The 72,089-nt window shown below is 28.4% G+C and overlaps 7 protein-coding genes across 11 annotated transcripts in view; 3 read left to right on the forward strand and 4 right to left on the reverse strand.

Annotated features, from left to right (window-relative positions):
- The first annotated feature begins 20,219 nt into the window (after nucleotides 1–20,219).
- Nucleotides 20,220–25,695, forward strand: LOC132938847 (sodium channel protein Nach-like). The gene is made up of 11 exons (XM_061005850.1): nucleotides 20,220–20,305; nucleotides 22,308–22,502; nucleotides 22,602–22,746; nucleotides 23,517–23,650; nucleotides 24,319–24,403; nucleotides 24,481–24,579; nucleotides 24,666–24,849; nucleotides 24,941–24,994; nucleotides 25,137–25,248; nucleotides 25,318–25,442; nucleotides 25,514–25,695. The coding sequence occupies exons 1-11, from the start codon at nucleotides 20,220–20,222 to the stop codon at nucleotides 25,693–25,695; spliced, it is 1,401 nt and encodes a 466-aa protein (XP_060861833.1).
- A 63-nt stretch (nucleotides 25,696–25,758) lies between these two features.
- Nucleotides 25,759–37,279, reverse strand: LOC132939540 (mucin-3B-like). The gene is made up of 10 exons (XM_061006767.1): nucleotides 37,174–37,279; nucleotides 35,815–35,953; nucleotides 34,501–34,689; nucleotides 29,489–29,656; nucleotides 29,240–29,407; nucleotides 28,944–29,188; nucleotides 28,788–28,878; nucleotides 27,523–27,639; nucleotides 26,147–27,445; nucleotides 25,759–26,041 (listed from the first exon to the last, which is right to left on the reverse strand). The coding sequence occupies exons 2-10, from the start codon at nucleotides 35,867–35,869 to the stop codon at nucleotides 25,830–25,832; spliced, it is 2,544 nt and encodes an 847-aa protein (XP_060862750.1). The 5' UTR covers nucleotides 35,870–35,953; nucleotides 37,174–37,279; the 3' UTR covers nucleotides 25,759–25,829.
- A 1,181-nt stretch (nucleotides 37,280–38,460) lies between these two features.
- LOC132939542 (uncharacterized) lies at nucleotides 38,461–48,164 on the reverse strand. Its single transcript, XM_061006768.1, has 7 exons — nucleotides 47,840–48,164; nucleotides 40,969–41,136; nucleotides 39,854–40,098; nucleotides 39,696–39,786; nucleotides 39,461–39,580; nucleotides 38,911–39,378; nucleotides 38,461–38,828 (listed from the first exon to the last, which is right to left on the reverse strand). Exons 1-7 carry the CDS (start codon nucleotides 48,162–48,164, stop codon nucleotides 38,626–38,628), a joined length of 1,620 nt encoding a protein of 539 aa, XP_060862751.1. The 3' UTR covers nucleotides 38,461–38,625.
- Nucleotides 48,165–49,464: 1,300 nt separating this feature from the next.
- Nucleotides 49,465–54,742, reverse strand: LOC132938848 (uncharacterized). Its single transcript, XM_061005851.1, has 4 exons — nucleotides 54,622–54,742; nucleotides 52,381–52,616; nucleotides 49,738–49,783; nucleotides 49,465–49,508 (listed from the first exon to the last, which is right to left on the reverse strand). Exons 1-4 carry the CDS (start codon nucleotides 54,740–54,742, stop codon nucleotides 49,465–49,467), a joined length of 447 nt encoding a protein of 148 aa, XP_060861834.1.
- A 3,682-nt stretch (nucleotides 54,743–58,424) lies between these two features.
- LOC132939184 (uncharacterized) lies at nucleotides 58,425–64,167 on the reverse strand. 4 transcript variants are annotated; one of them, XM_061006235.1, is made up of 9 exons: nucleotides 64,059–64,145; nucleotides 63,677–63,998; nucleotides 63,407–63,601; nucleotides 63,207–63,302; nucleotides 62,908–63,024; nucleotides 62,593–62,839; nucleotides 60,728–60,826; nucleotides 60,466–60,642; nucleotides 58,425–60,371 (listed from the first exon to the last, which is right to left on the reverse strand). In XM_061006235.1, exons 4-9 carry the CDS (start codon nucleotides 63,225–63,227, stop codon nucleotides 60,229–60,231), a joined length of 804 nt encoding a protein of 267 aa, XP_060862218.1. In that variant the 5' UTR covers nucleotides 63,228–63,302; nucleotides 63,407–63,601; nucleotides 63,677–63,998; nucleotides 64,059–64,145; the 3' UTR covers nucleotides 58,425–60,228. The 4 variants fall into 4 exon arrangements, with proteins under 4 accessions (XP_060862218.1, XP_060862219.1, XP_060862220.1 ...); XM_061006236.1 differs by lacking the exon at nucleotides 63,677–63,998 and having other exon boundaries at nucleotides 64,059–64,167; XM_061006237.1 differs by lacking the exon at nucleotides 64,059–64,145 and having other exon boundaries at nucleotides 62,914–63,024; nucleotides 63,677–64,052.
- A 127-nt stretch (nucleotides 64,168–64,294) lies between these two features.
- Nucleotides 64,295–68,148, forward strand: LOC132939183 (tRNA-dihydrouridine(20a/20b) synthase [NAD(P)+]-like). 2 transcript variants are annotated; one of them, XM_061006233.1, is made up of 6 exons: nucleotides 64,310–64,710; nucleotides 64,842–64,963; nucleotides 65,036–65,111; nucleotides 65,170–65,353; nucleotides 66,946–67,150; nucleotides 67,229–68,144. In XM_061006233.1, the coding sequence occupies exons 1-6, from the start codon at nucleotides 64,625–64,627 to the stop codon at nucleotides 67,606–67,608; spliced, it is 1,053 nt and encodes a 350-aa protein (XP_060862216.1). In that variant the 5' UTR covers nucleotides 64,310–64,624; the 3' UTR covers nucleotides 67,609–68,144. The 2 variants fall into 2 exon arrangements, with proteins under 2 accessions (XP_060862215.1, XP_060862216.1); XM_061006232.1 differs by having other exon boundaries at nucleotides 64,295–64,710; nucleotides 64,842–65,111; nucleotides 67,229–68,148.
- A 2,933-nt stretch (nucleotides 68,149–71,081) lies between these two features.
- The window catches only part of LOC132939182 (heat shock protein 68-like), a 2,402-nt gene continuing 1,394 nt past the window's right edge, over nucleotides 71,082–72,089 (forward strand). The window contains exon 1 of the mRNA XM_061006231.1: nucleotides 71,082–72,089. This exon is cut by the window's right edge and continues 1,394 nt beyond it. Within this exon, the coding sequence (XP_060862214.1) occupies nucleotides 71,369–72,089 (721 nt within the window). The 5' untranslated portion in view covers nucleotides 71,082–71,368.

The following is a 72,089-nucleotide window of genomic DNA, read 5'->3' on the forward strand; positions in this document are numbered from 1 at the left end:
GATAACTAAATGGAAAATATTATCCGAAATCGCAACAATATTTGATCCGTTAGGATTACTCGGACCTGTTATTATAATCGCCAAAATTATTATGCAAAGTTTATGGCAATTAAAGATTAATTGGGATGACGTATTACCCGATAATATTTGTGCAGAATGGCAAGGATACCGAGGCGGATTACCATCGTTAAATCATTTAAGAATACCACGAAAAAATAATAATTTCAACCGAAATAGTAGTTAGTGCGGAAATACACGGTTTCGCGGATGCGTCCGAGAAGGCTTATGGCGCATGTTTATACTTAAGAACCACGGGTGGACACGGAGAAACGGACGTAAACTTAATATGCGCCAAGTCGAAGGTTGCTCCGCTAAAAATAGTTTCTTTGCCGCGGTTAGAACTGTGCGCCGCCTTGCTGTTAGCCCGATTGAGTAATAAACTAATACCAAAATTAAATTTAAAAATTGATCGACGTCGATTTTGGACCGATTCTAAAGTGGTCTTGGCTTGGATAACGTCACCATCAGGTCGATGGAAGACATTTGTCACACACCGCGTTGGTGAAATACAAGAGTGAACCACGTGCAGCGAATGGTCACACGTCCCCACTCACGACAACCCGGCGGACGTAATTTCGCGCAGATGCAATGCCGAGGACATCGACAAAAAATCAATTTGGTGGTGCGGCCCGGAATGGTTAATTAAAGACGCCAGTATGTGGCCGAAACCGACAAATGTTGATAAATCCGAAGTAGAAAAAATGCCCGAAGAAAGGAGTCACACAAAGTCAAATACGCATAATTTCATATGTACGTTATCATTGGATTTTCCATTGTTGACTACTCGTTCGACATTAAAACAGATTATCCTAATAACGGCGTATTGTTTACGTTGGCGAAATAACGGGCTAAAGAGTCGTACAAGACGTGTCGTCGGGCAGTTAGACGTAAATGAATTAGAATACGCAAATTTGGCGTTAATTAAAATTATACAAAAAAAACATTTCCAAAAAGAAATAAATGAACTTAAATCACATAAGGCGCAAGTAGCTGGCAACAGTTGATACAGCTGATACGATTACGACCCTTTTGTGACGGGAAAGGTCTATTACGCGTAGGAGGACGTTTGGCAAATGCGATTGAGTTAAGCGACACCCAATTGTGCTTCCTCGTGAAAGTACATATACGCGATTATTATTTCAAAGTGAGCACGTAAATTTATTACATAGTGGTCCACAGGCCCTCGTGGCAGACATTCAGCAACGATATTGGCCCTTAGGAGCACGCAGCATAGCACGGAAGATTGTGCATAGTTGCATTACGTGTTTTAAACAAAAACCTATAATAGTACAGCCAATAATGGGTAACTTACCATGCGATCGAATTATGTGCGATGTGGAGTCGATTTTGCCGGTCCCATACTGATAAAGTCAAGTTTACGGCGAAACGCGCCGTGCGATAAAGGCTATATATCTATATTTGTGTGTTTTGCTACTAAAGCGATACATATAGAGTTAGTCAGTGATCTAACGACAAAGACGTTTTTGCAAACGTTAAACCGGTTTTTCGACCGTCGCGGAAGGTGTGCGGTCATATACTCAGATAACGCGACAAACTTCGTGGGCGCCCGCAGACAGCTTCGAGATGTATATAATTTATTTCAATCCGATCAACATCAAAACACAGTTTGTGCAACACTCGCGGACCACCACGATCTCCACATTTCGGTGTCCTGTGGGAGGCGGCGGTTAAGTCGATGAAAAATTTGTTATCTAAGGTGTTAGGTGAATCTCGCCTAACTTACGAAGAGATGAGTACTGTACTGACTCGGGTTGAAGCATACTTAAACTCTCGTCCCATTACCTCCCTGTCTTCCGACCCATCCGATCTTTCCTATTTAACGCCTGGTAATTTTCTAATCGGTGATGCTATTACCGCCGTACCCGAAAGGGATGAAACGACTACTTCCGTGACGCCGTTGGAGCGTTGGAGAAGAGTTACCCAATATTCACAACTACTTTGGAAGCGCTGGAGTACAGAGTATCTGGGTCAACTACAGGAGCGTGTAAAATGGACTCAATCAAAGGGGCCAAATTTAAAGGTAGGATCTGTGGTGTTAATACGAGACATAAATTTGCCCCCTTTGCAATGGCGTCTAGGTCGGGTCCTCCAAATCCATGCACGAAGGAACGGAATAAGTCGGTCGGCGTCCGTAAAGACGAATTTTGGGGAAATTACAAAAGCAGTTCGTCTCCTTTGTCCGCTACCAATCAACAACAATCAATATTAAATAAAAATCTTTTATATGTTTATTCATTTATTTATTCAGTAACATTAAATTATATTTGTTCAATTATTACCGTATCAGGTTGTTGTTATTAGTCAATTTATTATTATATTTTGTTTATTCTTTTTTTTATAAATTATTTGTAATGTATATTAATTATTCTATTATCGAATTTGTATTTTTTATTGTTCAATTTGTTGAAATATTATTTATATTTCAAGGTGGGCGGCTATGTTGCGTACGCGATATATTTGTACTTATATAATTGGTAAAAAAAGGAAGGGTACATTTTGGTCGAAAACGGTGACACCTTGTACGTTTGTAAGGGGTGGGCTGGGGTGACGTGTAACCACCCCAATAAGAGAAGATTTCAAAATTAACGGTTGAAATCTGTCATACAAAATGTTGCATATGAAAAACCATCAATTTTGCATATGGGGTGCCGGGTGAAAAGTTTGTGAAGACGAAGACAAAATAAAGTTTTTATGATACCTCAAGCATAGTTTTATATAGTATACTTCAAATATTTTTTTTGATTTATTAGAGTTTACAACAGTTGCAGTTTCTGCAGTACTTTTTAATAGTAAGGTTATTGTAACTAACATATAATTAATTATATTAAATCCTTTTTTTGAAGTATATTAGACATAATTATTACTTATAAGTTATAACTTATAAGCTTTGACTTTTTTAAGCTTTTTAAATTTTACATATTTGGATATTTGAGTATAACATAAACAATAGTGAAACAAATATTTACTAATTTATTTATTATTGAAAATATTTCATATTTAATTTTATGAGTAACTTTTTGATATAATAGGTCTGACGTTCACAGTTTCAGATTTTTGCTGTATAACTTACGTGAATATCTTTCTAAAGAAATTACATTTTTACTATTCCATATAACTAGTTGTTATAGGTCACTCCAATCTTCAGAATAATTTTATCTTTCTATCTTGTCTTAATAAGAGTGACTATACTAATCGTTCTTGTCCCCAATCACCAACCTACATCTGCAGTTGTATGTGTTTGTACGTGTTCACATATGACATACCGCTTTGACTTTTTAAGGGGCCTCGCTACGGTCTTTATTTAAGGGGAAACATTTAGGCAATTTCTAATCTTGTCATAGCCGCCCGGGATCTATGTGTTAGTCGTAAATGATTATTAGTGTGAGTGAAATTAAATGCGGGTATCCTCTCTCGTACGCACATGCACATGTAAATTACTCGATAACCATATAAATTTCACTACACGAATTTTACAAAAACATACATTTGTTTTTGACAAAATTAAAGTTAGTTTACGTTGTCTGATTTTGAATCTGAAAAAAAATTTGAATTTATCAGAAAATTGTCTGTAGACCGTACGAAACATTTTCCGTTTTAAATATTAATTTTAGTTTTCATTATGATTCGAAAAAGTTCATATTTTCAAGTTTTCAATTACAAGTTCACAATAATATAAAATTTATTTCTACAAAGTGCTTCGTAGGATCTATAGACAATTTTCTGGTGAGCTCAGTTTTTTTTTTCGGAATCAAAATCGCACAACTTTAACTAACTTTAATTTTGTCAATACTTAAACTAAAATATACTAAAATTGACGGCAGTAGCGAGGCCCTTTAAGAAGCGTAGTTTTTATTTATTTGTTAGATATACTGTAGCACATAGTTAATATAAAAAACTTATTTGGTATTAAAGTTTAGAATAACATTTTATAACAAACGAAAAAACTTTTTTTTATATTAATAATGATGTATATAAATATTAAAATATGCCTATAATCTATTTTACTCTATTTTAATTAATTAAACATTATTATTTACAGCATCTTCAAGTACGTGTTATTTATTTATTCTTAATATTTAAGAGGTAGAATGTAGATACATAATAAAGTTGTTTAGCATGGAACTTGAATTTTCAATTTTTAGATTCTGACCAGACCTATATTATTATTGAAAAATGTTTATGATTATGACGAAATTCATATAAATTTTAAAACTCACAAAATTAATATTCACTATAGAGTTAAGAGTTGTCACTACCTTGACAAACGAAGATACGAATGAGAATGACGTGTAACGTTCACTGTAGCTTCACATTTTTGCTTTATAATTATAAATGTATAACTTATGTTAATCTTTTTCTCTTTTTCTATAGAAAACACATTCTCATTATACCTACCGTTAAAGGTTTAATTAGTTTGTATAGATCACTTCAGAACAATATTATCTTTCTATCTCGTTTTAATAAGAGTGACAATACCTACTAATAGTAATTTGTTCTTGTTCACGAGTACATAATATTATAATTATTGTAGTTGTACGTGTCCACTTATCGTTTTGACCAGGACGTAGTTTTAATTTATTTGTTCATACATATAGGTACTACACAATATTTATAATATGAGAAATTAATTATTAAAGTTTTGAATAATATTTTATAAGAATCTAAAAGACTTTATTTTTTATTTATTCATTCCTAACAACTTAAAAATGTAGCTCTCGTCATATTTGTAAATTTATCGTTATCATTTATGAACCCATTAGTTGTTCAACAAACAAAAGTAGTTGCCAAATTATAAAAATAACTTTCTACTTTTTAACTCTTAACAATTTATTCATAAATCATAATTAACGTGAGTTATCATATTTTATAAATTATATTAGTAACAATAACATTTTAATAATTTATTTTTTAGATTGGTATAGTACGTAAATATTATGTTTTTTAAATTAATTAGTAATATTATAATTTTATTTGTTTGAAACATTAAATTTGTATTCACTAATTGCATGTTCTTGATTGCTTGGAACCTTTTGTTCTAAGTCGATTTTTTTGTATAGTGTGACCGAAGTGAATATATTTTACCACAATGTGTACCTATGATGTGAATCATCATGTCCTATCTATCTATATAATAAACTTAACTTAACCGAGTTAAAAATGATCATTAACTTGTATTACAGCCTTGGATAATAGTAACCTAAATGTCTATTTTATTTATCTAATTTATTTTTCATATATTTATAGTTTTTAGCCAATTATAATATATATAATAATTAACCTCGTATAACCCTATTTGTATTTGTTATTTAGGAACAATACATGGTTTGTAATTATTGTGTTTTTTTTATCATATTGCGAATTTAAATAATAAAATATTACGGATATATTATGTGATACGTTGCTCATAGTACTATCATACGTAACCATTGTACTTTCGTTATTATTTTTTACTATTTAATTACAAATTATGGCAATACAATTGTAGCCCTTTATTTTGAATTTATTTCAAGTAGGTTTTTATCAAACCACATAATACAAATAACCTGTAGCGACTATAACAATGCAGAATGTATACGTCTAATTTATGTTGATGATTTGCAATCTTTTTGTACTAACATATTTGAAAAAAGCTATTAATTATTCAATTTTAAAATAAAAGTCCCTCTATTCGAATATATTAAATTAAGTTTTATATAGCTTTTATTAATACCTAGCTAATTAATTATTATTATTATATTTTGTAGATAACATTAGTACGTATATTTTTGTTTTTAATTTGTTTTATTAAAATGAATTATTTTATTCCGTGTGAGATTTCCAGATTATATTATAATATTAATTATTTCGTCCATTATAGCTTCAATGTTCAATGTTAGTTATAATGTTTCTATATTAGAATAGAAAATAAGATGGATTACATAAACCAAAAATTAATTACCCTTCAAATGTGAAAGACACAAAAGAAACAGGGTTTACTTAAATATGCCCTCCTAAATATGCACATTGCACTTAGATAATTTTTTTGCACATCAGTGTTCATACTTTTTCATTAGCGGTATATAAAATCAATGGGAATCATCACATTAAATACAATTATAAATATCATATTTTGTATCTAATTGTATTATTAATAACTTTGGTATATTATACATTTTTTTCAGAAAATATTAGTAAGTAATATTAATAGTATATTTTATGTTTATTGCCATATTTTTACTATCACTTCTCCTGAAATGACCAATTTGGTCATTTAAATGACAAATCTTAAAATTGTGTATACTTATTTCCAGTTTCGAAGTTGTAGAATCTGTTCTTGAATAGTTTAATTTGTTGATTAACTATTCGACCCAATTCAAACCAACCCAACCAATAACATTTTATGCCATTATAATATTATTATCATAGGTCATAGGTGGGCAAGTTAATAGTTAACTCAATGAAATTACCTTTAGTTAAAAGTTAAAGTAAAAAAAAAAAAATTTGCTACCTAGATAAATCCTTAGTACCTAAGTACCTTTTCTAAGATTGAAAATTAAATTTACTTAACTCTGTTATAAAAAAGTTAATTTTTTATCAAATTACAATATTTTTTAAGTTATAAGCTGGCATAGTATTTTGATTTACACAAACATTTACCAAGACGATTAACACTGTGTAAACAATTAGATTATTATAATACATACCTATATAATTATAAAATATTGGGGGATGGAGTGGCCGAGCGGACTAAGGCTGCATTTTTCTTGCTGAAGTCACGGTATCCGGAAAGAGAGGCCGCCATCCCCCACCTGGGCATGGTAAATACCTACAAGTACTCACTTAAAAATTCAGCAAAAAAATAAACACACACGTGTTAAAAACCTACAGTACCATCCCCACAGTTCCATAGGCTAATCTCAGTTATCGAAGCCTCACCAATAAAAAAAAAAAAAATTATAAAATAAATTACCAAGTCAACGAATTAGTATTGTCAAGCTGGTGGCGCATGACATGAAAATAAAATAAACTTAACCGCATGAAAATGATAATTAATTATAAAAAGTTAAATTACAACCATAAAAAGGTGGGTAAGTGGATGTCGCTCTGCTGTACAGTAGGTTACAAGTGGGTGACTGTAATATAAGGTGTTAAATTTGAATTCAATGTATAATATCATTGTATAAGAAAAACGATTCTGAGCGAAAACGGCCAGTTAGCCTATGGTATTACTAATATATTTTATGATATTATTGTGAATAAAGTAATTTATAAATAACCTATTTACGTGGAGCCTTGTTTTCAATTTTCAATCCTTGGCTATAAAATTTGAACATTTTATAAATTTTAACCACAAAATAATTATTAAATTTTAAATTTGATAAATTTTGTCAAAATTCGAACTTTAAATGCTTATAAACAAAAATTGTGCCTATGTATTTTTAATATTTTTCAACTGCTATTGTAAAAATATATCAGGAATTTTTACCCAACAAATAAAATGTTATTGATATTTATGGGAAATAAACCAAAAAAAATTGAAAACTGACAATGTCCATAAGCAGCTCAAAAAAGTCTAAATATTTTTAAAACTGTATGGTGTATAGCAAATGAAAATATAAACATTCAGTAAAATTTTCATGTATCTACAGTTATTCGTTTTTGAATAAAAATAAAATAACAAAACCGTTACATGAGAAATCGAGTGAATATCCAATATTGTGAAAATATGAACTTCAAACGCTCGTAAAAATTTAATTTGACTTTCTTATAGACATTTTTTTTTTTTATAAAAATAGATAATCTTATAAGAAATCTTGTACTACATTTTAAAATCTTAGATTTAAAAAGAAAAATTTTTATGAATTCTTAACTCAAAATAATTTGGTTATTTTCGAGATTTTTCCATATTTTGTCTATTTTTGAATTTTAAATGCTTATAAAAAAAAACTGTGACTAAGGATTTTTAATATTTTTCAAATGTCATTGTAACAATATAGTAGGAGCCTTGTATTAAATTTTCAAACTTTTTTCCCCGAAAAATAAAGTATTGACATCCTTAGAATAAAAGACTAATAAAATTGGAAACTGAAATTGTTCCTAATTAGTTCAAATCAAATCAAAATATTTTGAAAATTTGATTCCTTAATTTGTATGTTGTTTTGCCCGGCGCTTTTGAAAACTATTGGAAATTTCCCATCGAATAAGATACAGAAGTTGAAAATCCAATCATTATTTCGACTACTTATCGTGGACACAGACACAAAAATAAAAATAAAACACACATCATTGTAAAATTAATACATTCATCGTTTCACTCAGAATTTAAAATGTTAACTAAATAAGTTGATAAGTTAAAATTAACTTACTTGTTAAGATAATGCCCACCTTTTCCATAGGGTAACCATTAATTCAAATGATTATCTTCAGACGAGTTACAGAACAATGACTTGATTTGTTGACTCTTGGTCACTCCAAAATATTGTGAACGTTAAAATTTCAAATGTAATACATACAAAAAGTAAATGGTCTGTTAATCGTTTTTAATTTGACCCTAAGTTGAACTGTTTCTGGCAGGAGTGCTTCGAGTCCCTCACTACACCTTGGTTTTGAAGATATAGCTTATATTACTCTTGGAATCTGTTGGGATTGTTAACGCTAATTTCTGATAAGACTAAAAATACATCATTAATTTTTAAAATTCATTAAATAATTCTTCACTAGTATTGTTATCACCTCGACAAACGAAGAAACGAATGACGTTATTCTATATAATTATAAATGTATAACTTATGTGAATGTCTTTCTAAAGAAAATTCAAAATGTATATTTATTGTTCCATATAAATAGTTAAAGAAGAATAAAATATAAATAGTAGTTATACATTACTTCAGAACAATATTATCTTTCTATCTGTCTTAATAAGAGTGGCTAGTATAATCGTGCTTGTCCCCAATCACCCACCTACATTCGTACTTGACAGTTATAGGTACGTGTTCACATATCGTTTTGAATTTTTCATTAGTAGTTTTTATTTATTTATTAGATTTGCTGTGACACATACTTAATATTATAATAAACGAATTATTAAAGTTTAGAATAACTTTTTATAACAAATCGGAATACTTTTTTTTACCTTAATAATAATGTATAAATATAACTATAAGCTTTTTTACCATATCTTAATTAATTTAACATTATTATTTACAGTAACTGCAGGTACGTGTTGTTTATTTATTCTTAATATTATGTAATAGTAGATACATAATAAAGTTATTTTGCATGACACCTGTCTTTTCAATTTTTAGTTTCTGACCAGACCCATAGTATAATTTAAAAATGTTTGTGATTTTGATGAAATTCGTCGACAAACGAAGAAACGAATGATGTGTAACGTTCACAGTTTCACATTTTTGCTTTATAATTATAAATGTATAACTTATGTGAATATCTATCTAAAGAAATTATTTTTTCATTATACCGTTCAACTATAGTTTGTATTTCAGAACAAATCGTTTTGACCGTACTGTATATAGTCTATTCCCTGTAAGTTTACCCACTTTTTGTTTTTTTTGCACGCAAAGTATGGCGAGACAGTTGTGACAATACAGTTCACCGTAGTTCTATAGCTGTCAGTTTCACATCGCGAAACACCACTGTGTGAACTGTATTGACACAACTTTCTCGCCATACTCTGTGTGCGAAAAAATCAAAATGTGGGTAAACTTACGGAGAATATAGTACTTATAGAGTAGTTTTAATTCGCTAGTCTGATTTAGTTATTGCACAATATTTAATATGAGAAATTAATTATTAGATTTTCGAATGATATTTTATAAGAATCTAAAAGAATTTATTTTTCCCAAAATCTAGAATTTTTACTTCATTCATGATAATATACGTAGATATAAATTGCCTATAAACTAAAATATATATTTATGAAATATATTATGTACAATATTGTTTATTATTATGCATTTATGAAACATTATTATTTATAGTAAATGAAGGTACGTGTTATTCCTTATTTATTTATTTTAATATGTAATTTATAGGTAGATACTTAATAAAGTTATTTTGCATGTAACTCCTCTTTTAATTCTATAGATTCTAATCAGGACCAAAATATAAATACATTATGGTTTTACAACAATTGAATTCAAATTTTACACTTAAACCATATTCACTTCGGTACTCAATTATGAAGTATAAATCGGTTTTTTTATTTATTCATTGCTAACAACATTTAAATGTAGCTCTTGTCATATTTGTAAATTTATCGTTATGAACCCAGTAACTGTTCAACAAACAAAATTATAGTTGTCAAATTATAAAAATAATTGCCTACTGAATATTTTTAACTCGTGGTAATTCATAAATCATAATTACTTAACTCTAAGTTTTCATATTTTATAAATTATATTAGTAACGATAACATTTTAATAATTTATTTTTCTAGATTGGTGCAGTACGTACAATGTACAATGTACATATTATGTTGTTTGACTGAATTAGTAGTTCCATGATTTTATTTGTTTGAAATGTAATTTTGTATTAACGAAATGCATATGCTTGCAACCAAAATGTTCTATTGGAACCAACATTTTATATTTTTATAATTATTTTCCAGCCAAATTGGGCGGTGAGAAACATCTTTTGTGTTTTTTATTTCATTGATCTTTATAATTTAATTTTTTTTCATGTTTCTTAGTTAAATTAAATAACCAATATTTTTCTTCCGTCATACCTATAATATTTTTTTAATCAATTGGAAATCATAGGAAATACAATTTTAAATCTGAAACACTCTTTGGAGCTTAGACGTTATAACATCTTTAAATTATGGGCGGGAATGACTTTTCCCGAATATATAGTAATTAGGTCAGCTACTATTTTAATAATTCAACCCACGGTTTAAATATACTATCTATCTTAAACCATGATCCAACCTAACCTTATCTATTTAAAATGTTTTTTGAACTCTATATTCCTCGAATATGTTTTAATTTTTGACGACGTTGAACATGGTGGATGGTGCCTAAGATTATTATAACCTTTTTTTTATAAGTTGTTAAGTTATTATATTAGTTGTATATTACAATGTAGCAAATAATGCATGTATTATAAATCATTAATTATAAATAAACTACCTATACAATTGCTATACAAAATATGATTAAATTTAGATCCCTCAAGCCATAAGTACTACGCTGTTGGGTAGTTCCTTAAAATCATGTTAATTCACGTTAAAATCAAATAAACACCGCATATATGCCTATTGTAAAAAACCTTACAGATTGTATATTTTCTAAATAAATGTTAAAAAAAAAAAAAAATTTAGATTGTTTTTTTATTTTTACCAAAAACTATTCCTATTCTAAGTATTGAACATTCTGTAAATTACAAATGTTTTATAATTTTTATAATTATAATTATAAATTAAAACTGGAATTTTATTTCTAGATAAAATCGGTAAATACTTTTTTATTTTAATAATTAGTTTATTTATACAATACCTATATAAGATAAACCTTTTTTTTTTTATTGGGTAACCCGTGGCAACATAGGCCATTGGGTGTGGGGGAGGGCACTGTAGGTTTTTTGAATTGGGTAGGTTGGTACACGTGTGTGTTGTGTTTGGCAGAATTTCTAATGGGGCACCCGTAGGTCTCCGTGACTTGTCCGAAGAAAAATGCCGCCCGCGGTCAAGGTATCGAACTCAGGTCGGCTGCTCAGCCACTCCGTCCCCTAAAAGATAAACCTTATATATTTATATAGTTTAAGCAGTGTTGGGAAAGTTCTTTTACATTGTTTTTACGATCTGAGCGGCTGTTAATGGTGTTTTTGCGGACAACTTTTCAACCAGAAATAATAGGCTAATTTTTATATTCATTACCTTTTCTGATAGGTAATTAATTGAACCCAGATTCTATAATATATTCTAGAAATATATATTCTAAAAAATATTATTATTAAAAATAACATGCGTTTCATACTTTCATTTTTTTTTTCATAATTTGAGGAACAAAAATTTTTGTTCATGTTCCTTAAAAATAGGAACTGTTTTCCAAGCTTCGTTCCTATAAAAGGAACGCGTTTCTTCCCAACACTGAGTTTAAGTCTATAATGTTTATAAATTATATTATTATCTATGAATGCATGTTCTTATAGTAGAACAATATTATGAATATTTTATGATACATTAATACCAAGAGTTTTTTTTTATTTCAGAAAACAATGGTACGTAATCACTTTTATTTTGTAAAAGATGATTGTCATATTATGGTCTTTATTCTTATACAACGTTCTATTGAGGAATGTATGGATCTCCTGACATATTTTTTCCATTAACTTAACTGTAAATTAAACTATAAATTCCTGATCTATCGCACTCATGGTTATATGATATTTAAACATCGAAATTCGTTGTATATTAATCATTTGACAAACCGATGGATTTACCACGTTAAACAATAGGTACATAACTAAAATTAAGTTTGCAGTTGTTTCATAATCAGTACCTACATCGGTAGCAGAGTTTAACGTTTGCGTTCTGTTGGTAACCCAGGTAATGAATTTCGGATGTAATTTGTGCATCATGTTTTAAAACTAATAACAGGTGGAGTAGGTAACGCTATATTTACAAATTGAGGTGGGTTTACACGTTCAGTTTTACTTGCGCAAAATGTCTTGCACAGTTAATAGACTTGCGCAAATTAAGATTCAATCAAATGTGTATCTAAACAAATATTTGCGCCAATCAGATTTGTGCAAACCAGATTGTTTATTATGGTCAAAATACTTGCACAAATCTCAAATAGCCGTTTACGCGTTCAAATTAAGTTTTAATTTGTTCCTACCACAGGGTTTTTTTTCAAGCAGTCCCGGAATTCACGCAAGTCACTTGTGCAAATTCAATTGTTATTCAATAATTATCCACTATTACATTAAGCCGGTCGAAGTGAAATGTGAATTTTCAATTTAGTTATGCATTAAATACCATATTGAATGCCATTGGATGCAATAATGATAAATTATTGTATAGATATAGCCATATACACATATGTACATATGTACATACGGAAGAAAAGTCTCAACAGACACGGTCGTCAGACTGTATTTCTACTGATATTAATTTATTATACCTTTATATTATAACATATTGTTTAATTGTATATAAGTTTTACAAATATACAATAGATGATTGTACTTATTTTTTGACAAAAACAATTACATACCCCCAATAGTCAGCTGTGAGTACCTACCGTATAATGGTCATCATTGTAAATCTTCTATTTTATTACGATTGATATAGTGGAAATATAATACTATTAACAACCAATGTATTTTAAATTTTTTTAATAACTATATTATGCAGTAACTATTATGAATAACCTTGTATTAAATTTGAAAAATACATCAACATTGACGCAAACGCTTGACTCCCATCGGTAGGTCGCTGTAAAATTAATTGTGATGATATTTTGTAGAAAGACATGGGGGCAACCTGGCTTGAGCAGCCGTGCAATTTGACGGCGTAAATTGTCGTGGATTTCTTTGTACCTAATGACATATTTCATAGAAAGATAATAGTTAGGTCATTCATATAATTCTTATATTCTGAATCATAAGGTATAATATTATATTTGTAATTTTATTTTTAGATGACAGAAGTACGTGTATATTGTATTTACTTTATTTTTTAATTTGTTTAATTTTGTAATTCAATTTATGTGATTTGTGTCTCATAACTCATTTAATGATGATCAATGATCATCATACAACTTTTACTTACTCACTAAGTACTATTGTAGCTATGAATCCGTTTAGTTGTCAAGCCGTCATCCATTATTGGGTATTACTATTACTAGCATTGTAAAGATAGGACATATAGGACTAAACATGTTGTACAAACTACAAATTATTGACTCTGCAGGGTTATTAAACTATAGAAATCAATCAACTTAGATTTAAAATGTATTACCTATAGTCTATAGTCTATACTATAATTAACAGTAGCCGGTAGGTCAATAATATCACTTTAATTATAAATTACAATTACATATAATCAATTTGTGTTTTTAGAAAAAGTAGTGCTGAGTACGTATATATTTAACTTAATTTACAGTATAAAATTGAATAAAAATTAAAAATTAATCAAACTAGGTATTCAATATTTTGATTCGTATAAAGAACAAAACATACATGAGCAACAATGTTTATATTCTACAATTTTCAATTATAAAAAAAAATAGTTGTATTTGACTTAATTGAATAACCTAATATTCAACATTACGGACATTTTAACTTTTCCTATAACATAAACTATATTATTAAAGAGCACTTTGTGTGTATATGACATTTTATGTGTGTAGTACTGTAATGTGTGTGTGTGTGTGTGTGTAAGTGACCCACACTCAACAGCCAAGTCTATCACACCCATATAGTTCTGAAATGTGTTACAATATTGTTATAATAATTATCATAGTCGTTTTCATTGGACTGTTGTTACTGTTTGGCGGTTTGAGGCATTTTTTGACGTTGTTGGGAGAGCTTGTCGTCTGTGCATAAAATATAGCTGCTGTGACATTTTTTTCTGGATTGTGTTGAATGCGTTGTACACTTGTAGTTTGTACAATTGTACTGCAGAAACATTTCTCGGGTGTGTTCTTTCCTCTACTTTGTTGTAAGTAGAGCACACATTTCAGTTTGCGGTATGTGCTTCACCACAATTACCATATTTAGCTTTTGATTTTTTTGTCTTCTGGTTTACATTCTTCGCCGCATGTTACACACATGGATTTTTTTGGAGCAGTTATTTTGAGTATCCCCAAAGAGCATAGATTGACAGTTTTATACTGTGGCAAATCTTTTTTATTTCTTGGTGGTTCTATTTTAGTTCTATGATAACATGAACTATTTAAGTTGTAAATATCTTTATTATTGTCTGATGAAACTAATAGTGCTCTAAAAATAAAGATAATCGTATATAATACTTCTTTCGCTATTTTTAATTATTTATTGTTTGAGACATCACATGCAAAAAACCTTTGTCAGTCAGATCTTTTTTAATTTCTCATGTTTCAGTTTCTGCGTGCAATTGACTTATTACGACGCGGACATTTTTTCGGCTTTCACTTTGGTATCTATAAAACTCAATTTTGTTATTTTCAAGAACTTTTAATGTTCATCTAAATTGGTATTCATCCTCTGTCAAGATTTTTATGTCACTGTTAGCGGTTGTCTACAGTTGCGCTGCTCATGGCCGGAGGCCTCTTCGCGAGTTAAATGATTAACTGAGTTCTGTATATCATTAACTTCATATTATGCTGTAATTGGTGGTGATTTATATATTTTAGGTACTTTTTGATGATATAATTATCTATACTTTCTTTTATGCGTAATTTCGATGGGTTTGAACTATAACCCGTTTTTTCATGTAAATTAGAATTTTTTAAATTTGTATTTACAATAGTTTTATTGGCATTACTCACTTAAATGCCCAGTAATTTGACTCTGTAGGTGTGCATTACTCGTAACTTGTAATGCGATCACAAGGTTTTGTAATGTTTCATTTTTATTTTGTATGCGTACTAGAATAGCTTGGTCAGTTAATATTCGTTTTGACGCCATGGGTGCATTGTCCATCAAATCCATTGATGGATGACGGTCCAAACAACCCTGCGTGTTGACTAATAATCTGTGTTATAACTGTCCTGACACTCTTGCGTTGTAGCCAAAAACATTTTTTCGAATAGAGATATATCATAAACACTTAGCACAATTCGACACGGACAAGAGGAACTTACATGTTGTTTATTCAAAAAACAAATCGTGACTAAAAAAGTCAAGAATTATCGGTACCTATGCAATTTTCTTCTATAAAATTGACGAAATATGCAAAATATAAATTTTAAATGTTCGATTTTTAACCTCACCGTTCTATAACTCGTATTACTAGATTTGTCTGCTATAAATTGAGAGCATATAGTGCAATAAACTTTTCCTACAACATCCGATTCCTAGTAATGGGAAACGCCGTTCAGGGTCAGTTAAAGTATATTGTATTTTATGAATTTTGATTCGTGGCTTTCTATTTTTCTAATTCCTCTATAGGTCCAAAATATATAATAGTCAAAACCAAAAAATTCATATTTATTGCATTACATTATTTCGTTTAAATGCATGCTAATGATATAAAACATTTGTGGTAGCTATATTATGGATATACCTATGCAGAGAAATTAGCACTAATCAAATCCGTTAAATTGTTAGCTGTCAACTTTAAAAAAAATAAGAATTATGTTTTGTCTGTTGTTGAAATATAGAAACACAGTTTTTTTTTAATTTCAATTTTATTGAAACGTGAATACTAAAAAAGTATACGTACATCGTACGACGTACTGCAACATTAGTAAGATAAGCGTTGTACATATCATTCAAATTAATGTTGAGGTTCAATTGGTATTTTTATCTGAAAAACAATTTGTTAAATTTATTGAATATTTAACTTTATAACATATAGAGTTACTTTAGTTACTAATATCATATATGATATAGTTGTTTTTTTATTATTATTAAAAATATATTTAATTACAATCCATACAACATCTGAACAATAAGTAATTTTGATTTAAGATATTATTTACATAGCGAGACTGACAGATAAGGAAGGAAACTCAGTAGTGCCACCCGACAGATTAAATTAGGAGATCTCTAGGCCAGGATCGTATAAGACGTCTCTGGGGGTTATCGGGGATTGTAAAAGAAGATATTATGTCTTTTATTAATGAATTGTTGTGATGTACCATGGAGCAGTGAGAAATATATCATATAGTTATAACAAAAATAATAAGAAACTGTGTCATAATGTAGTTTATATTTACAGACATTAAAAATGCATACAATATATTTGAGGCAACGCGTAAGCATAAACTATAAATAATGTGTATTAAATATTGATGTGTTAGACATTTTATATTTTTTATTTGTTTTTTTAATTTATGTTGATAACGTTTTTCCGTTTCTGGAAAAAGTATTGATTAGATTTTTCAAAATAAGAAAATTTAAAATAATATTTTTTAGTTTAAAATAGAAGAAAATTTCAATATTTTCAATAGGTACAATTAAATGGGCTTGTGTAGAGTAAAGTTTTACCTGGTTTGTGGGCTAAAATTTGCTCTTTATATATGTATACGAAATGAGTTTTGAACGCGTCTGTGAAAGGAAATTCTAATAAAAACACTCAACAAATCTAATTTTTATTTTTTTTTCAGAATCTCTAATGGCCTTTAAAACTATTGAAAATTTCTGTGAGGTAAAAGCTACCAAAGAAACATACAGATTGTTTCTTGAGGAAATCTTTACTGTTTAACGTACAGACAGAAGGTTATTAATTTTGTTTAATCATTTTAAGATAAATATAAATAAAATTATATAATTCAATATTATATCACATTATATTATATTAACATGATTTTATTTATAAATATATACTACTATAATAATTCAACATATTATAATATGTTGTGTTCAAAATTGTATTGTGGAATTTAGTTCGGTATCATCCATCGACAACATTTACTCAGTATTTAGTGTAAAACAAATTATTCACCTTTGTAGAGTTAGGTTTATTAGTACAGTGTTAGTGATTTAAATTTAAAATTAATGATTATTTTGAAAACTTAGAAACAACTAAATGCAATCCTTTAGTTATGCACGATGGTTATCAGTACAGAAATAGTATTAACTGAATTGATTGAGGAATATAATAAGAACTAGGTATTTAAAATAATAATAGTTAAAATAATAATGATAATAATGATAATATATATATAATAAGCTTTTAAACACGTATGTAAAAATACTGCCATTCCTAAGGAAGTTTGAATATATATCTTAAATATCATAGCATAATATAATATTTGGTATACATAATAATATAATAAAGTACCTATATTATATAGCATATTATAGTTCTTTAAATTTGATACTCAGGTAGATAAAAATAAGTTGACCGCAACTAGTCCGTAAAAGGGACTGACTACATAATATTATTATGTCCTGGAACCGAATTATTATAGGTATTAGGTATACCAGGGATGGACAACTGGCGGCCCGCGTACCATTTTTCACTGGCCTGTGATACATTTCAATTTAGTTTATAAAAATATAAAATGTTAAGATTTTTCTGTATTTTATTTTATTATATTTATAAAATTATTAAAATTATTAAAATCGGTATAATGTTTATTGTAAAACGAAGATATGAATTATTTTCTAGTATTGAACTATTAAATGTAAATAATATAATATTATTTATAAGGGTATAGTTAACATTAAGTTTTTTTTGGCTACAACTCATTTGCGCACAATTTACTAACAATAGAAACCTTTTTTCCAAGAAAATTATCCTCGTATAGGGTGTATAATCTGCGTACCTCCATATTTTCGAGTTGGTCAACACTGATAGTGGACAATGATTATTATACTCAAACAACATTTTCCTTCACCCTTTAAAGGCTTAGGAGTTTCTGTCTCATCATATTCTGATGTTATAGACTGGCAGGTATAAAAATGTGGTTTTAGAACAGCTTCCTTAGAAAGTAATTATTCACAATGTTGTCAAATTACACATTACACAAATTACAAAAAATTAGGTACAATCATTTTTACAAAAAAAAGTCATTAAAATTTACAAATTACACAAATTACAATTAATACATATTTATTGATATGCGTTTGCATCAAAAATGTTAAAAGATCAATTTTTTTAGATTTGTAATCAGAATATATTTTTTTCATTTAATTTTGTTTTGTTAATACTTCAATTCTACAGGTATATTTTTTTAATGAATTTATTTTTAAATCAGTATCAGCTTGAATTTCTATTAGTATTTGAATAATTTGGTGAATATGAGGGTGGGAGGTATAAAATTGACTATTGAAGTTTTGTTACAGTTATTAAACAGTTATTCAACTGTTGAACATTTGAAAGTTTTCAGCTCCGTTCGTTGTTCTTGGGCTATCGTCTAGTTCACTAGCCCAATTAACGGGTATTCATTGATATCAATAAAATTGAACGTGTTTGGACACCCTGTACACTCAAAACTGTACCTAAAAGCTGGTTTTCATTGTTTACTATTTTGTGCGCAAATGAGTTGTCGTAAATGTAAAAAATATATTAATATGTGCGAAAAACGATTCTATACCTTATTTTTTTGCTTTCTATGTTCTCTGGCCCACTAGATTTTCACACATTCAAAATTGGCCCTCTAGTAGCATTGAGTTTCCCAACCCTGAGGTATACGATAGTTGGGTCTTAAATGCTTTTTGAACTGTAGTTTTTTACACTCATATTTTGTTCTCTAGGTGTCAATTGGACTTAGAATAACGTACTATACCACATAAAGATACGCGTACAATAATTAATCTACATCACACCCCAATTGTGTATGTGAAAAAAACAATGATTAACTATCCAAACCTAAATTGTCTTCACCATATTCTACATTGCATGGGAATACAATTTTATGTGTTATTGATATTGAATGTTACTACAAAGTACAAATACTAGTGTAGTTAATTTGTGTATACTATACAATTATATACATACATACATACAATGATACATACAATATATACATATCGATTATGGCTTATTATAATATGACTTGAGTAACGGGTAGGTACAAATAACAAATAGATCAGATAAGTATTTGGTGATTTACAGTTTTACGTATACTACTATACTATATAGGTATATACGAACGTGGCAACATAAAAACAATAATATACATTAACATTATACAATATTATAGGTATATGTGTGGGTATATCGTATATGATATATAATACGTATAAATAACAGTCTAAATCACCATTAATGTGGTTTCATATTCAAAACGATTAAATTGCAGGGTTGTGTTTATATAATATAGGTACACCTACATAATATACTGTACATTATCACAATACGTTATCGGATATAATATCGAGCTGAAAGGATTGTATATTTCTATGTTGTCCTCCGATAAAAAGCATCGATAGGCCACCTATTAACTTGGATGTGCACTGTCATTATACGAGTAATAAATTACTATAATATAGGTATATTAGCCGATACGAATGAGGTAGTAAAAATGTATCATTGTACTACCACCATGCGTAGAATATGGACGTATTTCAACAACAGCACGATACACGGCTTCAATTACATCGCCGACAAACGCCGTCACTGGACGGAGAGGTGAGTTAAAGGCTATTGCGTAAGTGATTATAAATATATACAGTAAGCCAGTGCTTAGCTTTTTTGAATAGGTGGGACCGTGGGGGGTGGAGGATATGAATTTTTCACTGTTCTCAGACCACGTCATATAGCGGTAAATATTCCTTTATCATATTATAGTGTTATATTTTATACGACAAAAATAATCCAAACGGGGGATATGACACCCTCGCCCCCCCCCCCAACTGTTAGCATGCCACTGCAGTAAATGCTATGTTGTAGGTCCAGTTCAGTTAATTTTTTTTTCTAATTTATATATCTATTACCTAATATATAAATATAATAGTTTAGTTGTTGTTTTGAATTCTGAGTGCAGAGATCCTATGAACGATTAAGTATTGATTTTACAATAATTAATGATGTGTTTTTTTTGTGTGTGTGTATCTGTCATCACATTTTGTAGCCGTAAAAATGTTTAGATTATCAACTCCAATATCTTTTCTGATAAGAAAATGAATTCAAGTACATATAAGTAAGATGTATTTTATATGTATATTATATATAGTCGTATAGGCACCTATTATAATACATGAATTAGCTGGTATATTATAATAATGAAATAAAGTTAAATTCATATGTTCGATCCCGATTCCTAGAGGATGGAGTAATAATAAAATATTAAAAACGGGTAATTTTGGCCCAAAAGTTTCAAATATTGGAATATCTCATCACTCGTCATATATGTTTTTTTGTACCTTGCAGTCCTTGTACTTCATGGTAAGTTTCACAATTCTGTGAGTATGTGTTTGATGGAAAATATTTATATCACTATAGCCCAGAGGTATTCAAACTATGCGTCGCGGGGGTTGGCAGAGGGAGTCCCGTCAAAGAACCGGAAAGAAAGTTAATGTATGTAATATTATAATTATCATATTGATAGGGATAAATATTATTTATAATCATTATAGCGCATACATAAATAATAAATAATAATAACGAAACACACCCGATCATTTTAATTAGCTTTATTTCTAGTACTAATAAGTTATTATTATTATCACCAGTTTATTGTATTCACGTATTGTTTCAATTGTTCCTGAGAGCCGTCAAAATATAATGAACACACAAAGTAGTCGCGGGGATGAAAAAGTTTAAATACCTTTGTAATTAGCTATTAGTTATAACTTATAAGTAATGATAGATATGATTTTTCTATCAGTAGGTCACCCATCCGGGAACTAGCAACGTACACTCGATGTGTTTCCGCAGTTGAGTGTATGCACTGCGTCACACCAAGCCACATACAATATTACTAGCTGTTATACTAACAGTGCTAATCAAAAACAGGGTAACTCCATTTTTCGTAAAAATTATATTTTTATTCTTATAGGTAAAATTAGTGATTTTACACCAATTTTTTATGTAAAAATAGCGTATTTCCTATAACAGCCCATCTAAAAATGAAATTTTAAATAAGAAAATGTGCGGTAAGTCCAATATATTTGAAGTTTTGTAAGCGAAAACACGGTAAATCCAAAAACTCGGTATATTACATAAAAAATAATGAAGTTACCCGAGTTACCGTGTTTTAGCTTATGTTCATATGTTGGGAATAAAAGGGTATTAACGTGACATATAGTAACAATTTAGGCTAAAACAAGGTCCAGAAAAGACTAAGTGATAATCCGGTAAGTCCATTATTATTATGGAGGAGTTATCAATTTTTCGTTTAGTACAACGATATTTATTTTCGGTTAAGTTCATTTTCTCCTTAAAAAACTCAAAAAAGTCGAAATTAAAAGTGTTCAACCAATGCTAGGTATATAAAATTAGAAACATCAGTATTAGTTTTGATCAATTTTTTGTTTAAGGGCTTTTTTAAGGCTTGATTTACTGTTAAAAACATTATTTGTTGTTTCTGAACAATCGTATTAACTAGAGTTACCCTGTTTTGACTTAGGACAACATTTTAATTCATAACTAAATTGTAAACACGTTTTGAAAATGTTTTGTTTTTCAAAAGAGTGTTTTGGGTATTGACATGTTTCATATCATGTCTTGCTACGAAATTATATCTCCAAGCAACCTGGTACGCTTACAACAACAACGCCGTTAGCTTTGTCACCGACACCACGTATCTGGATTGGAACACGAGTTTTCTCTCGTTATCGATTTGCGAACAAGAGTCACCGGACAAGTTATACGACTTGGCTTCCAAGTGCGAATTTCATACGATTTTAATATTAGTATATAATATTTACTTTTTCTCATTAATAACAATTATTTAAAAAAAAATTGTTCATAATAATAACTTTAGGATGTACGGCATTGATCGAGATTTGAACATTGATTTTTATCTACGGGACATCGCTTTCTACGACGGCGCGTGTTACTCATGCGTCACGCACTGTCAAAAAGGAGCGTTAAACTGCACCACAGACTACGATCAAATCATACGTGAAGTATATTTTAAAAGATAAACCTATATAAATTAAGTGACCGTTGAAGCAAGATTACTGCAATAGCTAATATAGTGTAATTCATCAATATAATGCACTACTGAAAGAATAGTGGCACAACTCAGAAAACACAACTTTTGGTACCTAATCAAGGTAGCTATTCAAGGTTTAAAAAAGACGCTACTAATCATTTTTATTAAATATTTATGTTGTTTTGATAGAAATATATTAAATGACATTGTTTTTAAATATGCTTGGTAGTCGGTAGATATAATATTAATATTCATATTTTAATAAATGTTTGTACTTTTTTTATCATTTTATAAGGTACCTAGCCACCTAGGTACTGATATTTTACGGGAATTCCATCAAAGTTGTTCACCAGAACATTTTTTCCACTAAAATAAAAATTAAATTAACATTGTAAAATAAATTCATTCCTCGCTCTGAATTAAAAACGTACATAAATTATAATAAAATAATATAGGTACTATATTATATTAAGTGCGATTGTAGATATATAAGGCAACTAAAGTTGAATAGTTTTATAGATTTTTGAGTCATCTGCAAGAAATAAGAATTTAGAGTGTTTTAAGGAATTGGATATTTCGTTAATATATTATGATAAAGTATTAAAGAGTAGATTTTGTTCAGTTGCATGTGACGTTAAAAAAAGCTTCGATTACATAGTGATCAAGCTTAGACGGTGGTATATTGTATTAATTACGTCCTAGTACAATACATATTTTGTATAACTCATGTGATGCATATAGATTCGGTCGGAATGTAAAGATCTGATTGGCAACTGTTATTGGAATAATGAACCATTCGAATGCTGCGATCAATTCTTACCGATAACAACTGAAAATGGTGTATGTTTTATTATAAACTCCTTACACACAGTAAAGTGAGTATAACAAAACGTTAAGTAGGTACCTACATAATATAATATTGTATCATATTAAATATAGTATTTATTAATAATTAAGACATACCTACTCTTAATATTATATTGGTGTGGCATTGGCAGAGAGCTATTTCGGTCGCGTGCGACGTATGCGATACGAGCTGCAGACGAAAACTTTGCCCTGCTCGAACCGCACATATTGTTTATTGTCATGCCTTAAACACATCAAAAAACGACTACAACTATATTATGATAATCCGTTTGTTATGAACTGTTCTTATAATTGTCTGTATCTACTTTCGCTGAACTGTTCCATAGAACAACACGGTATTAACCCACCTGTCCCACCTACAAGCTCATATTTGTTGTATCGAATAAAACGTATCGATAAATTCGTGTATATTAATCTGATTTGAAAATTACCTTTTAAAACCTGCACTGCATAGCAGGGAAGTTTCACTTAAAAAAAACATTTACTGTCCGCTAAAGTTCATAATTTTCCAACGCTTCAACCGGCATTGAAAATGAAACTTTCAATGCAGGCGTGAGAAAAAAAATATATTATTTTATACGTATTTTAAACGAAATAGTTTTACCTATATGCCTATGTACCATGCACGTATAATACCCCAAAAATGTTTTTAATTATATTGCGATTATGGTTACAGAGAAGACGGAGAAAAATTAAAAATGATATCAAACCGAAAATTGGGACCTGGCAGCCTTGCTTTTACGGCGTACGAATCAATAAAGGTATACCTATTAATTATTAATTGAAACAATGTACCTACATATTATTTTGTACCTACAAATCGTATTTATATGTACAGCTATTTATACACTCACCAGAAGATTTACCTTACGTAAACCATCCACAAGAAGAAAAATTTTTACTGAGTTGGGGTGTATCGTTTCTGATGAAATACCAGGTAAAGTATAGTGTAAATTGTGTCTAAATCTTAATACGTTTATGTACAACAACTATAATTATACACATCATACTATATTATAATAGATTAAAGAGATCGAAAACGACCCGCTGTTAAAACAAGTAGATATCAAACAGAGGAATTGTCGTTTTCCGGACGAAAACAATTTAAAAGTATACAACGTATACAGTAATTCCGCGTGCATTGTGAACTGCAGAGCTGAAGCTCAGCTCAGAATATGTAATTGTACGCCACATTATTTGAAGATTCGTACGTATCTAAATAAATAAACCAATTAAATGGTTTTACTCAATTCATGTATTTTATTTAATAATTAATGTGCGTATGTTTGTGTTTATAGCGGGTACGCCAGTTTGTGGGATCGAAGGTCTTGGTTGTATAACTGAACATTCAGGTTTACATCTCGTATATAAAAATAATAATACTATAATATATTTAATAGTATTTAAAGAAAAAATTTAATTAAAGCTCAATTCTAACACAACATTTTGTTATTACATTACTATAAATAATATTTTTAAAAAAATTGTTTGCAGAATATTTCCGAGCACTGAAAACTAATGATTTCAATAAGTTGGGATTAGTGTGTAATTGTATATCTAGTTGTACTGAACCAGAATATAATGTTTTGAGCAAAGAAATTGGGTCGTAAGTACAACATTTAACTATAATATTTTATAATATTTATATTAAAAAACGTATATCAAACATTGTTAGCTTAACTACTGAAGAGCAAGATAACGAAGATGTAAAATATGGATCAAAAGTTATTATCGCATTAGATAGACTACCAAACGAGAGACTTAAAAGAAATGTAGTAAGATCTCGCATGGATCTCATTGGTAAGTTACACAAAATAAACAAATTATTGAAAATAATTTTTTACGTGACTAATAATTTTTTCAATATATAGTATCAATTGGAGGAACTTTGGGTCTATTTCTTGGAGTGAGCCTGTTAAGTATTGTTGAAATAGTTTACTTCTTTGTTGTTTGGACACATAAAAAGCCACAGAGCATTACTAATAATGTCAAAAGCAAAAAACCAGTTCATCAACCAATTCAAAACATTAATAATTTACCATTTTTACATTGAATTACTTTAAGTACATCTAAATATTAATTCACTTGTAGATATTAGTCAAAATATTAAACACAATTAATATGAGATAAACCTTATACCATAATGTATTAAATTAATTAATAAATAAACTTAAAAACATAGGTGATTCATTCCTTGTGATTACTCGTCAGTTCCATATTACAAGAACTTTCATTATCCGTTTCAATGAAGTGTTCACCCATTTCATCACTGGAAGGTTTATTGAAACGCAACAATATAAAGGACAGAGTGAACTTGAAAGTGAGAAGTACGACACCGAGTGCAGCGATATATTTAATAATAGTAATGGTATCAAATGTGTAAGAAGATTTGGCATTTTCTGTAACATAAAAAATAAATTACAAACTATTTAGTATTTATATAATAATATGACGTATTATAATAACTATTTATTATTTATTATTTTTTTTTTGAATGAACTCACCGTCTTGTTTCACGGAATCTGCCAACCGATTATCAATGTTTTTCGTTGATTGGTTATGAAGCCAATTATTTAATTCCGGTATCTGGTGAACTTTTAAAACTTTTGTTGGTTTTTCATTTTTAAAGGGTATACTAGTATTTCTCAGATCCGAAAGGCTATAAGATTCGGTTGTTATATTGAGAGAATCTTTATAGATTGAAGTTTGATTGTATTCAAATGGTTTTAGGTTAGGATTTTGACCAGAGATGTCGAAAACGATCATATTTTTATCAGGTACAATGGAGTCGTTTAAATCTTTGACATTACTCGGTACGCGAGTGGTTGAATTATTTAACATTGTCTTATTTTCGTTAATTATGGTATTCTGTTTGGTTTGTTGAGTATTAATTGATTTATTAATAAACTGTTCATCACTGTCTAGTATACTTGGTTGAATTGATAACTTAGTAGAATTATTATCTAATGCTGTAGTTGATGGGGACTTGTTGGTTATACTTTTAGTGATTGTGCTAGATGAATTAATTAGTTTAGCGGTAGACAGTGTTGAATATTTAATAAGCGGTTTAACGGTTGAGTTAGACAAATAAACTGACGTTGAAGTCGTTAAAGGAGTATTTTCCACTGCAGATTTAGTAATTAAACTAGGAATAAAAATCACTTCCATAGTAGGATTAAGTTTATCTGGTCTGGAAGTTGAGCTAGAAATATTAGGTAATGTCGTAGTCATAGAAATAGTGGTATTTACGAATAAAGATTTGGTGATCGCTGTAGGCGTAATATTTAATTGTTCGGTTACAAAATTTTTGTTTACGGTTAAAGGTCCGATTGTTGAACTAGTGATACTAGGAATTATTGTCATAGAAGGTGTATTGATTATTTTTGAAGAATTACTTTGAATGTCCACCACTATATTCGGAGTAACCGTTGCCACATTAGGACTCGTAGTTACTGAATGGGGGTTGATGGGACGAGATGTCGTAGAATTAAAAAATAAAATACTTTTCAGAACTTCGGTGGTCGTTGTAGTCAATGGAATTGATACAGTCGTTGTTAAATTCGTCATAGACACGGGTGAAAATGTAGATGTTATGTTCGAAGTTTTAATAGTACTTGCTGTGGTTATTTTGTCAATTATTATCGTATCATTGTGTCTGGGAATTGTTATTACGGGACTATAAGTCGTTATATTCTTAACGGTTACATTTAAAATTGTATTTTTTTCTGTGGTCGTCGCCGAGGTCTTTGTGGCAGTAGTTGCATTAGTTAAATATAATCTGGTGATATTTTCCATTGGAACGACTGTAAATTAAGGAATTTAATATTAATAAATGCACAATAATATATGGGCACGAATATGAAAGGCGATTGATACTTACTATACGGACATTGTATTCGTAGGTCTGGGCAGCAGTTGTTATTATTATAACATTCCCAATCACACGAACACCTGCCAAATGTAATTGTTCCACAATTATCATGACAACTGTTTGTCTCTATAAACAATCAAATATTTCGCGTTATGATAATATTGTATATATTTTGTATGTGACTAATTCAAACATTAAGTTAAATAACTATAAATCACTAATGTCATGTACATTGTACAAGATGTTTCGCGAGGATTTTCCCATTGCGGTATCTCCTGAGAATAAATTTATAAAAAATCTATTTTTTTTATTAGATTATTAGAAACAAAGAATACACATGTTCTATTTTTTAATTTAATTTAATTCTTTGCCAAAAAGTTAAACAATTAATATTTTATTTTTGAAACAATTGAAGATGGCCCTTTAATAGAGTATATTTTTGTGAACATTTTGATTTTTCAACATTCTATTTTCATTAATTTCATGATTTTTAATATTTTTTTTTAGTTTATAGGTAAAACGGCAAAAAACTGGTTTTTTCCGGGGGCGGCGAGTCTCGCTCTATGGCTAATGGGTACACCTTGTATTTGGGCGTAACACGATTGCGCACTTTTTACCTTTTTACCTGAAAAAAACACAACACGATTGCGCACTTTTTACCTTTTCATCTTTGAGAAAACCCAACACGATTGCGCACCTTTTACCTTTAATATTTGAGCAAATGCAACAAAGATTGTGCAAAACAAATATTTTGTTTTTTTGGAATAAATTAGAGAAATTAACAATAATTGTCCTATAATATCTTTAATGATTTACTTACTATATTAAAACTTAGTATAATATAATATACAAATAATACGCAATAAAAATTCAAAAAATTTCCCAACATTAACAATAACGTAAAGTCAAAAACAAAACATAAAATAATACATAAAGTCAAAAATAAATAATTATAATATTATAAAACATCACAATTATTACGCGTTAAAAAAGGAATAATCTTCGGTATTCGTCTAGAAAAATAAAGAAATAAGATTTACTCATAATGATATTAAAAATAATAATAAATTATCAAGGTATACCTAGTAGGAAATATTGATCGCACGTCAAACAAAAAAAAAAAATTATAAGTTCATAAATATAAAATGGTAAAAAGTGCGCAATCGTGTTATGTTTTCTCAAATATAAAAAGGTAAAAAGTGCGCAATCGTGTTGTGTTTTTTTCAGGTAAAAAGGTAAAAAGTGCGCAATCGTGTTGCACCGCTTGTATTTACCATCTTCGTACGGTAGATTATTACAACTATCGCCCTCTGTAATAATTATATTATCAATGGCTGCTTTAGAACTTTTCCCTTCAATTGTGATCTACAAAATAACAAAAGCATAATATTAAACAAAGGTTTTTAAAAACATAATTTGAACGTACTCACTCTAGTTGTAATATTAATTTTAAACAACCCAATTATAACTCTTCCTTGTCCTTCGTGAGATTCCCAGTGAGGTATGCCACCAAAAGTGACTTTTAGAATAGGAATACCGTTTGAATTTCCTGACATTACTTTATATGCAAATATCAAACACCTTTGTTTACTTCTAACTGGGAGAATTGCTGGTGATAATAATCGTCCGGTAGTAGTGGAACCGTAATTTCCAGCATCCAAAGATATATAATTACCTGATAAAAATATACTTAAATTTTGTTCAAATTAGTTATATTTCTACCAACTTTGAAAATACTGAGAAGATCCGGGCGACACGTGACGCCTGGAAGTAAATAAAATGAATGTAACTTTATCAGCCAACCAATCAATGTCGTTAAAAATATCGTTTTTCCAGCCACAAAATCTTTCATCAGACGATTCGAAGTCACATAATAAAAATATTTGATCATGCTCTGTCCAAAATATTTGTTAAGTATTAGATAAATCAATGTTAGTATGTGTACTAATATTAATGTCCATACACGTTTGCTCACCTTTACATCCTTTTAATTCTTCATTCCATTCCAAATCGTCAGTACAATAAACGTCACTTGGACCATCTATAGTATATCCAAGATCACATTTCACTTCTAATTTAGCACCTTCATTGAGAACATCTACTATTCCATGAGGTACAGACTCTTGGATAAGACAACCTTCTCCTGTTATGTAGAAATAAAAATAAACTAATAACTTTGATATACTACAAATGGCAGTTTAGTGTCTACAAAAATAACTAAAATAAAAATTGTGTCAATTAATATTAAGAGAAGGGGTTGATAGGTACTGGGTATTGGGTACCTAACATTAAATATTTACTTCAACTATAGTGCCGTTTCAAACGACAAATACAATCATCTGTGATTATTCAGCATTTTATGTTCTACTTTTAGATTCTGAGTGGAGCGATGAATGCATTGGTTTTACAATGATGTGTAATTCTAAAATCCTGTAAAATCTGGTGAAAAAGTGAATCTAGTTGGTGCGCCTGAGAGCTTAAAGTTCCCAGTAGCTTTCAAACGCGTGGGGAAAAACCAGTATTTGATAAAACTTATTTTAATTTTGGTGTAAGCAAATAATCGATATTATAATAATATATTATAATATTATATGAATGTTTAAATTAAAATTGTCTATAACTCAATATACTATAACATTTTCAAAATATTTTGACTCTTTTTGTGCTATTTATAGGCATAAGAAAAAAATTTTTGCTCGGTCAAAATATTTAAAAATGTCAACAAGGTTCTTCATAAGTTTTAACTAGTGTAGTTTTAAAAAAAAAAACGGATAAATAGGTAACGCACTACTGTATATTAGGTGTCTAGACTCTAGAGAGTTACTATATAATGGACGTGTTACATCTTAATTCAATAATCATTGTATGTGAAATATGATTCTGCGCGAATATTATTAAGTAAATTGTGTGATATAATTGTGATTAAAGTAATTTATTTTACTAATAAGCAAGAGTACAGTAGGTTAAGTTAATTTTTGGTAAACAATTTTATTTGAAAATGTCATTGTGTACTTATACATATACTGTATATTTGTATACAATGTAATAATGTACTCTACTCTAGTCTTTAGTATCCACGATTAATATTTTTAAATTACAACAAAATAACTAAAATCGTTATTCTTGGTTTTAATGTGTAATTTCGTCCAAATTTGAACTTATATTGTCTATAAAAAAAATAACTGTGTTTATACATTTATTAGATTTTTCGGTTAAAATATGAACTATTTATGAGAATATTTGTTTTAATTTTTCAGTTCTAATAAGTTTTAAATATTGAAAATTTTATAATTTACTTACTAACTACAAAATAGTTTTAAAATGTTCGAGATTTTTAAATGATAAAATAAGCATTTGATGAATATCGTAAGTTTCTACAGTTAACAGTTTTTGAATAACAACAAAGTAAGTAAATTTCTGTATGAGAATTTGTTAATTTAATATGTAAAAAAAAGATGGGCAAGTGGGTGTGGCTCTGCTGTATAGTATAGGTTACAAGTTAGTCACTGAAATGGATGCTGTTACATTTAAATTCAAATAATTCAATGATTTAATATCAATATATCATTGTATAAGAAAAATGATTTTGAGCGAAGACGGTCAGACGGTCTATGATATTACTATATAAGTATATTTTATGATATTATTGTGAATAAAATAATTTCTACATAACCTATTTACGTGGAACCTTGTTTTAAATTTTCAATCCTCAGCTATAAAAGTTGAACATTTTATACATTTTTAACTTCAAAATAATTATTACATTTTAAATTTGATAAATTTTGTAAGAAATCGAACTTTAAATACTTATAAAAAAAAATTGTGCGTATGTATTTTTAATATTTTCAACTTCTTAAGTAACAATATATCAGGAGCCTTGTATTAAATTTTAAGCTTTTTGACCCAATGAATAAAATTGTATTGACATTTATAGAAAAAAAAATTAAAGAAATTGCAAATTAAAAATGTCCGTAAACAGCTCAAAACGAGTCAACATTTTATCAAGCATAGGAATTGATAAAATAAACATATGATATAAATTTCAAGTGTCTACGGTTTTTCGTTTTTAAATTACAACAAAATAAGATAATCGCTACATGAAAATCGAGTAAATATCCAATCTTGTAAAAATATGAACTTCAAACGCTCATAAAAATCTAATTTGACCTTCTTGTAGTAATTTTTTGTTTTTTTTGATAAAGGTTGACAAACTTATGAGGAATCTTGTATTATATTTTCAAATCTTAGATGTAAAAAGAAAAATTTTTTCAAAATAATTTGAAAATTTTCGTGATTTTTACGTGTTTTGTCAACATTTGAACTTTAAATACTTAAAAATAAATTGTGACTGGATTTTTAGTGTTTTTCAGATGGAACAATATTCAATTTTAAACTTATATTAAATTTTCAAAGCTTAGGTATAAATAGTAAAATTCTTATACACAATATAAAACAAAATTTCTCATACGTAGTTAGTAATGTAACCAAAAATTTAAAAAAATATATTGACTCAATTTTTTTTATAGACCTGTTATTTAAATTTTAACGAAATTAGATATTATTTAAACAAAGAAAAACAATGTTATTTATTCCGTTGTAATTCAAAAATATTATTTATGGGACTTATAAAATTATAAATGTTACTATATAATATATATGAAATTACATTATCAAAATATTTAGATTAATTTTAAGCTATTGTTTATTTAGTATTTTTACCATGAATCTAATCACATTTATTAAGGTGGTATTGACTCAAAAATGAATTACAATAATATAATAATATGGTAGAAATATTGACTATTATAATAGTTAAATATTAATTAATATAATAAATACAAATTTTTTTCGGCAAAAATAAAACAAACCTTTCGTAATACTAATAATAAAATAAGTTACTTTAATAGTAATATCAAAAATCATATCAAGAAATATATTTGACATAGGCTGACAGACCATTTCCGTTCAGAATCGTTTTTCGTATACAACGATATATCATTGAATTCAAATTTAACACATCCATTACAGTAACCCACTGGACTCCCTACTTTACAACAGAGCGGTAGTCTCTTGCCCACATTTTTTTTTATCCTTTCAAGTTTATTGTACAGTTTATTGTTTATTCGTCAAAAAGAAAAATACACATAGGTATTTAACTTTTAATTTCCCACCTTATTATTTTACGCTCTGCTTTCGAAAGTGAAAAAAAATTATAAAAATTAAAACATATTAGACGTTGAACAGAAATAAAGAAATACAATATAGGATTTATGTTTGAAAGTGGATTGTAAAATGACGTAAATAACTGATCACACGACGAATAAGATGAAAATCAAATTATATTTCTGTATAAAAGAAAATCAAAATATAAATCATAAATCTATAACGACCTAAGCCGGATTGGTATGTATCGGCCCATCGAGATGTTCACTTCTATAAGCGGCCCATTTACATATTCATGGTATTCACCCAAAATTACGTCTATAATTATTACGAGCTTATAGGTGGCCAATCGTATTTTAAACATGAATTTATTTTCACTCACACTCACACGACCGGCCTAAACTTCAAGAGGCCCACCAAGATTTTCTCGGTAGCTCGCCTAACCAATCCGGCCCTGGACAAGACATATTAATACTATGTTAATAAAACAAAATTAGTGTACTCTACTATATTTCGTGTTGTTTTATAATTATTTAATATTTATTATAATTGTCTTCTGCCCTTTGTGATTATGTAAATGTCTATTAATGCCTGACTTCGTACTTTGCCTTAATGTAACGAGCAATACATTTATATTATTATGTGATTTTCGGACTCACACATATGTATTTATCATTGACATCGAATTTTACAGTTTAGATTATGAAAAAAAATGTTTGTTATTTTACAATGTTAATTGTGATTGAGAAAAATACACTTATTTGTATAGTTGTAATATATTATATAATATTTATAAATACTAATATATCTATAAATTTTTATTAATATAATTTAAGAATTAATATCAAATGACTAATAACTTGTTTATCACATGTTCCCTTTCCTCTATGACATATACTTATAAAATATTTGTTTACATTTTTACATCGCAATATATTGCTCTCAAATTGTAAATGAGCATAAATAGACATTAAATTATCAGATATTGTAATACAACTATAGACTACAAATCTAAGATATTAAATTTAAAATGTTATACTTATATTCAAACAAATAAAATATCTACTGGCTAGTTGTATAATTATTTTTTGAGTATCAAAGACTTATCTGATTAATGATAATTTGAGTAAGAATAATGATAAATACATGGTAGGAACAAGTAGTATTATATTTTATTTATATAGGTACCTATCAACTTGTTTGTTATACTATACATGACGTGCTACCGAGACATCAAGTGATCTTCGGTTAATATTATTATTATTTATTTATATATACATAGAATAATAACTTACCAACAACAACACATGTTTTTCAATAAATATACACATTACACAATATATTATAATTGAAATATAATATTTCCTGTAATTATAACCGTACAAAAAAAAACTGTTAAAATCCAACTAAAACAAAAAAGAATTCTTGGTGAGTAGTAAATCGATTGGAATGTAACAATGTAACATAATGTCATTATAACCCAATAAATATATTATGACATAATATTATGTATTCAATATTATATACATTAGAGCGGTCGTCCAATATCCAATTTATAAAGAAGAAACGGATATAATGGTGTCCCGAAAAGTATAAGTATATAACTCAATAACTAAACACTTCTGTATATTATAATATTATTATTAAGTGCTTAAAAATTAATTAGGTACCACAGTTAAATATAATAAAGTCTACCTATTTGTTATTTGTTAATTTATTAAATGTTTAGGCTTGTACATTTTTGCTTTTGCGATTTTTATATCGTGAATTTTTGATTCCTTCACCACTTTATACTATTATAGTGAATTTATTATATCAACTTACTGGCGCAAATCGGATTCTCTATGTTCCATTTCCCCCGAACACAATTCGCCTTCTCGTCACCACGAATCAGCTTGAACGGCGGCAGGCAACTAATCCTCGCTACCAGTCCGCCCGACCGCAATCTTACTCGACCGTTCTTCAGCTCTATGGTCGGACACCGATTTCTCAATAGAGAATCACATTCCAGTACTGGAATCACATACATAATTATTATTTTTTAATTTGTCAAGTTCAAAACTTAATTATTGCTGTAATTTACCCTCCGTATAGGCCATGATAATAACAAATAGCATAATATACCTAAGTGATGATAATTTATATTTTTATTAAATACTCTCAAAAATTATAAATAGATAATAACAATAATATTTTCAGTAAGAATAGTATTTAGGTCTTGTAATAAAAATCATGCGAAAAAATTAAAATTAAGACTGAGGCCAAAATTCTTATAATATGTTTTTTAAAATTGAATCAAACAGATCTTTATCATTTTGCTTTAACCACTACAAAAATTCTGCCATGTAATATTTTAAAAATCCCTATATCACTTCATCAGCGTTTTTTGTTGCCACTTTTGTCCAAATCTCACATTATATTCAAATTTTATGTGTCCACGAAGTCAAAGTCTACAATATTTTATCTATGATTAACTTGATTATATTGAAATCCGTATTAGTTAGGGTTAGAAATTAGCATACGCTTTATACCTGTCAGAGGTTTCAGAGTTTTTAGAATAAATTTTTGATGAGTATATATAATTTTCAATATATCAATTAAAATATAGGTCGTGTAACGATAACAAACTAGAGTGGCGTGGCATAACAAACCAGTACTAACATTTTATGTATTTGGTAAAAAAATTCAAATTTTACTTTATTTGAACATCCGAAAAAATATTATGTTAAGAATTTGTAGAGTGTAGTTATTAATAGAATGTCAAAAAAGTTAAATTAAAATCAAGTCAACTAAAACAAACGCAAATTATGGCACCAAATTTATATATTAAAATTGATTTATTGCTTTATTGATTTACCTATTATAACTTATTAACTCGCAGCCTCGCTCAAAACCAATCAACCAAGTGGCAAGCCGGCTTTGGACGACAAATGTCGCAGGGTCGAAATCAAATTGGTTTTTACCAACATTTATGTACCTATTGGGCTTAATATTTGCGTTGTTACGTTTTTAGCGATTTGTATACTGTTGGCTATGAATTTATGATTAATATACTAAAAACATTTAGCACACAACACACAATTTATTTATAAACATATATATTGAAATTAAACCTGTTAATAATTATAATATACTAACCTTTGCTCAGATACAAGTAAACGAAAAGAACAAAAATGGCACTGAATCCGACCATCGTGAACAGGTTCGTGAACTACTCACACGATAACTGAATTCAAAATATTGTCGTGTATGCGTACTGTGTACACCACGACATCCTCTTTATCGCGAACCGGAACACCATCAGCGATAAACAAAAATAACATTAAAGGTCAATATTATGGATTATATTATATTATGCGTTAATAAAGAATTCACATTCTGTAAAAACACTCTTCTCGATTGATAAATGAAAAAATCTCAATGTTTTTCTTTTTTTACTTGTCTGGACGATTTGATATGCGAACGGTTCACTATAATGCTATATCATCAGTATAATATTATATAACATTTAAAACCATGTTTAAGCTACTCTTTCGGTGAAATATTATGTGGTTCGACGTAACAGTAGTATGGCGAGTGGCGAACGCAGAGTGAGTTCATATTTATTATTGTTTTGTATTTTATTTCCTTGTAAGAGTTATTATTTTATTTTTTTTACTTAAATTGGTTTAAAACTTAGATAAACGTTTAAATATAAGGTTAGGTTAGGTACCGTAATTTTTAACGGTTGTAAAAGGACTTGGGGGTGCTTCATATCTTTTTATGTCAAACTTAAATTTTAAAAACTACAATATTACAATATTTACATGTTATGTAAGAACATACTAATTTATTGGTATTTGTAGTTTGTACGGTATGCCTATATCTATCACCTATATTTTATGTGGAAACTTACAGTCATCCGATAAATTTACCTATAAAATCTTAGGCGATCTTATGTTTGTTCATTTTACACGAACAAACATCTTTTCACTTGAACTGCGCAATGCATCAAAACAGTCAATAAACTAAAGGTACCTATACGTTTCTGTTGGATAGAATATTTGTAATAAAAAAAGAAAATGTTTAAGATAATTGCTAAAATATTGTTTAGTTTACCTATACCTCGTAGAATGCAGACAAACTAAATTAGACAAAAAGGAAAATGGTCCTGTATAGCTTTTCGTATCAGTGTATCACCCAGTGGCGTGGCGAATTTCATAAACTTATGAGACTCAATAATTTATATAAGTAATAAATTATAAGTACTTATTTAAGTAATTATGTATTTACGTAAATGGTAACTGAGAAAGATTGGCTTAGTATTAGTACACACTTAATAAATTATTATAATATGTGAAATGCCTCTAGTCTCCAAGACACCCACCACCCTTTAAACTGAGGCACGTGCCTCAAATAAAGTCCTTCGTCACGCCACTGGTATCACCCGTATAGTGGCACGCGCTAAAACTTGTGATCGTCGTACGGTCTCAGTTTAAATTAAGAAATGACTCTCACCTGCAAAGACAATGGGATCAACGCTATTCCTGCAGGTTCTTTATACGTATATAGAAAGAATAAGAACGTCAAACGGTCTCAAATAAAATTTGAACACAATTTTCTGTCAAAAATACTTTTATTGGTGTAACTGTGTAAGTATAAAAACAATCATAAAACAAAGCACTTAGTCCGTACTACGATCGTCACTTCGTTCTCGAATAATTGTTGTACCTACGATCGTAACTCGAGTTTCCCAACTACAGTAGGAATGCCCGTGCCTACGCATGCGGCGGTGTCAAATTTTGATGTTGACACACTTTTTAGCTTCGTTGGCCAACCTAATTATTTACTTATTCGTTGAAACATATTTCTACATAAATATTCTATAATGTATAATATATTATATTATAATTTACAGTTGTGATGGCTGTCTACAGTATACGACAGGCTGTATTCCTCCATCGGAGGAAGCTGTAGGCAGCAGGGACCAGAGCGGACAGACGGTCTTATAGTCTACTACGTCAAGTATTAAAATTCACATATTAAATTTTGTTTACCCAAGTATTGTAATATATTTGTATACTGTATAGTTTAAAACCAATGCTATGATATAAGTTTTTTTCAACAATAGGTATATTATATATTAAGAACAATCTGTATAAATGTGTATATAGGTGTCTGCTGATCTAAAAACACGAAAAAAAATTAACCTTAAAGCTATAAACTAGTTTAAAGTTATCAACCTATATTATTTTAATCTTATAAAATATTGCTTTAGGCAACTACCGTTTTAGGTGACCTATACTAGGACTACCTACCATGTTAGACTTACGATAAAAGGAATTTTACGAGAGACTAGATAGAGGCTTCTTCGTTTATTATTTTTATGTAATTTAAGTTAAATAATTTTCAGCCACAGCTATCTATCCTAAAAAAAGTATGTCTACTAGCTATAGGTACCTATAATGGTGGGTTTTCCGATTTCCTTAACAACACAACCATTATGTAAGCTATTAAAATAAATAGACTAACATATTTTAATTTTTAAGTAATATAAATTAGACAAAAGACAATCAAAATATGGCTATTACGAAGCACTTTAGGTGATACTGAAGAGTGAAGGTTAGATGATTTTGAAAAACCTCTAAGATTTGTTTAACATATATATTTTAGATGAAAAAAGCAATCTACGATTTCAGTATTTGATTCCATATCAACATAATATATTTTTTTACCAATTTTTACTATTTCTTTATAATCAATAATAATAACAACATATTGCTTACAAGCGTCATTAAATAAATCTTTATTTTATTAAAAATAAATGTAAAATATAAAACCAGAAATTAAAATATATACGTACGAAAGTTAATAGACAAAAAAGTTTTAAATAGTTAGATTATTTAAAGTTATTGGAAAACAGTTGATTTTTTTGTTGAAAAGGCAGCCAATAAAATGTAATATTTATTCTTATAAATTAGATATCAATCCAATATTTCTAGACCCTTCATTATTCGTCTCAACAGAAGTCTGGTCTTTCACATCTGTTTGTTTCTTGATAAGCGACTTTATAAAGTAAAACGAGTGCTTAACAAGGAAAAGTATAACACCTATTGCAACAAGGTATCCAATAACATAGATGGCATCATATACGTAAGACAATCCCGCGATCTCTATACAAACAGGAATTATTAAAAGTTAATATCAAAATATGTAAAAAAAATATTATGTTAAACTGATTTTTTAAAAACTCACTGTTTAGTTTCAGGTTTTCTAAAAGATTAGTTGACTCAGTTGGTATTGCCGGTACAACGCTATAGTTGCTTAATGAAAATGCGTTGGTTTTTAAAGTTTGATTATGTTGTAAAGGTATTACAGAGTTTTCAAAATTTTGATGAATTATATCAGTCAAATTTGTATCGGAAAAAGTGGATATATTTTTATTTAAATGATCGACAATTTTTGGTGAACGGCGAGTTATTAAACCTTTTGATGTTGGATTCAATGTGAGACTAATCTCGGTTGAATTAGAGGAGGTTTGGTGCACTAATACCCTAGAATTAAAAACTAAAGTAAGCTTGCCAATTGTTATTGTATTGTTATCCCTATTTTTTGGAATTGATGAATTTAACGTTTTATTTTTTTCTGAAGTCGTCATCATGGTTGGTGTGATAGTAGTTGAAGTAGATAAATATAGTCTAGATATATCGTCTATTGGTTTGACTGTAAATTAACGAATTTTACTTTATAAATTATAAAATATATACTATACCTAATAAAAACACGAATAAAACGCAATACTCACTATACGGACATTTTATTTGTATATCTGGGCAGCAGTTATTATTATTATGACATGACCAATCACACGAACAACCAACACCGTCTGATATTTTTCCGCAATTGTCATGACAACTGTCGAGCTCTGTAAACAGTCAAAATATATGTCACGTTATAATATTATTATTGTATGAGGCAAACTTAAAGTTAAATCTTATATAAAATAAATATAAATTATTTTCATGTTTATTTACCATTACCTTCATCATACGGTCGTTGAGTACAACTATTATCCTCTGTAATTATCAAATTATCAATAGCTGCTTTACAACTACTACCTTCAATTACGATCTACCAAATAAAATAAATAAAATGTAACCTAAGATTTTAAAACAATTTGAATATGGAATATACTCACTTTATTAGGCACGTTAAATCGATATAACCCAATTATAGCTCTTCCTTCCCCTCCGTGAGTTTGCCAGTGAGGTATGCCTCCGAGAATTACTTTTAGTGTAGGACGACTGCGTGAATCGCCTGGCGTTACTTTATACGAAAATTTTAAACACCTTTGTTTAGTTGCAACTGGAAGAAGTGATGGTGATAACAATTGTCCGATGGTAGTGGATCCATAATCTCTCGTGTCCAAGGATATATAATAATCTGATATAGAAAATAACCTTCTATGTAGTTCAAACTTCAAATTAATAATCTTAGAGCCATGACGTGCTAAATTTCTAAATCTAATCTTCCCGGCAATGCATATTTTAATATTTATTGTTTAAGGACGTATACTTCTTTTTTAATTGCTGCAGAAACCATTCTAATTTAACGATTACAATGAGGTTTCAAGTTTTGTTTTTTGTGTTTCGGTTTAATTTTAAATCATTATTAATATACCTATTACCTACATAATATATTATATGTATTAATACATATTTTAACTATAGTTTACTAGTGCAACAAACAACATAAGTACACATTTAAAATGACACTTTACTTTTATATGTTATACCTACATTATGAAACATTTTTATTACATAGCTAGTATAAATATTTTCAACATTTTCTATCTTTATAAATATCAAATATAATTAGTATATTATTCCATATCAAAATAAATATAATATATTATTTAAATTGATCTTTAATTTTTAAATATTATACTCACATTTTCTCTTTATTAACAATCAATTTTTTTTTTTTTTTAATTGATCTTGAGCCCGGCAGCTGAGGCCATTAGCTATTTTTAGTTTTACTGTAGGTTATTAAGTCGGTAGGGGGAGGAACACGTGTGTGTAACAATCAATTATAAATAACGTTGGCCACAATTTGAAATTTAAAAAATATAGGAAAGTAGAAATGAATGTCAAATGTCAATTTATATACATTTACTTGGTAGTATTCATAAAAACTTTAAAAAACGCAAAAAATGATTCTATGTAAACCCAATTATGACGTATAGAGAGAGGATTCAGCATATAATATTCAAAAGCGTTTTACCTTTTAAAATTGAAATGTATCATTATTTACTTGTAAAATATTGAGAAGAACCAGGTGTTACATGACTTCTGTTACTATTTGGCAGAACTGAAATTTTATCGGCCAACCACTCAATTTCATTATGTATATAATTTCTCCACCCACAAAACCTTTCTTCCGGTGATTCGAAGTCACAAGGTATATGCATTGGATCATATTCTATAAAAAAATATATTCGTTTCAGCTGTTAAAATTATGAAATATTATGGGATAGTACTAATTATTAAATTTTCAATTGGCTTAAAACTTAAAAGTTGCTATATTAAAAATATATTTAGAGGCTAAAACTAAATTTAAATCCTTTTAAGTTTTAACTATTAATTTCAATCTTAATATCCTAAAAAAAATAAAATACGGACCATAATCCATAAGGTCATACGTCACTTCTAAATTATCTCCTTGATCAATCTCAATTAATGAATACTGATATATTTTCATAATTTAAATCAGACTATTGGAAGTAGCTTAATTTATCTTTCTCTTTTAACTGTTACATAATATGTATAGGTAGGTATAATATTATGTTATACATTTTTTCAGTTTGAGTATTATAATTTTTATTTTTGGGTAAATATACTTGATAAATTAATAAAAATTCCTCATTAGTTGTTCTTAAAATCTTACCACGTTTCAAAAATATCAAAAATTCATTGTCACATTTTTTTATAAGCGTTTAAAGTTCAATTTATTAAGAAATTCATCAAAATCACAGACAATTTGCAAAATATTTGCTAGTTAAAAATGAACAACATTTTATATAAAAACACCTAAGACTTGAAAAATTGATACAAGAATACTAATAAATTTATTTACTTGAAATTAAAAATTTAAAACTTAGTATTGCGTAATTAAAAACATTTTATAAACTATTGAAGTTCAAATTTTAACAAAAATTGATAATGGATATTCAAACATATTATTATATAAGTAGGTAATAACATTTTATATTATATTATATATTATATTTTTGATATTTACTCATTATTAAAAAAGATTGATCACAGAAAACTAGAAACTTTAAACATTCCAGCATTACATAATATGAACTATCATTTTCTATATTCAATGAAATTTTAAATAAATCTTATGCTATTTATGGGCATTTAGAGCTGTTGAACTTTTTACATTTTTGTTTTTAAAGCATTGGTGAAAAGTTTTAGGATCGGTCAAAAAGCTTAAAAAATTGATACAAGGTCTCACATAAGTTTTTTTTATAGTAATTTAAAAATATTAAAGTATAATTAAGCACCATTTTTTTATAAGTGTTTGAAGTTAAAATGTTGACAACATTTGCGAACAATTTCAAATTATTTTGCAGTTAAAATGTATAAAATGTTTAATTATATAGTTATGTCTTAATAATTTAATACAAAGTTCCTCACAAGTAATTATTACTTAAACTCAAAAATAATTTTGTTGTAGTTCAGAACTATTATTCGTGTGAAAGTTTTACATTATATATTATTATATTTTACTATTTTAATATACACTTTGACGTTTTCAAAAGTACTACGTATATAGTCTATACTTATACTTACCTATATACTATTATAAATTATTACAATTGATACCTAATGGCTAATATATAACAAATTCATGTTTTCGTTAAAAACTAATTGAACCTACCATATTACTAATAGGTAGTTAAATAAATTACAAACGTAGCATTACAGTGCCACAATAACCAGGTGTGTTGCGTGTGTTAAACACACGGGCCCAGAGCACCAACCCATGATGGAATGTTCAGAATTGTTTTTCGTGTGCAATGATTTATCATTGAATTCAAATTTAACACATCAATTATAATGAATTATTCAGCTAGTTAGTGGTTTTACAATGATTTTATTTTTTTATCCTGTAAAAAAAATGTCTACTAGAAGGAGTGTTTCGATTTCAACATATTATAGTACCTTATCATTTAGCAAAGAATAAAATTTAAAAATTACCAAATTCCCACTAGGTATATTATATAGGTACAATTATTTTATCCTGCATTTCTATACATAAATATACTAGCTGATCCCGTGCACTTCGTTGCCCGTTAAATGTACCAACTCTATATGACTCAAACTTTATTCAATTCGTTATTTAATATTTGATGTATGGTGTTCAAAATGTATCTTAACTTTTCTATTGCCCGGAATAAAAATTCTAGTTCGCAGCAGTATATTATCAGGTAGGTAATCTAGATCGCGAACCCCGTGCTGTTTTACGTAAGTGTATGATTTAACTCTAAAGTATCAAAGTTATAGGCCAAGTTTGTCATTTTTACTTAATTCCACCTACCGTGGATTAATATAAGATCCTAACCTAACCTAACCGTACTAAAATCCAATGAATAAAAAAACCAAATTTAACCCTTTTTAATTTAGTCCATCTTCTTCCCACAGGTCTAATCTACCCAAAAACATTTATATATATATAATATACATATTGACAAAAAATAATAATACAAATCAACAAACATGCCTGATTAACCAATAGCAACCAATATATAATACACTATTATTATTTTAATCTGCAACAATAAACTACATTTTTTATTATTTAGTTCATTTTTTCTGGACAGATGGCGCCAGTATTGTATTTTTGACATCCAGATTTTCTACTTTTCCGGTAGATTTTCCTAAAATTGTCTTTCATAAAAACCTTCTCCGTGATATACTCTTTCGTTTAAAAAAAAATCAAGAAGATGTGAAAAGTAGTTCCAGAGTTTAGCCCGTAAGGAGATTTTCATTTCACATGAAGTACAAATACATAAAAAACTACATTTAATTACCAATTTTTACACTGATCCTCCGCTCAGAAACGTTTTTTATCGAATGCAATTATTGCATTTAAATCGAATACTGTAATAATACGCACTATCCTGCTCGAGGACCGAAGGAATGATGGACAAACTTCCAACACCGCTGTCATACTCCACCCCACTGCACTTATTTCCTTTTTACATTTATATTTATGAGAGTAAAAATTCTTTCTAAGTCAAAGCTTGAGAATGTAATACATGGTTCCTCATAGGTAACTAAGGTAAGTATTATTTTTACAGTACCTACTACCTACCTAACTCAAATATATCGAAACCTTTAGTCATAATTTTTTTTATAGGCAATTGTGAAATTGGATATCTAAACAAAAAATAACAATTTTAGTTAATTTGTTATAATTTAAAAAAGTAAACTAATAATTACATTTTAAAAATATTTATATAAATTCTCAATATTAAGATGTTATTAATATGTTATATTGTGAACCTATTCACGGCATTCTACGATAAGTCGTTATCTACTTATAAGTGAATAACAATAATATAGCTGATATATATATATATACCAATGATATGTTTTTGGTAAAAATTAATTCATCATTCAACCTCCTACCATACAAGTGCGCCCGTAGGATAAAATCCCACCCGGGGCAAGGTATAAAAATTACGTACAATCTAATAATAGTGATATTGATATTAGTAAGTACACGCAGTTAAAAATTCCCTGGGAGGCGGCAATGGCCCCTCCCCTCCCTCAATGGGCGCCCTTGCTAAAATATTATAATAATAGTAATATACTAATATAAGTACAATATTATGCAAAAGTGTATATATTTATTTGTTAACAAATGTTAAATAATGCGTACCAAGTTAAGTTTGGCACGCAAATAAAAAACAATTAATATTTAATATTATATCTAATTTTTCATCAAAATAGATACATACATACCTACACATTTATTACAATAATAACTAACAAAATTTAATTTTTATATTGTTCTTAATTAATATATAGAGTACTCTTAAATCACTACAATTCTATATTATATAGTACGTCATATTATAATTTATAATGTATACTTTATTGTAATTATCAATATTAATTTAGACAAAAATATAGTAAATAATAAATCAATTTGTCAAAATTTTAACATAAAAGATCATTCAAAATTACACATTGACAGTTTAAGCTTAAAATGTAAAATAAATCTAAATTAATATTTTAATACCTAATATTGTATAATTATAAAAGATAACTAGGCAGTATAAGCAATTCAATTTATTAGAACAAACTTAATATATATTATATCCAATATCTTAAAAACTATAAAGTACCTAACCTAATCGAATAAATTTACTTTGTTATTAATATAACAGATTATATAAATCTAAAATAGCTATTGCTTCATCTTTAACCAATTTATGGAAACTATTGATGCCTATTATATTGCCCTTCCTTAATAAGTTTTATCAATATATCAAAGTAACGAGTAGTTAGCTATATATTATTAATAATTATTAATGAATTACCAATGTTCCCAGAAAATCAGAACCTATTCATCATTGAAAAATAGATAAACTTAAATAACATATTATTAAGAAAAATTAAAATTAAATTATAAGTGCGTGCATCTTTGAACGACAATTTTATTTCAGTTTGATTTACATGGACTATTTTCGTTTAACAAAACCAACTTTAATCCTTATGTTGTAAGTATTAGTATTATAGTGAATTATTGACTTATTATCATATTTTGAACATTATCTGTGTTCGTACATTAGCTTTTTTACGATACATACATTTTAAAGCAAGATATGAGCATTTTTAAATTGTACTATTTTACTCACTCAAAACTCATAAGTCATAACTAAAAGTTGAAATATTGTAAAAAGCAACACAGATACTGTTCTTAACTTTAAGTTTGACGGGTCAATTCACTCTAATACCTACTAAACCTAACAACATAACGTTGGTTGATGGTTCAGTTGAACGCAAATTGTATACGTTTTGTATGTGTCAGTGAGAGGAAATAAACAGTGCGTGGACATCATCTTATATATATATAATAATATAATATATATATTATATATATCTTATACCATATTATATAATATATACCTAGGCTGTAAAAAGTATTTTATACTATTCAAGAGAAGGTACCTATTTTCAATAAAAACCGTAAAAATCTGTAGCCGTAGTTTCGATGATGTTTTTTTTTTCAATTTAGAAAAAAACATTAATAGTAAACACAAATGTTGAGTACCACTGAAACTCCTCAATATACTGTACCTATAGGTGTAATATAAATAGGTAATAAGTACAAGGTATATTATCATCACAATATATATTAAAGAATTGTATAGTAGTCGTATATATTTTGGTTTGTAAAAAGTGCATTTGAATTTTTAGAAGATTCGATTTACATATAAAGTTAATATAGTTATAAGTCTTAACCAAGCAGTGAATCTATACTAATATGTAAATACGTAGTATAGTATAATTATATTAACGGATAAAGTCGCATCATAGTCACTTAACACTTTTGCTATTTGTCATATAAATTAAATACCTATGTTAAATATATTTTAGTATCCAAATAATCAAGATGTCAGAGGTATAATGCACCTACTGAAAATAATCACTACATGGTTGAGTTTTTTAGATTTATTTTTAGGTGAGTCGATTGTCTTACACAAAAACGTTAATATTTTTATCAGAACCGTTTATTCATAGTTGTTGTTTGATACTTGTCGTGTAAATTAAAATTTTTAGTATATTTCATTATTTCAGTATACCTATTCAAATAATATAAAATATGTCAGAGGTATAATATGTACTGAAAATAATGACTTTATAGTTAAGTTAGTTTATAGCATATTCTATGTCATAATTGTCGTATATGTAATATAGTCAATATAGATATATAGTTTTGAAAACCTCGAGAGTTAATGGTTACGTTTGTGATTCATTGCCTCGTCTCATCCATCATCCCTCATTCGTAAACAATAAATGTGACATATGTGTGAAAATGAACGGTGTGAATCGTGTAAACTTTGAAAAAATGAGTTGTTTAAAAAGGTACACATCTAAAAAAAATGTGTTCGTAATATACGAATAAACAGTAATCCTTGATCATTTTCTATAACACTTCAATGTACAAAATATTATTTCTTATTTCTTAATTAATAATATTATAGTGATCTGTCACAGATCATCTGTGTTAATTGTTATAATTCTGTTTAATATTATTATTTATTTTTATATGCATACAAATTAACAACACTTTAACAATAAAAGTTCTTTTTTTAAAAAAAGAGTTATTTTGTGCGCAATATTTATGTTTAATAAGTTATTACTTATTATTAATAACTATGGAGGATGCTTTTTTTTCTATTTGAACCGACAGCTTAGAAGGGTCTGTTTGCACAATACTACTCTTCTGCTGCCATCATCGTTTATTGATGAATAACATTTTAATCACAAAGGAGGAGGCTTTTTTTAGATTTGTTTAACATGCAAAAAAATGATTTTTCTTGTGGGTAGTAAAAAAAAGAAAGTACACACTTATATAATAATATTATACACCCTGTTATTGTAAAAACAATATAGGTAACTGTTTGTAATCATAAAATAATACAAATTTGTTTACACTTTCTTATATTCAAAGTGGCTTTATGTATTTACAGATAGGTACGTGGTTGGGAGCTACAACATTTCAGAGTAAACCAGCTTAAGAAATTTAAAAATAAAATAAATTGATCCCTAAATATTAAATAAATAGTCGCAAAAATTCAAAACCTGCGTCGCCCTATTATAGCTGAACATGACCTTATGATGAGATCGAGGGTCAATTTGAAGAAAACCATTTTAATATTTTACATAAGTGACATAAGCAAGACCGACTTTAAGGGGGCCCACGCATGTCAATAACTAACGATGTGTTATGGCAGAACTGCAAAGGGCCTTACAATGATATTTGGCTTCGGGACTAACAAATCCTAAGAGTGCACCTGAACATAAGGCTCTATATGATTTATCGTTGTATAATGCGTTAGTATAATAGTTAATAAATATTAAATATACACAGGACTTACTAGCACATATCGGAAATTCACTATCCCATTTTCCTCCAACACAAGTCATCGTCTCATTGCCATTTACCAGAACGTACTGTTGAAAACAGGTTATTTTGGCCATGGTTACAACACCGCGTACTAATAGTAATCTCGCCCGGCCATTGATGGGTCGAATCTGCTGACATCGATGTTTAGGTAGAGAACACTCGCATTCAAACACTAGAAATACAACAAAAAAAAAACCCCAGATACTGTAATGATATATTATCCAATATTCAGAAAAACGATGCTCCCTGGAGTAAAGTTTACTATAGAGTACTAAGGTACTAACATTTTTGAACATTTATTGAATTGAGTAGAAATGCAACTATAGCTAAAAGCTTTGAAAATAATATCGAGGTATTATACCCCCAAAGTCACAAATTAAGAAAGGCTGAATACAAATTTGATATATATCTTGAACGTAGACATAGATACAATAGATATAAATGTTTTATAAGTCTATGATGGTCTTACACACAAAAATATAGACTATATTTAGTAAGAACCTCTTCTCCATATTTAATTCATTATGATTAGTGATTATTACTAGGGCTCGAATTTGTATGTAATTTAATATAATTTTTTTAATGCCAAAATATGTATTAAAAATATTAAATATTTAACAAAAATGTTTTTATTGAAGACTAATTATGTAGTAAAAAGAAAAGTACCTACCTATACCTACTGAGTAATATAAAAAACAAACGCAACTATATTATAAACAGTAAATTACTAAATTGTATAATTTTATATTTATGTTAAAAATCGTTATACTAATCATATCTTATTTATTACAAGAATTTGACAACGTTTATTATAACGGTTTACGATAAATTTAATATACCTATTTCCCACAGAAATACACTATTTCCAATATAGTTGTGAGTACGTAAATATAAAAATATAAAATAATTAACGAAATATGTCATTATTAGTAAAATATTTAAGAATACGTATTTACTCCAAACTAATGAAAATATACTAAAAAATTTAAAAAGTATGTACGTTTTATTTTATGCAGAGCGATATGAAACGTGCCTAAATATTTAATAAAATTAAGAAACCTACATTTAATAAAATTATGTATTTACAAAAAAACCCTCGTTCTACAGTTATTACTTTATTTGAGTAGTTACTTAAATTAAAAAATTATACTCAGCGTTCTTCAACGTTTTAATCCCTTTAATATATATTCCGACACTTTTATAATTTTTAAATATCATTGTTAGAATAATAAATAAATTGATTACATTTTCAAGTCAACATAATTAAAATAACTATAGTTGGACGCATTGTTTTTTTTAATAACGATTTTAAGTAAAATATGTTAAACAAATTTAATACAGAACAACGTATTTCGTCATTATAATCTTTAAACATTTAAAAACTTACTGTTACACCTATAATAGGTTATAACTTAAATTATATATATAATATGTTATGTTATACTAACCTATGCTCAAATACAAGTATACAGAAAAAACAAACATAACATTAAATTCAAACATTTTGAACAGATTCATGAACAATTCCTACAACAATTATTGAATTTAGAATAACGAAAATACGTTTAAAACTTCCACAGACGTATATTATATATTTCAAACCAATAAATCTTCGTTATCAACTGTTTTGCGCAGGCGCACTAGGATACCAGTGATACACAAAAATAACATTAAAGACCATTTATTTAAGTCAATATTTTATTTTATAATTTATTTATTTTATTTAAATAATAATAAACATAAACAAAAAAAAACACCTTTATGAAATCATACATAATATTCCTCTATTAAACACATGAATAAATTAATACCTATAAGCTATTTACATTTGTTATTTTTAAAACATTTTTTTTCTGTAATATTTAAAACTATCTTCTGAGCTAATAGAACTTGATTTTAGCAAATCTTTTGATTTCTGAAATACAAAATAATATGTTTAGGTTATACGTAATACGTATTTAATATTTATCAATTTTATCATAAAATATATATTTTCTAAATTAATTATTAATAAATATCTGATACTACATGGAGTTCCCCAAAAAAATTTATAACAAATAATTGCCGTACATTTGCACCTTCTTAGGGGGATTGGAAGCTGTGATTTTCTGTCTTTGTCTAACACACGCAGAACACAGTAATTTAGACGTATTTTCATTTCAACGAACCGATTGATCTAGTGAAGTGATAAGAATTCTAAAAACGATTTGAATTTGTTGTCAATTCTACTTGGAATCAACTTTCCAACATTTTTGACTTGTCTACCTAAATCTTAAAAAATTTTACTAAAAAAAAATAAATAAAAAAATAGAATATTAAAGTTTAAATCAAAAAATCATTAATCTGAAAAATTCTATCTGAAGTAGACTTGACAACTAATTTAAATCTGTTTTTATAATTCATAACGCTTGACTAGATCAATCGGAATATTGGGTTGAAAACACGTCTAAATTTCTATGTTTTGCGAGTGATAAACAGAAAATCCCAGCTTCTAATCCTCTTAAACCCCGTTAAATGCAAACTGCACACATTTTTAACAGTTATTTGGGTTAATTTTACCAAATATATATATACAGGTCTAAAATTATATCCAATTTATTGTTATAACTATTTTATTTTCTGTAACCAATGGCAATACAATACAAACAAAAAAATTTTGGTTTTTTGGGAGCCAACAAGTCCCTGTTTGATCCTCTCTTTCAAATGCGAAGTAAAAAAATTGTCTTCAAGATCAATTCAAATTATTCTCGGGTATAGGATTGCCTATGTACTAAATTTCAGAACTATAATTATTGCAATAGACTTGAGTTGTGTCCTATACCCGCGGATGTACAGTGTGCACCTCGAAGACAATTATTTTTAGTTTTGCATTTCAAAAAGAGGCTTTCACGGGAAATTAGTTTTAGCTAATGAAAATTGAATATTTTTTGTTTATTTAAATGGTTTCCTTTGGTTACAGACTATATTACTATTATATTTAATGAAAAAATTACACAGATAATCAGTTTTTTACAGATGTATGTTTTAAAAAATATATATACCTATCTTAAAATTAATGATTATTTATATGATTCGTAATTATAAATTACTTTCTTAATTCTGGACATATTTTTTATGTAAACGTATAGAGAAAGATACCAATTTCAACATTATTGGATTTAAATCACCTTTAAGCATTCATTGAATCTATCTCCAGTTTTTTGTGTTAACATATGATCAAAATAATCCAAAAATAACTTTGTAAAAAATCATTAACAGATAATAAGACGGAGATTAATTAACTTAATCCTAAATCCTTGAGCATTTAATTTGTCACAGGCAACGCCGTGCAGGATCAGCTAGTATAATAAATAATACAATTATTGCAGATACATCGTACATTACACTAGCACTACAACCTAAACTATTTTCTTCGAATTTGGTTCCATACTTTAGTAACCGATTAGTAACCATTCGTAACCAAAAATTTGGAATTCGTAACCCAAACCAAGTACCAGGAAAACCGTTTTTTCCCAACCGGGTGCTGGCGTAACGTTACACCAGCACCCGCACATTGAAATATTCTACTTAGGAAGTTCAAAACCAAACTAGGTTTTAGTAACCGATTAGTTACCATTCGTAACCGAAAATTTGGAATTCGTAACCTAAACTAAGTACCAGGAAAACGGGTTACGAATGGTTACTAATCGGTTACTAAAACCTAGTTTGGTTTTGAACTTCCTAAGTATAGGATATTTCAATGTGCGGGTGCTGGTGTAACGTTACGCCAGCACCCGGTTGGGAAAAACGGTTTTCCTGGTACTTGGTTTAGGTTACGAATTCCAAATTTTTGGTTACGAATGGTTACGAATCGGTTACTAAAGTATGGAACCAAATTCGAAGAAAATAATTTAGGTTGTGGTGCTAGTGTAACGAATCTAATTATTGCAACATTAAAAATTATAAAATATTAGCCTATATGAATCTAACAAGACCCCAAACAACAAAATCCGCTTTCCGGTTACGGAGATCTATCTCACTAAATTAAAATGAAAATGATATTTTGGGGGGGCTGTTCACACCGACATTTTTCTGGATTCAAATTGTTCTACCGCTTGGGTGTGATATCAGTTAATAAATTTCTAAAAATTAAGAATCAAGAAAGTTTACATGTCGATCCCTGATTTGACGATTGTTTTTTTTTTGTTGTTATAACTTCACTTTGAAAACAATTTAACCTCTAGCTACGGCGCCCTTTTGAGGGATTCAGAATTTGACGCCCCAGGGCAATTTCCCACCATAGCCCCTCCCTAAATACACCACTGCTTATATATCTATAATAGCTACGTCCTAAACTATATATAGTTTCCTATAGGAATCAACATTTCAAGAATATACCACAAATCACAATTATTTAATCGGCAGTAATACGTAATTACTAATTATTTAACAACAATACTAGTATCATCAAATGTTTATAGACTGATTAACATAATATTTTGTTCCTTATTTATAATAATAATTTGCACAAACTTGAGTGCTTTTCTCCAAAGACTTATCAAATGACAATCTTGATTGATAATCATTTATTTTTATTTCACACGTATTTTTTGTACTTTCATTTAAGCAGATTTCTGGAGAAGAAAAGTAATCTTTATTCGGTTCTAGCTTAACTTCATTTACATTCATTGAATTGTCCGAATTAGTGAATGATATTTCTTGTGTTGAACAAACAAAACTATCTTGAGACAATGTTGAGGTACATAAACCTGTAATAATATATTACACTAGAAAATATAGATCATTTAATATACATTTTAAATGGCTAAAGTACATAATATGCTTAATAATTTACATATTTATACTATATGCTAAATTACTCAAGACTGGGGGACAGAGTGGCCGAGCGGACTACGGCGTCGGTTCGAATCTCAACCACGAGCGGCTCCTCCCCCTGGGCAAGCAACTGTCTAGAGAGCGAAGCCGCCATCCCCCGACTGCGCAACTTGAAATTCTGCTAAAATCAAAAACACACATGTTTACCAAACCTACAGTACCCACCCCCACAAATGAAAATCCAACCAAAGGCCTAAGTTTCCGCGGGAGGACCTATCAATTCCGCCAATGTAGCATCGATTCCACCAGTTCATGTATTCTAAAAACAACCTATCGATTCCGCACCCACCAATTTTTACGTCAACCTGGTACCTGCTGCAGCAGTCAACCTATTTCTGTTATAATAATAATAATATATCTACAAAATAATTCAACAATTCATTTAAATATTAAAAATAAATTATTCATCAATATAATAATTAATACGCAATACAATATAAATAATATTTATAAAATAATACAACAGTTAAATTAATAAAATAAATAGGTACAATACAATATTATATAATATACAACATATACAAATTAAATTTGATAACATTTTGTATCATGTATACATTATATTATTATACATATACAATGTCGTCAAATGTCAAAAGTTGTACAATATTATTTTTTATAATGTGATGATGCCAAACTAATAAAATGTAAACGATTAATTTTTTTAGATTCATAATCTATTAATAAATCTACGATTTTTTTATTTTTGATAAATATATTTTGTGTTTATTGTTTATTACTATGTTTGTTATTAATTTTTATCATTAATTATAGCGATAACATTTTTATACAGGTATTTCATATAATATTTATAATATAGCTATGTAAGTAAAATAAAACTATAATTTTTGTTTGAGAAGATTATTTTTCCCTGGCGGAATCGATAGGTTGTTTTTAGACTAGGTACCTGTACTGGAGGAATTGTTGGAGACGGAATCAATATACCTTATCCTCTAGTATAAAAAGATCTGGTGGAATCAATGAAACCTCGACGCAGTGGCGGATTTGATTCGTCTTCTAGGGGGGGGCCAATATCCTTTGGGTCCACAAATGATACTACTTTTCAACCAACAGAGGAAAAACATGTAATAGGTAGGTATGAAGGTAAAAATGTAAAATAAATATTGTTATCAAGTGGTACATTTGATTTCTTTCGAAAAAATTAAAAAATGGATTTCTGTTTCCTTTTAGAAAACGACATAATTAATACAAATAATACAATACAATACACTGTACACTTTTCTCTGGAAAAACAACTGCGCGAAACAAAGCATCAAACAATGACAATTAACTTAAAAGTTAATAGTAGTCGCTAGTCGGAACACACTATAATACACAGTACACACTACTACACTATACTACTATAGACAATTTGAAAATTCAATATTTAATATTATAGTTTAGCGAATAAGCGCGAAGCGTAGAGATATCATGAGAGATATAAGATAAAAGATTCAAGATTATATTATCAATAACATGGCCAGATAACATACCAAAACTATTTACACCCTACAGAGGCCGTGATTATAATTCTTAGAACTTCTATACAGATTTCTGAAAAAAATTATTATTTTTACGTAGTTTGATGTCTAGGCCTCTAGGGAGGGGCCATGGCCCCTATGGCCCCCCCCCTAAACGCCAAGCCTGCCTCGACGCGGGTTAATCAATAAAAAAAAAATGAATAAATTACTCAAACACAGCTGTAAAACTCCATTAATTAAAATGAGTAATGAAGCCACACGTCACAATAAAAACTATTCATTAAAAATCTATTTAGGTATCGTATAGGTACTAAATAAATATTTAAAAATTATGTATTAGGTATTAAAAATAAAAGTAAAAAAATTAATAAACATTAAAGGCATTTTTTTTAATTACCTGGACTCTTAAACAAGTCAATAACTGGTTTAAAAACGAAATCACTACCACTAGAAATTGATGATTCATTATTAAAATAATTTATTAATTTATCATTATTAACCCGGTCTGTACAATCCATTAGTTTCTTATTTTTTACGTCCTGTTGATTCTGACTAAAATATATATAAATATTAAGAATTGATAAATATAACATTAAATACAGTTTTCATTTGTTTAAGTTTATTTTATTAAAATTTGATTAATTATAAAAATCACAAAAACTCACTGTTGAAACTGAACTAGTTGAAGTTGCTTTTTCAAATTTACACTGTAATCTAAAAATCAGCACAATACACATACACGAGCTTAAAAACCAATATAATTTACAATCAAAAATTTAAACAAACCATTATTAGGATAAATATTCTTGTCTATACTTATAATTTCGTCACAATATGTATGAACAAATTCCAAATATAAACAATAAGTTAAATTTAATCTAGCTTTCTCCTCTATACTGATGCATTTGTTTTTATTTATTTCTGGATCCAAAAGCGTACTTGATGTTCTTTGCATATTATTAGTAATAATCTCTAACGAAGTCAATTTTGATGAACTTTTAACATTATTGAAGAATATAAAGATTATCATTATTATGTATACAGATTACATATGCATGGTTATAAGAAATTATAATTATAATATTAATTTTACCTACCTGGAACGTTCACTACCTTGAATTTTTTCACTCATTTCATATTTAATATGTGTAGTAACTGCAGTTGACTTCAGATTTTGTTTTTGAGAACTTAAAAAATAGATCAATGTAGTACGTACTAACTTTACGTTTTTATTAATTTTGTATATTATATTACATTAAGTCAGACTGTGCTTGTTTGTGTTTTATTGTGGAAGTAGCATCTGGAGGACCAAATTTGATTTTAGTCTCTGGCTTATAGTCCACTAGCTTCCGCTTTGGTTTTATGAAAGAAATTACATTCTCTAAATCTTGTACATCATTTGACTTATGTACAATATCCAAGTTATCTGAAAATAGTAAATAATTATTACATTCATAACTAATTAAAAAAAATATATCCTAACTTCTAGTTTGAACATTCGACGCAAACCCACGTTGGTCTAAACCTCTCTTGACCTAAAATTAATCAACATTCTAAATCAGTATCTTTAATTTATTATTATTGTAAAAATAAATTTTAAAAACCTTACAGTTAGACGCTTCTTAGTAATATGAGACGATGGATTTGCTCTAATATAACATTCAACTTTTTCCTGGTTCGTAAAATAAATTTAAACATTTTAAAACAATAACTGTATTGTATTAAAACTACTTACCAACAAATCATTAGGTACGCATTTTGGTTCAACGTATTTTTTATGACTTTCATTAAAACATAACGAATTATCATTTTGAATATCCTATTAGGTACATTTATTTATTATAATATATTAATAGTACCTATTATATATTTAAAAATCAGATAAAATAAAAACCAATATCCATAAGTACCTATTATTAACAATTTACTGTAGGTACCTACATGGTTATTACTTATAACAAATAATGGTTTTAAAATAAACTCACTAAGATTCCTGTGGATTTGTATAATCCTTTTGATGATGTCTTTTTCAATTTATCAAGATATTTTTGTTTACTCTTCTCGTACTCCATCCCTTAAAATATGTAGAAAACGATTTGTATAAATTATTGTTATTTGCTAGTCATTATCTAATACTTATTAGTCAACTCATAACTCATTAGTTATTAGGTACTTTATTAGTTAAGCATTACTATAATAGTATGATGTTAACAAATGTTGGGATACACCATAGATTATTGATGTATTACACCATAGATTCAAACAGATAAATTATTGACAATGATTAATGATGTTGTCGGTTATTTAATAACTAAATAGCCTACCCCACTAATTTTAAATCAAAAATAATGATAATTTTTGCATGCGGCCCGCGAAGTTTTTTTTTTTGGCCCCTCCGACAATTTAAAATTTAGATTTTAAATCACAATAATATTATAAAAAAAATCGTAATAAGAAGGTATAAAATTTATACGATCTTATTACGAATTTATACGAATTATTTACGAATTGTTATACGGCGGGAGTTCCCGGGAGTCGGTCACATCGCGATAAAACGTGATGAACGACGTGAATACTATTCACAATCGCACAATTGCGAGCATTAAATATTGAAAGAGTTTTGGAAACTGTGTTCACAAGAAAAATTCCTTATACTTAGTAGGTAATGAAAATTGACAACAGCGAAGTAGTAACTATATACCTTACTCATATAATATACCTATTGGCGATTGTTATTTGTTATATTATTATTTATGTAAGTACAAATATAATATAATACCGAGTTTGATTTTGTAAAGTTTTTTAACTTACTAATGATCTGAAGTTAATAAATTTTCTAGAACCTTTAAATCGTTTGGATTCTTTGTCACAAATATGTAGTTACCAACGAGTATGAAACGATCGTTTTCTTCGCGAAATGTAAAATTAAATGACACAACAAAGAAACTGCCTCTGGTAGCCGGTAGGTAGTCTTGCAATATTAAAAATAAGCAAAAACACTTAAAACCAGGGTAGTTATAATACCAAGTTTTTGGTCAAGCGTGGTTAATTGTACATACCTAATCGGCCAATTTTGAACATAGTAACCATGGTATAAACGAATGTTACATTTTTATTTTTCCAACCCCTCAGTCACAAATGGGAATTGAGCCTATAGACCTTATAATAGATTATAATTACCAGGTCTATGGACCTTATAATCATGACCATGAACTAAGTTATCTAAGTTAAAGTTATTTAAGTTAACTAAGTCATTATCTAACTTATCTTATTTCGTGCTCATGACCTTGTTGCCACCATAGATATACAGAACAACTAGATAGCCGACTACTATACAACTGTCGTGCAATGTTTTGAGCAAGGTGGATTAAATCAAACCAAATAGGTAGGTAGGTACTTCGACAAAGAAAACAGATGAGTATTTTAAAGTTCCACCAAATAATAAGGTGTAAAATGCTACATAAAATTAACATAAAACATGAAAATAGGTTCAATTAATTTATAAGGTAAAAAAAATATTTCATAACATTTTTTTTAATTGTTTGAAAGTTTATTCTATAAATACTTTTTTTCAAAGTATTTGTATTTGTAGTCTAAATTCATGAATTACTGAGTATTTAAATACTTTTTAAAATAAGCATAATATGTATGATGTATCTGTACTTGAATACTTTTAAAAAGTATTTTAAACCATATTCTGAACACAAGTTTTCAGTTATTTGTTCAATTAAGTCAATGTATGTAAAAGTAGAAACATGTCGAATTTTGTCACCTACATAAGCTTGCTTATATTTTTAGTTATTTATGACAAATTGTACCCACAATCAATTGTTTGTAACAAATTCGCCAAATACATTGAATTATAGTTATATTTATTTTATTTAACAAATATAAATTATTGAAATTATTTACATGTTCTAGAATCTCTAGCAAAACATTTAATGACAACATGTCACTCATAATAATACGCATTAGTTGATATTGAAAAATAGACCAAACCACCAAACCAATAAACAGCTAAACATGTCATGTTATTGAGTAGATATATATTTTTGGATTAGTTTAGTAGGTTAGTAGCCTACTAATAGTAAGTATACTGTATCTACAGTATTATCACTATCATATCTATTTCAATAAATCTTTGACTTAATAGACTTACTAGTTAGATAAATAAAATTATATAAATGAGTGATGAGTAGGGCTCGGATGTTTATGCACTTAAAACTACTGTAATATGCATGCATTTATGTACTACAAATTTACGAAATATGCAATCAAAATATGTGCTAAAAATGATAAATTATGCATTTATAGCCAATAAAAACACCAAAATATGCACAAAAAAATTTGTTATAATTCATAAAACAAAAATATAATATTTTTATTTTTATTACCTAGTAGTTATTTTTATTTATTATTTTTTTTACTACAATTTAAAATACATTTTTTAAATTCACATAGCGTTTTATTTACTTTAATTTACATTATTATTTATTAATTATTACATTATTAGCTTTACACTTTGCTATTATGGTTTTTATAATTTGATTGTAACTGCATCTGTTATCAGTAAGTACATTTTTGTAGCGTGAAAAACTTTGTTCTACATCAACTGATGTTATAAGAGCATATTTGAAGAATGCAAGATCCTCAGCCTTCAAATCTTTTTCTATTCCTTCCATAGTATCAACTTCACCTGAATGTATTTTTGAAATTTGTACCAAAGTTAATAGACCAAAGATAGTCGATAATAAATATTTATATTTCACTTCAATGCGTGGTAGATTGTACTTACCACCTATACAACTTATATATACAAATTGTAGAACTAATTGTGTAATTCAAATTGTTTTTTTAAAAAATGTACTGAAATAAGCATTTTTATTTTTAAAATCCCAAAATATGCAATTAAAATACAAAACCATTAAATATGCAAAAATATGCAAAATAAAAATAGTATTATTTGATTCAGTAGAACATGAATTAAATTTGTATCCATGTTAGCATTAAATTGGACAAATAGAAAAAAATATGCAATTTCATAAACATCCGAGCCCTAGTGATGAGGCTCTAATACATTATTTCCCCCTAAGTAATTTTTAAAAAATTTTAAAAATTTAGACATGCACTAAGTTAGACCTTAAAGGGTGCCAAAAGTAAATATTATATTTTGTTCAATGTTCATCAAAGTTTACATCAATAATAAATGTGGTGATATTAAGGGGATTCCGCCCGGCGATTTTGTGTCTTTGTCTAACACACGCGCGACATAGAATTTTAGACGGATTCTTTGCCAAACATATCAATTGATCTAATGAAGCGATAAGAATTCTGAAAACAGATTTGAATTCGTCGTCAAGTCTACTTGAAATTGACTTCCCCGCAATTTTGATTGTTACAAGATTATAAAAACATATTAAATTATGACAGTATTATACTATTATGTACACTGTATATTGTACAGTATACCTACTCAGAATTATTTAAGGCCATCAGAATTGGATTCTGAGTTGAGAGTGAAGTTCATATTAGGCGGTGTGCATAAATAATGAAGACATTGGATTCAATTCTTTATGATAAATATAATTATATTAAAATGTATGCAGTCAGTTAGTTTTTGATTTCGAATTATAACAAATTAACCAACTTAACCAAGAACTCAATTTTTTCTTTTTGGGTGTTACGTTAACACATTTTTTATGGTACAGCATTAAACAGGAATTACATAAAATGGAATCTTCATAATTTATTTCACTTTGACAAGTAGGGCACATCCAGACATTAATTTGTTTTTTTTTATTCAATTATGTTTTTAAGGAAATCCTAAGCACCAGTACTACACAATGGTTTGATTAAATTAATATTTAACTTCTAGTTCAACTATTCCCATATGAATGAGTTCAACACGAGTTTTTGTCTTCTCTTTGTATAATATAATTTTGTTTTCTGACATTTTTGGCAATTGAATAATTTGTTAACCACTGAATAATTATAATTTGATGCTCTAAATAGTATTAGAGTCTAAAAGCCACTGGATGGTATAATCCTTGTTTTTTTTTGGTAATCCAATTGTTAATATATTTGTAGAATTTTTTAAAACTGATTTTGGTGCATTGGTTATTGTAATTGATGTTTTCTCAGGTTGATCTAGAAAATTATTAATTATATTTTTCAATATAACCATTATTTAAATTTATAATTTATATTATACAAATAAAAATATTTAATTTAAAAAAAATACCAAAAGTAGGTAATGACACGTCTTTATCTAATTGATCAGTTGAAACATCGTTAATAATAGTTTTGTTGACATCAGCATATTTCTCATTCATTAATCCTTTAGCAGTAATAAAATAGTTATGATCATGTTGAGTGGTGTTGACATTTTGTTTAGTATAACTTGTGTCCATAAAATCACCTAAAAAATATAGAATATAAATTACTTTAACTCCCAAAATGCAGCATTATGTTTTTGATTAATTAACTAGTTAAAATTTGTTTACCATTTAAATAATTATTTAACATGTTATCAATGCACTCATTGGCAACATCATCATCATTAATATTGTCTATGTCCACTAGCTCTTCCATTTTTTCATTGCCTTCATGTATCAATAAGAAAACATATAATATTAAAAAAATTAAATTTAAAAAAGACACATTTAATTAATATTATATTTAATAATATTTGTATAGGTAAGCTTTTAGATATTTATTTTATTAAGTTAGAAGCACATGGCACAATTATATAACTATTATTATTTGAAAATCAGTCACACTATTTTTTCAGAGTTATAGAAACAAATAAATTCCTAAAATAAAAATATAAAACTAAAATGTTTAGTCAATATAGTTTTTTGGTATTTATCTTTAAACAAAATTATTTTTAACAAGCACTGTTAGTATTTTAAGATGGGTACTCAGTGGTTGAGAAAAAATATTTTAAAAAATAAATGAAAAAATGTATAATTATAATGATACGAAATAATATCAAAAATATCAATGTCACGGTTTATTTTATTTTTAATCAAGGCACCCTCCTATATCCTTTTATTAATATTATAATAGTAGAAAATATTGAACTTTTATACCATCAATAATTATAATTGAAATCTCTTTTCCACCACTCCAACTTCTTAACAGTAAATTAAGTTGTTCAAGTTTTCTATTAAAATGGACATTGGATGTATATGAAATAATTTCAGCAATTTTAGTAGCATTAAGAGATGCCCTTCTAAATTTCTCATGACTACTTTTACGTTTTTTTGATTTAATCTATTCTATACTAGGTTTAAAATTTATTTCCACATTATTTTGTTGAATACATTTAGATTTGTCTATGGCTGTTTTTAAAGCTTTTTATGATCTGTAGTAGAATTTTCTTGACCATTGTTTATCACATAGCATTGAATCAAACAAAGGAAAACTTGATATTCAAAAATATGACAGCACGGTAATCTCATAGCCATAACAAATTGACAATTACATGTTTTTTCTGTTGTGTTTTGATTAAAGAATACTTTACTTTTAAATTGTTTTTTAAGAAATTTAAATGAAGTGTTAAAAGATTAAAATATTTATCTAATTCTGGATTTTGTATACTAGTAGTTGGTTGTTTTTGTACCATTTTCAGTGCATTTTTATCCATTTCTAATCTTAAGCATCTAATAACAACAAATAATTTTTCCATAAATGTTTCCAAATTTGGAAAATTAGGAATTACACTTTTTATTTACCGTTAAAATGTTTTAATCTATTATTTGTTAAATTCATTAAGTTTTGATTACTGCTATACTCCTTTTCAAAAGAGAATATACCGCTTTCGCGCATGTCGAATAATTTGATTGGTGCGTTGATAATCACGTGATCACTCTAACAATGGGAAATTGGTGGGGAATGCACGCCGCCGGACATAAATTGGTCGCCGACCAGTATATTCTCTTTTGAAAAGGAGTATAGTTAAACCTGTTACCTATTCATTAATTAAATCATGAGAATTATTATTAATTGACAATTTTTGTCATGAATGGTTTGTTGATAGTTGTACCCCAGTAATTGTATTCCTGAGTGATAAGAATAAAAAAAAAAAATCAGAATTCAAGACCAAAACTAGAGTAACGAGGTTCTGCATCTACCATTAAATACCATTTTCCTAAAGTACGAGGATGTGGTAAAACCATATTAAACTGATTTCTCACATAATGGTAAGCTTAAGGAGAAAAAAAAGGTAAAGATAGTGCAAACACAGAATATATTGAAATTTCATATATTCTGTGGTGCAAATTTCCTAATAGATAGACTACATTTTTCGGCATTTTTTCCCGCAAATTTTTATTTGACCATTTAGTAATTAAATCAGTATGTTTACCAAATAATTGAATATTAGGATCCTCTTCAGTTAAAAGATTATTATTTTTCAGTTTGCAAATAATTTCATACAAAGAAGCAATTTTTTTATTTTTGCGCCGGACAATTTGTTGTAAACCTCTTATTTTTTTGTTTTTTTTCTGAATTTCATCTGACAAAGTACGAATTCTATATTTTAGATATGAACAACTCGGTGAGTCATTAGAAGACGCATATGTAGCAGCCAAAAAAGAAGATTTGAATTTTTTCTAAAAAAAATCATAATTGGTAAATACTAAATTACTATACAAAAGTTATAGAAATAGTTATTATCTACTCTAACTGTAGGTGTACTGGGACTTAAAGTTTCTGATCTTGATGATGAACTAGCCATAGTTTGGTCCAAATTAGCTAATGGTACAAAAACTTCAGGTAGCTCACTAATATTAGGCACCTAAGAAATAAATGCACATACTTACATTAAGAATAAATATAGAAAAAGCAATTATTAATTAATTGTCTGTGCAACTCTTTGAGAAGGGTCATAACTATAAGATGCCTAATAAGTAATAAACAATCATTTTATTAGATACCTACCTACATTTTTAACTTTTATATTAAATTAAATTAAATTACTTTAACTAAAATCTTTTCCATATGAAGTTTAGAGGTACTGCTGCTATGTTCTGCTATGGATAGTTTTTCTTTTAATTCAGGATACTCAATCTCTGCCTATAATTTCAATCACGGCAAAGATTTCAATACAAGAAACTCATACATCATACCTATCTTATAACTATTTTTTAATATATTTATAAAATGTATTTAAACTTTACCCCTTTTACTCTCGATTTTTTATAGTTGGTATAGCGTGTTTTTGTAGAAGTCTCAATTTATTCTGCACAATAAATGACTCAGGTACAAAATGAAGAGAACAATTAAGATTACTCTTCTTGATTTTGTCTACTGCTAAATCATGACTTAGAAAAAAACCATGCCACTTTTGCAGAATGCAATCTTTAGAAGGAAATCTGGAATATTAAATATGGTTCATATTAAAGTTATGGTATTATAAAATTCTAATATTGCTTCATATCACAAGCTACCTGTGAAAACTGATGTTTTCCGATTTTGATTTAGCATTTAAACTTCTGCCACAAATAAAACAGCCGTTTTTTCATAGGCATTTTTAATGATAAATGTATAAACTATAAAGTTTTTTTGCAATAAACATAAGTCATAAAGCATTAACTTTGTAAATAATGCAAAAATTCAAACGCAAAGTAGGACTTCGGTTGAAAAGAAATAACCAAATTTTTGAATATTATAGATTGTTAATTGTTATCATGAATTATAATTGCTATCTTAAATCGTGTATTTCGCTTCATTCCTATAATTATATGTCACGGCCTAGATCTCTATAAAATACTAATTTGATTAAATCGTGATCTATAGTTTTAAGATATAAATAAATAAATCTATACTCACAGAATAGAATAATGACTATCTAGACCACGGAGTACGGACTAAGATATAATGGACTGGAAACGACATGGTCGGCGGGGATCGCGGGACGGCCACGAAAAGGTGTCACTTAGCTGATAAGAATACTGTTCTTGAAGTTTTCAGCGCTACCGGTGGTTTTATTTGACTACACAATTTGTATCTTAATCCGTGTTAAATGCAGAGGGCGCTGTGAACTCCAGGAACACAGGCGACCCCCGCACTTTGCCTCTTGTACATACATTCGTGGCCGTGATAAGCTGCTCGTTTCCACTTTCCAGACAATATATCTTAGTCCGTGATCTATCTTTCATTCATAGAACGTCATGTTTCACTGTAGGTATTTTTGATATATGATAACAAAAGTTGATAATAATTCAGAAACTGCCGCACTGCCACTGCCCGGCCTGTGGATCACTGTGGGTGACGGCCGCTGTCATGCTTGTAGCTTGTAACATTCTAGTTTCCTGCATGTTATAATATGTTCATTTGAGATTTCGTTTTATGTTTTAAATTTAAAAGCTGAAATCAAAAAAAAAATTGTTTCAATTATGACTAATAATCCAGTTATTGATTTATTTGACGATCCAAATAAAAAGTTTGTTAAAATATGTGCACCAATGGTCCGTTATAGCAGGTAAGTGTACAACATAGAAATTTGTTATAAACATTGTGTTATAACTTACAAGATTAAAATAGTTAAATGTTAATGCATTTTTAACATTAATATCATATTAAAAATGATTAAATAGTTTCTTATTTTTTTAGACTACAATTCCGGAAATTGATTCGTATGTATGAATGTGATTTATGTTTCACACCAATGATAATGGCCGATTGTTATGTTAAGTCAGCTAAGGCTAGGGCACATGAATTCCAAACTGATACAGGTTTGTTTAAAAATATTTGTCAAGTTCAAATCAAATTCTTATTTATAAAAGTATTTTTTTTTTTATATTTAGATGATAGACCTCTTATTGTACAATTTGGTGCCAATAATTCATCTGATTTTGTAAATGCTTCTAATTTGATCATTCCGTAAGCCTTACATATTTTATGTTTTTTAAATTAATTTAAATATTTTTATTTTGTTTAGATATTGTGATGGAGTTGATCTTAATTGTGGCTGTCCACAAAGATGGGCTCTAAATGAAGGATACGGAGCACAGTTACTGAAAAATCCAGAAATTATCAAAGATTGTGTTCGTCAATTACGCAATCACTTACCCACTAACAAGACTATATCAGTTAAATTAAGATTACTCGATGATCATAGGCAGGTATTAAAACAAATAACTCGATATAATGGTATTGAATAATATATAATATTTAAAATATTCGGTGCGGATATATAACCGAACCATGATAGTTGGAATTATAATAGGTATCCAACCACGGACGGGCTGATAATGTATACCTGACCATATTGTTATCAAATGCGCATGCGTGTAGACTTATAAACTATGTGATTAATATTATGTTGTACCTATATTAGGTATATTGAGTTGTAGATTCTGTTATAGTTACTAAATGCACGGCAACATGTATTTGATTAAATTATTTTGAATTTTTATATAATCATGATTTATTCTTAGTGGGCAGAGATTGCAACTCTTGGTTTGTTAGTCAATGAACTTTGCCCATATTCAATAGGGAAATAACCTGCAATAAATAGGCATTTCGCCAGATAACATCCCGTTATTAATTGAACAATTTTGTACTGCAAAACAGAAAGTGAATACCACAATATCTATACCATTTTTTTTTTAAAAAAGTTCCACATCAGGTGAAAAATTGGATCTTTTCTACTTTGCGGAATAGCCCTTTTTGGGCTTTTTTTTAAAGAAATTTATTGAAAAATGATTTTATAAAAAATAGGCATGATACTCGGGAAGAATGGGTTACTGGTTTGACATTAAATAGTGGTAACTTTTTGAATTCTACTAATAACAGGCTGAAAAGTTTTTAATTAAAAATTAAAATCGGTAATACCTTTTCAAAACCTTTCACAATTCTTCAAAAACCTATTTGTTGTTATTAAGTATGTTTGTTCAGAGAGGGATAGAAAGACAATTAGCATAGTACAAAAATGGCCAGGCAAACAAATTGAAAACACTGATGAATTTAAGTGTTCATGACGCCATACGCGTTTAATTATTTAAAAAGTAGTTTGTCAATAATTTTCATGTGGTTAGTAATATTGTAGCCTGGGATTTTTATTCCGGCTATCATTAATCCCATAGTTTATAAGTCCACACGCATGCGCATTTGATAATAATTTATTTAACACATGTGTATGCATTACAATATTCAGTTTATTAACAACCGAAGACATTTACCACCCGGTAAACGGCGATTTTAAATAATACTTGAAAGTATTTGAAACAGACTGTTTTTCATGTTAAAAAGAACTATTTTCATTCCAACTTTGGTACTGTTTACTGTTCAATCTAATTACTGAATATGAATTTTTTAATCAAGTTAAGATTCCTCTTCTTGTCTTTATAAAGATCCTAATAACAATTTTCAAACAAAATTTTCCTTAAAAATTGAGTTTACATGTTTGTAAATACAACAACTAACTATACATTTTCAAATAAACAAATAGAAAAAGTTGTTCATACAATCTAAAGTAAACATATTAAGACATTCAAATCTGTTTTTTTCATAAAAATACATAAAACATTTGGTTTAATACCTTAGGCTTAAAAATGTATTACAAGTTTCATTTAAAGATTCTATCTTGTTCATTTTAATAAATTATGGGTGCTCACATACAGTTAGCAGTTATCTGATATCCCAAAAAACCAACACGTGGAAATTGACCTAGATTCATGCATTACATATCTAAATCTATTTTTTTTTCAGAAAGAGTGTAGATCTTTGTCAACAAATTGAAGCTACTGGTGTGTCTTTTATTACGGTTCATGGACGAACAGCTCTTCAAAAGAATGAACCTATTGATCAAGAATGTTTGAAACTTATTAACGAATCTGTTAGTGTTCCAGTAATTTTAAATGGTGATATCAAAAATTTATCGGATGCTATCACAATGCAAGAATATACTGGTTGCAGAGGTAATAAAATAATCGCAATAATGTGGCTTATTTAATAATATGTAAATGTAATATTATGTGTTTATTTGTATGTTTTAGGAATGATGAGTGCAAGAGGCATTTTACACAACCCTGGCTTGTTTGCTGGCTATCAAAACACACCACTCTCGGCTGTTCAAGATTGGTTAAATATCAAACATACTAATTTCTTGTGGTTTCATCATCATTTAGTATTTATGTGTGAACGTCTACTTCCTAAAACTGCAAGAAAAACTTTCAATCAATTACGTACTGCATCAGATGTAGTATCATTTTTAGAAGATCAATTACATATATCAAATGTACTTCCCAGTAATAGGGTATTAGGGAAGGAACTTGGTGGAACTAGTGGTGCATATTATGAAAATATAGCTGTCGAAGACACAGTTTCTTCTCAGCCTGAAGATATTGTGGACAGCATAATCAATTTATTTGATTGAATATATTATATTAATTTTATACATATTATTAAACAGTTATTACATTAAACAAAATATATATTTTGTATTATATAAAATTTTTATTTTAGAATGTTATAACTTTTTATAATAATTTAATAAGTTTCCTAAAAATGTATAAGATATTTTTTGGTTACAAGTAAAAACTGAAAATTAAAAGCATGAAATTGTATTGCTGTTTGAGTAGTAACATGGCGACTGCGAACTATACTTATAGGCTGATAGACCGTGTTCGCTCAGAATTGTTTTACGTATACAATGATTTTACAGTCTTGTAAAGTATTTGAGTAAATGTATTTAAATACTTTTATAGTATTTAGAATACTTTTTAAATACTTTTTGGTTTAAATATTTGGAAAGTATTTTAAATACTGTCTTGGACGTATTTGTATTTGAAAATATCACCTTTTTTTTTTGAAAATTATTATACTATTTTATTTATAAATAATAAAAATATTTTTCTTTCATAATTGTTGAGAACTCCTGTCCCCTAGCTCTGTATATCCTCATCATTTATATTTCATTAAGAACTGTTCAATCAGGTACATATTATTAAAGAATTTCTATAATATAACAAGTTTTATTTATTTTCATTTTTCAGTATACAATTGAAAGTGGTACAAAAAGTTCTAGGTGAATGTATCATGACAATTTTAAATTAGTAATTACAAAATTAATTTAGCAAACTAACTAGTGGAAAAGTAAAATAAAAAAAAGTATTTGAAAAGTATTTAAATAAATGGCAAGTATTTATATTTTGTTCTTAAATACTTTTTCTTAAAAGTATTTGAAATGTATTTTAAATACTTTCTGAATGGATGTATTTGTATCTGTATTTAAATACAATTTTAAAAGTATCTTTTACAAGACTGTGATTTTATATCATTGAATTCAAATTTAACACTATCCATTACAGTGACCCACATGTAAGTGGTAACCTACTGTATACTGTACAGCAGAGCGACATCCATAAAGTAAGTATGCACTTACCGGCTTTTTAATTGTGAGAACATAAAAATATTTTTTCGAAGTTTCAACCACTTTAACTTTCGAGAATTGTTGCAGAACTCCTCGTGAAAAATTTATATATTAATATTATTATTATAACATCCCTACGCAACGAATTCATTTTTTAATTTCCTATAGGTATTACAAAATAAATTTAACTATACGTGGTATATAACTACGGTCTACGATATATTTTTAACACAAAATAAGCCTTCTTGGTTGCCTCCTCTATAATCACAATTACTCAGCCAAAAATCCAATAGCATATTAAGCATCAATAAAAATTAACTATTATATGATAAAAATTGAATATTCTATCATCATCTAGATATTTATTTAACTAGCAATCTAATAAATATTAAATATTAATCTAATTATCTAGGTAGGTAGGTAAATTTTTTATTTTTTATATCTGAACTCAACACTGCCTAAGAATGTGGGAAATTTAACCTATTTGTTAATTTATATTTCGTGATTTTATATTTTTCAAACAAGTTTCCTGTAATTATAGTCAATAGGTTACTATACGTTAGTACTAAATAGTACCTATAATCTATTAGGTATTAGGTATTGGTCAGTTTCATAATTCATAACTAAAACAAAATTATTAAATTGTTGTTAACATTTAGAAATAATAAATTCATACGTATGTGGCTATATTCAAATGTCATATTTGTATAATATGAGGTAGGTACCTACTACCTACCTACCTACCAGCTACCTATTTAATAAGTAATAATCGTTCAGAATGTTTTTTGACAGAAAAATTAATTATTTAATTTAATTTAAGTTAGAAAATAATATAGGTACCTCGTACCTATTCAATAAAAAGTATTAAAAAATATATATCTATAGAGGAGTTTGATAATAATAAAGACATTTAACAAACGCAAACACGCAGTAATAATAACAACAAAAGCAAATAATTCGTGAATGTTCTAGAATTTACACCACTGACCGGCTGGTAGGGTAGGTTGTAGATAGGGTGAAATCCCCATAAACAATATTTTTTATGAACAAAATTACCAACAAAATCGTTATTTTTTGTTTAAATATAGAATATCGTCCAAATTTTAATCAAGTTTATATATTTTTAGATGATGAACTAGGTACATAATTATGAGGAACCTTAAAGTATTTTCAAGCATTAGCTATGAAAACTGAATACTTAATGCATTTAAACTACAAAGTAATTTGCAAATTTTTGTGAATTTTTACTAATTTTGTGAAAATTTGAACTTCATAAAGCTGATCAAAAAAAATCGTGAACTTCATACGCTCTTAAAAATGTGTGGAACTATTACACTCAACTTTTTTTTTAAATCCAGAAATAAAAACTTATAAAGAACATTGTATTAAATTCTCAAATCTTAGGATAAATTTCAAATTTTGTCATAAACGTTAATAAAATAATATTGTGTTTATGGATTATCGTTATTTTTTATATAGTACCTATATTATGTTCAACTTAAAAGTTAAAAGTCATCTTGTATTAAGTATTCAAGGTTTTTGACAAAGCAAAAAGAATGTTGTCGACATTTGAAGGAATAAAAGCTTCAATATTTTGAAAACTGTATCATATAATATAATATATAAAAAGCTAATATAAATATTGTTGAAAAAAGCAATTTTATTTGTTAATGAGTTACTCCAAAAAAACAAAATCAATATTTTCTTTGTTTTTCCTACTCAAATGTAACAACTATATATATACCTACATAATATGATCGATTCATTTTTTTTTACTATTCGGTATTCCTATTCCTATATCCTGCATGAACACAAAAAAAACATACATCGCTCTACTCAGAATCTAAAATGATTTAAGTACAGACAACTACAGACTTCAACATTTGACTTTTGAGTAGTTTTACCCTTTCAATAAATCTATATTGTGTATAAATTATAAGTTATTTTACTTTCAAGATTTCAAGTCTCGAGTTTAATACTAGCCCAGAGCCCAAATTAAAGTTAAAGAATTATTCAAGAAATAAATTTCTGCTTCAATTTCCTACAATAATATATAATTATTAATTAAGTATACGATAATTAATTTTAATTCACATTTTTAAAATTGAAAAAATAGGTCAATAATACAGACGGATGGAAATAGTAAGTAGGTACCTCTAAAATCCATTATTCGTCAATAAGAAAGTTGTGGAATTATAGAACAATTTCGTTTGACATTTAATCAATAAAAATAAATATAGATAAGTTTGATACACAAACGCGGTAAAAACGACGATGAAGGCGTGGAAAATTCGCGAATGGTCTACAACATGGTCGTATATATAATAATAACATAGGTATAGTTACAGTATGTAGAGCAGTGATGAAAACTAAACAGTGTGCCACAGGTAGCAGTGAAGTAGCTGGCCCGTAGCGGGACGGCGGTCATAACAGCGCATCAGCGCGCCTTCACGAAACGTATCGAACCTTCTCGAACGTTCGGTCCGGCTATATAACCGCAAACGGCGCGCTCCCCGGTATCAGTTCGAATTCGTGAGCGGTAACGGTGCGGTTCGTGTTTTAACGAAACATTGTTATTGCGACTCTCGGTGTAACAAACATTTTATTTTGCTGTGCGTGTTTTAAAGTCAACGAGTGATTTAATATAATCGTTATTGCTATCGAATCGCGGCACTACCTATATACTTTTATACACACATAAACACGTTTGCGTTTTGTTTCGCATTATAATAACTGTTGTGCGCCGTTGACTGCAGTTGACGAGATGACCGGACGGACGGCGATTGGTATCGATCTGGGCACCACGTATTCTTGTGTGGGTATCTGGCAACACGGAAAAGTGGAGATCATCGCCAACGACCAAGGTAACAGGACCACCCCGAGTTATGTGGCGTTCACTGACACCGAACGTCTGATCGGCGACGCGGCCAAGAACCAGGTGGCGATGAACCCCGTCAACACGGTGTTCGATGCGAAACGTCTGATCGGCCGTCGCTTTGACGACGATAAGACGCAGGCGGACATCAAGCACTGGCCGTTCAAGGTGATCAGCGATGGCGGGAAACCCAAGATCCAAGTGGAGTTCAAGGGCGAACGGAAGGTGTTCGCGCCGGAGGAAATCAGTTCAATGGTGTTGGCAAAGATGAAGGAGACCGCGGAAGCGTACCTGGGCCGCGACGTGACGGATGCCGTTATCACGGTGCCGGCGTACTTCAACGACTCGCAGAGACAGGCGACCAAGGACGCGGGCGCCATAGCCGGGCTGAACGTGATGCGAATAATCAACGAACCGACGGCCGCGGCGCTGGCATACGGTCTGGACAAGAACCTGAAGGGTGAGCGGAACGTGTTGATATTTGACCTGGGTGGTGGCACGTTCGACGTGTCGATACTGCAGATCGACGAGGGATCAATATTCGAAGTCAAGTCCACGGCAGGTGACACGCACTTGGGCGGCGAGGACTTCGACAACCGGCTGGTGTCTC

The sequence above is a fragment of the Metopolophium dirhodum genome, chromosome 2 (assembly GCF_019925205.1).
Source record: "Metopolophium dirhodum isolate CAU chromosome 2, ASM1992520v1, whole genome shotgun sequence".
Classification (NCBI taxonomy): Eukaryota; Metazoa; Arthropoda; class Insecta; order Hemiptera; family Aphididae; genus Metopolophium; species Metopolophium dirhodum.

What these genes read in the sequence shown, in the direction of transcription:
- LOC132938847 (XM_061005850.1), top strand. Translation starts at nt 20,220, where the DNA reads ATGCGTAGAATATGGACGTATTTCAACAACAGCACGATACACGGCTTC. An exon ending in ACGATCAAATCATACGTGAA is followed by an intron (nt 22,747 to 23,516) that starts GTATATTTTAAA and finishes TGATGCATATAG; the next exon opens with ATTCGGTCGGAATGTAAAGA. An exon ending in TTGTATAACTGAACATTCAG is followed by an intron (nt 24,995 to 25,136) that starts GTTTACATCTCG and finishes AATTGTTTGCAG; the next exon opens with AATATTTCCGAGCACTGAAA.
- LOC132939540 (XM_061006767.1), bottom strand. Translation starts at nt 35,869, where the DNA reads ATGGTCGGATTCAGTGCCATTTTTGTTCTTTTCGTTTACTTGTATCTG. An exon ending in ATCTTCTCAGTATTTTCAAA is followed by an intron (nt 29,189 to 29,239) that starts GTTGGTAGAAAT and finishes TATTTTTATCAG; the next exon opens with GTAATTATATATCTTTGGAT. An exon ending in AAATTAATATTACAACTAGA is followed by an intron (nt 28,879 to 28,943) that starts GTGAGTACGTTC and finishes GTTATTTTGTAG; the next exon opens with ATCACAATTGAAGGGAAAAG.
- LOC132939542 (XM_061006768.1), bottom strand. Translation starts at nt 48,164, where the DNA reads ATGTTCAAAAATGTTAGTACCTTAGTACTCTATAGTAAACTTTACTCC. An exon ending in GATTTAACGTGCCTAATAAA is followed by an intron (nt 39,787 to 39,853) that starts GTGAGTATATTC and finishes TTTATTTGGTAG; the next exon opens with ATCGTAATTGAAGGTAGTAG. An exon ending in AGAAAACCTGAAACTAAACA is followed by an intron (nt 38,829 to 38,910) that starts GTGAGTTTTTAA and finishes CTGTTTGTATAG; the next exon opens with AGATCGCGGGATTGTCTTAC.
- LOC132938848 (XM_061005851.1), bottom strand. Translation starts at nt 54,742, where the DNA reads ATGGATTGTACAGACCGGGTTAATAATGATAAATTAATAAATTATTTT. An exon ending in TGACTTGTTTAAGAGTCCAG is followed by an intron (nt 52,617 to 54,621) that starts GTAATTAAAAAA and finishes ATATTATTACAG; the next exon opens with GTTTATGTACCTCAACATTG. An exon ending in TTCTATTAGCTCAGAAGATA is followed by an intron (nt 49,509 to 49,737) that starts GTTTTAAATATT and finishes CTGGTATCCTAG; the next exon opens with TGCGCCTGCGCAAAACAGTT.
- LOC132939184 (XM_061006236.1), bottom strand. Translation starts at nt 63,227, where the DNA reads ATGGAAAAGATTTTAGTTAAA. An exon ending in GTTAAATAATTATTTAAATG is followed by an intron (nt 60,643 to 60,727) that starts GTAAACAAATTT and finishes TATATTTTTTAG; the next exon opens with GTGATTTTATGGACACAAGT. An exon ending in CGTGTCATTACCTACTTTTG is followed by an intron (nt 60,372 to 60,465) that starts GTATTTTTTTTA and finishes ATAATTTTCTAG; the next exon opens with ATCAACCTGAGAAAACATCA.
- LOC132939183 (XM_061006232.1), top strand. Translation starts at nt 64,625, where the DNA reads ATGACTAATAATCCAGTTATTGATTTATTTGACGATCCAAATAAAAAG. An exon ending in CCAATGGTCCGTTATAGCAG is followed by an intron (nt 64,711 to 64,841) that starts GTAAGTGTACAA and finishes TTATTTTTTTAG; the next exon opens with ACTACAATTCCGGAAATTGA. An exon ending in AGAATATACTGGTTGCAGAG is followed by an intron (nt 67,151 to 67,228) that starts GTAATAAAATAA and finishes TGTATGTTTTAG; the next exon opens with GAATGATGAGTGCAAGAGGC.